The sequence below is a fragment of the Abramis brama genome (genome assembly GCF_963993115.1).
Source record: "Abramis brama genome assembly, chromosome: 2".
In the NCBI taxonomy this organism is placed as follows: domain Eukaryota; kingdom Metazoa; phylum Chordata; class Actinopteri; order Cypriniformes; family Leuciscidae; genus Abramis; species Abramis brama.
The window spans coordinates 40,158,673-40,230,761 of NC_139964.1; the positions used below are offsets into that span (position 1 = coordinate 40,158,673).

The following is a 72,089-nucleotide window of genomic DNA, read 5'->3' on the forward strand; positions in this document are numbered from 1 at the left end:
CAAAGCTTATAGATCTAAAGCAACACCTTCCACAAACATCCTGTGCAGAGCTGCCAGTATGCTTTAAAACCTATACTGTTGTCTTTAGGTTCATCAGATGACAACAACAGTGTGATAAACTGTTGTGTGTCTGACAGCAGACTAGTCACACAGGAAACCAGTGGGCAGACAGGCTTGTACACTGCTCCAGCTTTGGTTAACACTTCCTGTCACTGGATGAAGCACTTCCTGTTTTAGTTCCAGCTGATGAAAGCACCTCTCAGTCTTGCATCTTACCCTACTTCTGGTTTATCTCTTGGTTATATGTTTTGAATAATCCTTATACACTGTTTTCAAATAATAATAATAATAATAATTATTATTATTATATTACAATCATCTATATTGCAATTATATTCTATATGATATTCATACCTCATCTGTGAGTTAACCCTCTGGTGCTTTTCGTTTTTTTACATAAAATATTCTTTTTTTTCTTGTAATGGTACGAAACTTGGTAAAGGTTTTGGCACTTGCTATACGACCACACACACCAAAAATTACCACATTGAAAATGAATGGGAAACAATTTTCGTCTAGTGGAAACGTTTGGTACTGCGACTTTTTTTTCTGAGACATCAAGCTCAAATTCGGAACACCGCTAGATTTATGACTTTGATTTTCTTGCAGTTTTAGAGAAAACGTGTTTTGGAAAACATACATTTCACATAAATATTGAAAGTAGTATTTTATATTTTTCATAACAATAAATGTTAAATTCTACAACTTTTTTAAAGTTCACTTTTTAAAACAAAAAACAAAAATTCACTTTTTCACTTTAGCAATAATCTGCCTGGCATTGTCTTTAAAAAGAGACCAAACTTAAACTTATTTTTTTTGCCGCTAGGGGTCGCTAATCTCTTACAATAACTAAGGCGTAGGTTGATGACGCATAAGCGGAATTATGGAACTTGCCGTCATGCCGATGGATCTAATAATGTTTATGGATGAGTGAATACATTGATGTTTTTAACATGACTGTGGTATGAAGCAGGTCGCGACTGCTAATAAGAGACAGATATCAGCTCCACACACGAGTCCCGCGGATATAAAGGAATGAGGACATTTCATTCTACCGAACTACACGCAAGTGCTGAATTACTACTCACACAGGTCAGTTTATTAGACGAATTAAACTTGTGAGGTAACGCAGCGCTGTTTCACTTGGTCTATCTTTACACTATCACACTAAACTGCATTTGAGTGTGTTGAAAGTTATAATGTTATTCTATGTGTTAGTTCGTTGGCTATATGAGACTAGCAGTGAGCTAGATCAACATTAGAATAACATACTGATCATATTCTAACATTTCATCATGTTGAGCTATATAACATTGATTAGTTTTATGTACATTTGCTCACCTCTACATTTGCGGGTCTCTGTCAAGTCGAACTTTGTCACGGACGTGGAGCTCTCGGCATCTCGAAAACGCCACGCCGATACTGATCCTCGTTTTAGGCTCTCCTTTTGTCCCAAAGTCTGCTTGCCATGGTCCATAATGTTTGAACAAAACAACAACAGCGTGAGCGTGCCGCTAGACGTAACGCAGTTATCCACGTCTGTCGCCATGTTACTAGTACAAGCGGAAACCAGGGATAACGCGGATATTACGTCATTGACAGACGACAAGTGACCAGGGACGAGCCATTATTTAAAATTGTAATTTCTCTGAAATTAAAAATCTTTGGGAACTTTTGGGATATTGTAAGTACACAACTGCAGGAAACATATCAGACTGTGCAAGTGATTTTTGTATACTTTATTACAAAATTCTTAAATACCTTTAAGTCTGTGCTCCAAAGCATTCAAAGCAAAAAGATTTATGACAGTTTAAGTTGGAAATGTCATTTTCAGGTCCATGCTCAAAAAGTGAATAAATGGTTTATAACTACTGCATAAATAATAATTAAGTAGGCTACCATAAATCCGCTAAAAATACAAAATGTTTTTTTTTTTTTTTTTTTTTTTTTAATTAAAATATATAATTTCTTTGAAATAAAAATATTCAGCCATTTTTGACCATCACACTTTGAGCACCAGAGGGATTAAAGCACTTGTCAGTGCAGACCAGTGGTGTAGTCTAGTTTTTTGTAGTGAGTATACTGTAATATACCCCCCCCCCCCCCCCCCCCCCCCCCCCCCCCTCATACTCACCCATCCCAGAGCGTCACCCCATAAGCACCACCACACTCACTAATGCATACAGTATGCATCGACATGAAATTGTCATTTACAGCTGGGGAGACTGGACTGATTTTCTACTGTTTAGTGTTAATCACCATCTAATTTAGCCAGTTAAGAGCTACATTTAGCCTTAGATGTTATATGAATATGGTCCCTGAAGCACAGGTTTTATCAGCTGACAATTTTCCCAAAAAAATAAAATAAAAATAATAATGAAACATTATAGGCACAAATACAAATTTACTTTTAGAAATGGTGTTTAAAAAGAAAAAAGAAAAAAAAAGGTGTTATTGTTTTGGCAAGTTTACTGTTTAAATTATAACATGTATGAAAACTTGTGTGATATTCCCTTAAAATAACGTTTTAATAGATTTTATTATTATTATTATTATTATTATTATTTTAAAATTAATTTTACTGTGCAATTTCTTTCTAATTTCTTTGAGTTAGACCAAACTTTTATTTTGGTGGGTTAGACATTTGAGTTTCTGTGTGTTTTAATAAACTATTATTATTATTATTATTATTATTATTAGGCCTACTTGAAGTATACTCTACTGTGCAATAGTAATATATTTCTGTTATCATTTCTTCAAGTTTTACCGAACTTTTATTTTGACAGGCTGTTTTGAAGACATTACAGTTTCTATGTGTAGGCTATATGAAACGAATGAATGACGATAGTTTTGTCAAATTAAATGGTGAAATTCTCGTGCAGTGACTCTCATAGCAGCTCTGCGATGAAAGTGCACATGTGTATCCTATCCTACATCATGTCTCAATACAGTGAAACGCTGAAAACACCACGAGCGTGCGTGAGTCACGCGTGCTTCAGTGTGTGTGTGTGTGTGCGTAGTGGAGCACACACTGAGCGCTCATTCCCAGAGACGCGTAGAACAATTGCAGTCTCTTTTAACTTTAATATTCACAGACACTGGTCCATATCATATCCCTACTTTTGATTTATTCATTCAAAAATAGCCAAATTCCGTGATGACGTTCTGCTTAGCAAGCTCCATTTGTGACTGGATTCCGCGATTCGGTGTCGCTTCGCAAACACTGACGGGGTGAATTTATGAATGAAAGTGTGAAAGTTCTGACACAAAACGAAGTTGTTACGTATCCTCACGATTTTTTAAGTGGGTATACGGAAATCCTTGGCCTTTTCTAGTGGGTATACGGCGTATACTTGCGTATCACGTAGACTACACCACTGCAGACCACAGTCCATATCCAGACCTAACATTTATAAGTTAAAGTCACCAGGAAATCAAAATGGACACGTTTTAAATGGAATTTTGCAGTATTTATTATAAATGATTTATCCGTGCACATAATTTATTTATTTATTTTAAATCACTTGCCCTTTCTTGATTATCTTTATTTAAAATAACTTCTCCTTCCTCTGATGATGACGTCTTCACTGGCGCGAGGGCGGGACAAACTGTCACTCACATGACATAATAGGCTTGTTTGAGATGTGCCTCTGCTTTTTAGGATGAACTATCCCTTTAAAGCAACTTTAGCCTCATCTAGACTCACCTGAAATGTAGGCGAGAGTAGGCGGCTGCAGTGAGGGGAGGAGTGAAAAAAGTGCAGGCAAGACGGAGAGTAGGCTACATACTTCTTGTACAGAATTAGACACCTACGAGATCAAAGGTGGGGGATTCACGCTCATGCGCCATGTTGATGATAAACTGGATGTAATTTAAGTTCTGTTGCTAATATGAAAATAAATATAATGAACAAGACACCCAAACTAGGCTACTGTTATTTATTTCTATTCGAAATACGTGTTTATCAATCATTTTTTTACTTTAATTACAATCATGTTTTTTATATATAGGCTATATATATTTTTTTTAGAAATATGACAACAGCAATCAAATAACCCATATAGAGATAGCACTGTCAGAGAGTTTGGGAATATTCACACATAATTTATTCACATAAAAAGTGGAGAGCCGCACAGTCGGTGGAGCAACTGCGGCCGACTGCAGAATCCGTTAAGTCCGCCTTACCATCGCGAGAGTTTTTTGACATACGTCAGCATGACATCAGAGCAAGGCGGACCACACTCGGACACTTCTAACCGGCATGCATCTTCGCGGTGATCACCGGTGATCGGTTCTGCGCAGATTTAGCTAATCTCAAACAAGCCTAGCCTACTGTGGCATAGCAAATGATTCAATCAATTCCCCTTGGAAAAAATCAAGTCCTGCCCTACATTTTATTTTGTTTGAGAAGCCGTTCGTTTACTTGGATATACATCACAATAAAGGAGAAAAGATACTTCAGTTTCATGGTGACTTTAATGCCTTTTCTGGCCATAGATTAGCCAGACTAACGTTCCCCAAACATAAATCAGCTCCAGTGTTCGTATCCAAATGGAATCTAAAATGGTAAAAAGCTATGATTTCCATAGTAAAGTTTATCAAAACATATATAGCTGATTCATTCATGTTTGCTCATCAGTCAATTTTATAAAAAAAAAAAAAAAAAAATGGTTGAGCCTTAAAATAATTTAATTGAATACCCTTGACTGTGTTAGCATAAAACACACAGTATTAAGCGCTATTTTTTAATATAAAAATGTTATAATTCAAGTGCTAAGTATAGTAAAAATGGCCCTTATAGCGTTGTTGAAGTAATTCTTTGTCGCCATCTGCTGGTCGTTGTTGACATAGCTCGCGAACCCATGTCATCACTTCTTATTATCAAGAGGCAGAAGGGGGCGTGGCATATATTTAAACAACTCATCATAATCATTTGGTTCTGCAAACACGCAGCTGTCCTGTGCACTTATCGCCCCTGTATTCACTGAACGGCGACATATCTGTTCCTGCTCGCAACAAGCAAGCTCGGTGGTACTGAGAGCTGCTGGGGGTTCAAGGTGTCAATTTGTAGCGGAATGTTTGCAACAGATTAAAAGAGTTGTGTTGGAGGCACGCGCGCGGGTAGCGGGAAAAAACACCTTGCGCTTTCGAGTCGACATCTGGGAAGTGAAATTTAAGAGTAATTTCAGGAAATCAGAAAACATAATTAAAACAGGGGCTTGCAGGTAAGTTAAGTTTGGGACGGGGATTTTTGCAGGGTGCCACAGGTGCACAGTGCTATTATGAGTCATAGCATATTTTGGGGTTGTTATATATAGTATTTGGGGAGTTTATTTTAACCCGTTCAGAGTCACACCAGTGGACGTGACTTTTCTCTGGTGTATTTGTCCTTTGGTAAACCCAAATAGCAAATGATTATTAGATTAGACGCTGGTAATTGTTTTTTACACTAAATGTTATTTAAAAACTACATCAATAATAGTTAGACTGTTGAAATTAAATTGTAGAGGTAACATTAAAAAGACAAGTCATAATATCGTGTTTTTATTGCTTTTTTGAAGATCTACTATATTGCAAAACAAACTGCTAATGTGATTTCAGTTATAATTGTCCTGCACAATTTGTACCAAAATTGATTGTGTGTGATATGTTATTTACATGTTTACAGTTAATATTAAGCTATAGCTTTATATGCTTCCAACTGAAACTCAAAAGCAGTGTTGAATGTCAGCTATTTTTCTTTTGATATATTATATATTTATTTATTTATTTATTTATACCAATATTTACATTTATATTATTTAAACTTTTTATATATATATATATATATATATATAAAATGTGTATAGATTAATATTTTTGTGTTCTTGCATATAATCTGGGTGTGAATGTGAAATGCACACAGGTGTGATTTGGAGCGGGGATGGAGTGGCGTCAGCAGTCTGCAGTCAGCTGTGAGCTCGCGTTCCAGGAAGCACAAAGATGGCTCGAGGTAATGACATCATCATCTAATGTGCAGGTCTTTTCACCCTCATGTTCTGTTGAGAAGATTGACCATGTTCTATGGGCACCCAGAAACGCCAGTGCTATTCATGTGTAAACTATTAGTCAAGTTTACCTGACAGATTTACCCCTTCGTGTATATTACGCAAACATTTTTTCAGAATGCAAAGAACGTGTGTGTGCTTTATGTTCCTGAACGTTATTTAGGAGGTCCAATTAAATGGAAACTAGACTAGATTACATTCATCGTGATGTTTTCAAAGCAGCTTTAGATGGCCTCTACCATTTGTGGTTGTCTTACTTTATCAGTTCTGAACCATTTGCAAAGTAGCCAAGTGCCATCAGCTCCATAAAATCCTAGATACCATGCGTCTTCTTTTATTAAACGATTAATTGTTTTGAATAATGATGTAATGCTTTGTTTGTTTTTCATCATGGTGGTTTTATTAGTTCACAGCAAGACATTACTTTGAGCAATAAAATGTGTACCGTGGTGCCCTTATAATAAAGTACCATCACAGTTAGCACAGTGATTGTATCAGATGCTTGATGTTATAGTATTTATTTAGTTAGTTCTATAATATATATTTAAGTACTATGGTATTTATATGAAACTTCAAAGAAATATATATTTTTTTTCAGTTGTACACTATCGTTCAAAAGTTTGGGGTGGGAAAGATTTTTTTTTTTTTATATATATTTTTGATTGAAATCTCATTTATTTGATAAATACATTAAAACAGTAATATTGTGAAATATTACAATTTAAAATAACTGTGTATGTGTGTATAAAAATAATAATAATATAAAATATTCCTGTGATTGCACAGCTGAATTTTCAATTACATCACAGTCTTCAGGATCACATGATCCTTTAGAAATCTGATTTGATGCTCAAGAAACATTTCTTATTGTTTCAAATAATAAAGTTTTGCTGCTTAATTTTTATGGAAGCGGTGATACTTTTTTCAGGATAGATTTATGAATAGAACGTTCAAATTATTATTAATAATTATTAGTATTTTACTTTATTTTTTTTGTAGCAATGTAAAAAGTCTTTACCGTAACTAGTAATCAACTGAATGCATCCTTGCTAAATGAAAGTTGTAATTACTGACCAGTGACAAACTTTTGAATGGTAGCGTATGTCCAGAAAACATGGTAGTACATTGGTACTTTTTTGTTAGTGTTTAGCTTTGCATGGTGAATGTGTTCTTGTTTTCAACAGCCTGCATTGAAGTCTTACCTCTCAGTTCTAACCACCATTTCCTGAAGACCTGTCGCTCTGCCATCGAGAATGCTGGTGCTTTTTTTTTATCCTACGCATTTTGTTGCATGCGTTTCAAACGTAACACTATAAAACTAATGCTTATCTTCTCTATTAAATATAAATGTATAAACTGAGATAGAATAATGGAATTGTGCGTAGTTGTTAGATCTCGCAGGTTCTGCTTTGGGTCTCTTTTGATGTAGACCTCACACAAGCAGCTATTGATGGAGTACATTCCATGCGCCCAAACAAGCTGATGATCAGGATGCAGAATTGGGCAGGCACCAGGGCAAGCATGGATGCTTCAGTGCATCTCAATCTGATTCTGAACACAAAGGACCCCTGAGCTGTTTGCAACATTCTGCGTGCCAAATGGCCACTCCACCACATTACTTTTGTAGAGTCAGGAGCTTGCTTGCTAGGGCACCTCAGTCTCCAAACATGATGCACTGTGTGGGAGGGTCTGAGGCCCTGTTTGAGTGCACTATTGCTGTATGTGTGGATGGTAAGACCTATTTGAATGGAACAGATACAACATGAAATGAGACAAGTTAGCTGCCTAACTTTAAGGCAGTGATGGCATGGATTGATTTGTGACTGATGTCGGAGGTTAGCAGTGGAGATATTGGTGTTTCTTTTCTTCTTCTTGTAAGTCATAGGACTCTTGTTGAATTTGCTCACAGTTTGTTTTGCTTGCTTAATGGCAGTAAAAGCAATTATTTGGTGTGCTATTGTATTGCATGTGATGAGTGAAGATCATACTCTGGTTAGAATATATTTGGTTGGAGTGGAAATAGCATGATGTGTTTTTGAGGGGGCCTGTGGTTTCCTGTCTCAGGACATTCACTCATTCATATATATATAGATAGATAGATAGATAGAGAGATAGAGAGATAGAGAGATAGATATATATATATATATATATAGAGATCATCGTTTCCTGTCTCAGGACATTCACTCATTCATATATATATAGATAGATAGAGAGATAGAGAGATAGAGAGATATATATATATATATATATATATATATATATATAGAGATATATATATATAGAGAGATATATATATATATAGAGATATATATATATATAGAGAGATATATATATATATATATATATATATATATATATATATATATAGAGATATATATATATATAGAGATATATATATATATATATATATATATATATATATAGATATAGATGGATAGATATAGATATAGATGGATAGATATAGATAGATAGATAGATAGATAGATAGATTCCTTTCTAATCGCGATTAATTCGATTATTAGAATTTTAAATCGACCGAAACAAATTATTCATGATTCTAAAATCCATGTTTCAAGATCGATGCATATACATCATCAGGATTTGTAATCCATGCATCAATAAAACACACCTTGTGTGTATGTATATATGTGTGTTGTATTGTTCTTGTTCTTGTTTATTTATATAGCACTGTTAAAACACAACCAAGGTTGAACCAAAGTGCTTTACATAAAAATTCTTAAAAAAAATAAGGACACACATAGACCAATAAATAGACAACATATAAAACACCACATCTAACCATTATACGCTACCAACATTAGGTGCGCTTTCAACAAATTCTTAAACATTGACAGCGATTTGGCAGACCTGATGGGTAGCGGCAGCTCATTCCACTGTCTCGGCCCTATTACTGCAAAGGCCCGGTCGCCTTTATATAGGCGATTTATTCTAGGCACTATTAAGTAATTTTTGATTCTCTGATGTATGTCCTGATTTGTGCCTGTGATCTGTTTGGGTTCTTTCCTTAACAGGAAGTGACCAACAAGCGTTTTGGAAGCAAAACCTTTCGAGTGGCCTTGGAGGATGGAGTCCTTCTGTGCGAGTAAATGCTTTTTCTATGATTTTTTACTTCTTTGAACATAGCAATGGGTCATTTTGCAAAATATATATATATATATATATATATATATATATATATATATATATATATATATTCATATTCCTTCTATTTTCAGGCTGATCAACAAACTGAAGCCAGGCATCATCAAACGACTTAACAGGCTGTCCACCCCTATTGCAGGCTTGGTGAGCATAATTTAAATGACATCAAAAATAATTTATTTAGTTATAGAATTAAGATTTAGTCTTCAATGAAACAATAGTTTTTTCATCAAACAGTTCAGATATACTTGTCAAACATTGTGCATATGCCAAGACGTTTTTCCCATGAGTCCTGAGGATTCCATTTATAAATGCTGTGCGTGTGTGTGTTGGACAGCACCTGACAACTGTCTCCTTCAGTTCCCACCCCTTTTCTGTTCAACTTGTCAATCTCTTGTACTAGTCAATTCTCAGTCGAGCTTCATCATCCAAGCTTCCCTATCTTGTAGCATCTGAACTTTTTTTTTTTTTTTTTTTCACTGGTTGCTTAATATTTGAGGATGACGTTTAACTTTTCGTTTACCCTTACTGCAATAGTCAATGCTGGTTTCTCTTCAGGATAACGTGAATGTGTTTCTCAAGGCTTGTGAGAAACTAGGGCTCAATGAAGCACAGCTCTTCCATCCTGGAGACCTGCAAGATGTGTCCACGCGCGTGACTGTCAGGTGAGCAGAGAGAAGTGAAAGTGCAAATTTCTGGTTTCTTTGTTGCGTTTCATTGCAATGTAAGACCTGTAACTGTTATGAACAGAGATGGCTGGATTTGCTGCCTGTGACATTTAATGTCTCTCTTGCATTATATTTGCGTAATTCAATTATCCATAAATATCTGATGCAAACCTATCTGTATTTAAACGTTATTACTGCCTTTGCGGTTTGTGTGAGTATAAAGAAATAAGTAAGTCTTCCATGTGAATGCAGGAAGAGGGTTAATTTGAATAGTGTTTGCAGTCTGATTACATTTCCATACCAAATGAAAGGCTGGATGAGTCCTGTCACACATTATCTGTCCTACATCAAACAATGATATCTGACCAACCAAGACCCATGTTTTAGTCAAGCTGCTTTATGAAAATGTATTTTGAATGATGACATTTAAATGGGGGAACAGTCAGACGTGACGTTTTGACTGATGATCTGTCACTAATAAATGGCTCACCCAAAAATGGAATTCTGTCATTGATTCAATTACTGTCGTTCCAAAGACTTTAGTCACTTTAATCGCAAATTAAGATATTTTTAATGAAACCTGAGAGGTTTCTGTTCTTCCACTGAAACTTAAAAGATCAGAAAAGGTCAGAAAAGTATTGTGAAGAGATGGATATGATTGTAAAGATTTAATTTAGTCTTATTTACATCTAAACAATGAGTGGCACACCGAACACATCACATTTGGTAAACATGGTAGCTTAAAAATGTATGTGTGAGTTTACCAAATGTGATGCACTTTATGTATGTGTGGTTTTATGTGAATACAAAATTTAGAAGATTAAATAAAGTCTTATGGATTTGGAATGACACAAGGCTGAGTAAATGACATATTTTCATTTTTGGGTGATCCATCCCTTTAAGATCAGGGATTGATAAAGTATACATGGAGCATGAACTTTACAGCCAACATGAGATGTTCATAGCTTATTTCACTTTTGATTAAATTGCGATTGAGCTTATTGAAATGTGAAAATGGTCTTTGTATGACAGGTGGTTGAAGAGAAGGGGTTCAAAACTATTCCTTCTCTTTCTTGTCCTCTCTCTGCCATAGTGCTTCTCATCCATTTTGACTTGAATGCCTTCTATATGGGAGAAATATGGTTGTAGTTCACATCTTGATGGTATTTTTTCATCATTGGAATTTGGATTTAGATTAAATTATTATAATTTATTAACAATTTATTGATTTAAATACTGTTAAATCATGAGGCCCTGGCACCAAACTGCTCTACTATCCCTATCAATACAAAAAGGTATTTTCAAGGTATTTCCAATAACTAATTTAATTTCCCAACTCTTGAGCTGTGCATTTCATCACACAGCCTAATTCTAGCCCTGAACAATAAATCTTGTCGTCCACCCTGCTGAGAGCTTCACGTCCCCACTGTTGGTCTTGTGGAGGGGCGAGGGGCAAGAGAGGGTGGAGATGAGGCACGGTGACCTCTAAATTTAGCCCCGAATGACTGTCCCTTCAAACCAAATGCTATGGTGAAGCTATAGTGGATCTGACTGCTATTTTTAACTTGCATGCTTTCTTGCGGTCATGTTGTTTTAGGGCTTAAGTGAAAGTGTTTCTGTTATTTCATCAATAACCTCAGATCAAGTGCTGTTTCTTCTAGCTCGTCGGACTTATTTTTAAGATAACGCAACACTGTGTAATGAGCGTCGGGTGTTTAGGTGCACTCCTCTGCAAATGCATGTTTGCTAGTCCATAGTGACAAACAGATGGCTCACATGTCCAGTGTCAGCACGCTGCGGGAACAAGTATGTTCCACTGTCAGATAGGTTACCGGTTCTTTTGAGCACTTGCTGATTGTCTTCATTGTACATAATGGTTATTGTAAATAAAAATCAAGTGTACATGATTAGTGACTTACAGTAAAGCTTATGCGGTATGTAGTTGAGGTCCATTTATAGCAGTGACTATATACCCGAGTTTTATTGGAGGGTATGGGGTGGATTTAGTTGCTGGTACTGTTAGTGTAAGCTGGAACTGATCTGTGTGTCTGACCATGAATGCTCATTGCATTTAACCTCCTTCTCTCCTGCTTAGACGTGAAGAGACGAGCAGGAGACTGAAAAACGTAAGTGTTTTTTTCTTTTTCTCTTGCTATTAAAAGCTTGGTATTAACCGCGAACTAAACGGTGAATCAAGTGGCTATGGCTTGTTTGATGTGGACTGAACGTGTCCTTTGACTCTCTTTAGTTTGCATACCAAACAAGTTGATTTGTAATTTTATCTCATTACAGTCTTCTGTGGTATTCTCAATGCGGTATCATTTAAAAGTGGACATTTAAAGCCACATATACTGCTTTGCATGCACTATTTGGATTAGGGATTGCTGACTAACATTTGAAATATGAAGTGTCTTCATTTGTTTAAGTTGATACTGATGACAATAATGCATGTAAGATATTGGAACTGGGGGTACCAATCTGCTCTGCATCTTTATTTTATTGGTAATATATTATGCGCAGACAGACATATTTCAAATATTGAAAATTATCTTGTATTTGTATTTGATTCCTTATTAGGATAGTTCTAATGATCTTAGAGATCCAACAGGCACTACAGAGCCCACTGTTGTCTTCATTGTCTTGTACATGTGCCACATTCCTACCCTGTTGCCACCCTGTGTTTGTGTGTGTGCGCGCAAACGGTCATGGTTTTCTAGATGGGAACAGAAATGAAACTGGGACACACAAGCCATTCATGCCACACGCAAGCATGCACAACACTAAATTCCCAGAGGCTTTGCTTTGGGCTCGTATCATGTTAACTTAAGTTGTGAAAACTGTAAGCTATAAACTAATCTTTACATGTTAAAAAAAGTTAATCTTCATCTTCATCTTTGTTTTAAAATATTATTTTGTCCTCATTTGTGTCCTCTCACTCTCACTCTCTCTCTCACCCTTTCATACTCTTTCTACATACAGGTTTTGATCACTATATACTGGTTGGGGAGGAAGGCCCAGTCTGATCCGTTTTACACTGGACCACAGTTGAACCTAAAAGCCTTTGAAGGTTTGCTGGGCATAGCATTATCCAAGGTATTTCCGTTTACTTTTTTGCATATTTAATTTTTAATTTTTTAATTTTCTTTTAAAGGAAGTGCAATGTAAGTTTGAGAGTTGTTGCATGATATAAATAAAAAATGTGCAGAGTGCCAAAAGGGGCATGGTGGTGGAAAAAAAATATGAGATGGGAGGGGATTTTTTTTTTTTTTTTTTTTTTGGGGTTCCCTGACAAACTTTGTGTTCGCGCACAAAGAATTCAAATGTTTTTTTGCGTGGGAACAAAGGATTTGCGAGTGAACGCAAAAGCATTGACTTATTATTTTTCCACCACCATGTCCTTTGAGGGGCTCCGTAGACATTGTCAATTTTATGTTTTTGCATTTTATTTATTTTTGTTTTGTTTTCGTTTTTTATTTTTAATTAATAAAATAATATAAAATATTTATAAACTATTTTAATTTTATATTATTATTATTATTATTATTATTATTATTATTATTATTATTATTATTATTATTATTATTGCTGTGAACCGATTACATTTTTTTTTACATCTAATTACATAATGTGCCGATTAATTAATCACATTACCCCTAAAAAATCATTTAAAGTCATTATTGTGTAAAGGGCATCAAATAGACATCACAAAAAGTAGTTTTAGAAATAAGTATTTTATTTGATCCAACATAGAATTTATTAGACATAAACTTTTAGGCTACAAGGGCCATGTTTTTTTTTCATTTTTTTTTCAGAAGTTATATCTGGATTTATTTATATTTCTTCTTTTATGTTCCGTAAAAGAAAAAAACAAACTCTAGAGTAAATGTAAATAGACATAACTATTCCCAAAACATGATTTTTTTTTTTTTTTAAATGAAGTGATACTCTTAAGTAAGACATTAAAATTGCCAGTAGTTGGCAGAAAATGTCTAAAGTAAATTTGAGTCATTCGTTCGATTTGTTCAAATGGCTGATTCATTCAGGAATGCAGTAAATAGGTGTGTTCGGCTTGAAGCAGCGTTGGGTGGATCGATCGGTGTATGACATCAGAGTAGAGAGCGATTCGAAAGCATACAGAGTCGTCTGCTCTCGCTGTACACCAATCAGTCTGTTCAGCGCTGCTTTAAGTAATACACATCTAATGGCTCTCTTTATGAATGGGCCATTGAATCATTGGTTCACCCAATTGATTTGCTCAAAACGCTGATTCATTCAGGAAAAAAATACCACTGTGTCTTGCTCGGAGACACAACAGTTCTGCTCTGGCTTTATAGGTAATTTCACGCTAAATTGACAGCCCTAATTATTATACAACATATTTATAAAATAAACATGTACTGCAAGTCTGAGAGCTGTTGTGCAAACGATAAATTGTCAATTTGATTTGTATAGAGCTTAAAATGCCTCGTTTAATTAAAACATTTCACATAGTTTTTACAATTTCGACTCTATCAAGTGTTTGCATTGAATCAAATCAAATCCTATCAAGTGTTTATGCATTGTAACAAGTCCATAAGTCAAATAAGCCCCTCTGTAGTCAGATTCATTACATTACTCATATAGTGAAACGTTACGTTTGAGTCTCATGCGTTTTGTGTTCTCACTAAGGACGTCACGCAGGTCCAGAACTCCCCATGCATTTTGGCCGCTGATAAAATGATTCACTCAGGCGTAAGTCTGTGTTGTCGGTCCTCGCGTAATAATTATCAGAGCACTGACTGACATATTGCTCAGTGTGTAGGTAATTTCTTCAGTCAGCGAAATGGAAAAACTTCTGTAAAAAACTTATTTGCCTTTCCACCCCTCTCTGAAGTTTTCTTCTCTTTGTTCACCTTCTACCAGGCTCTGGAGGAGTCTGTGCAGTCCAAGTCAAGTGTGAGGGACAGTGGGTACGTGGAGGGCTGGTTTTCTGACAGGGAGGATCTGTTAAATCTGAAGCAGTCGGGCTACAGGAGGGAGGACTCAGTCGAGAGCCTGGACTCAGTGGAGTTTCGCACACTCAGTGTGGCTTCAGACTACACCATCAGAGCCGGCAGTGAAGGTAAGACTGGGCGGTATGTGTCTGTCTGTTAAATGAATCATTCTTTTTGAAACCAATTACAATTGTTTTTTTGAGGGAAACTTTGTGGATATGTAATTAATGAAATCTTTACGGATATTTAATTATTACATTTGTGACCCAGGACCACAAAACCAGTCACATGGTTATTTTTTTTTTTTTAAATTGAGGTAGGGTAGGATAAATTTGTTAGGATAGGACAATATTTGGCCGAGATACAACTATTCTGGAATCTGGAATCTGAGGGTGCAAAAAAATCTAAACATTTGAGAAAATCGCCTTTAAAGTTGTCCATTTATGTTCGCGATTGTGCTGCATTCACTCACTAAAATAAATGTTTTGTATATTTACGGTAGGAAATTTACAAAATGTATTCATGGAATATGATCTTTACTTAATATCCTCATGATTTTTGGCATAAAAGTAAAATCGATAATTTTGACCCATACAATGTATTGTTGGCTATTGCCACAAATATACCCGTGCGACATGTGACTGGTTTTGTGATCCAGGGTCACATTTGTGTAATGTCCTTTTTATTGTACTAGTGTGCTCTTTTTAAGCTGGTCATCACAGTGAGAACTTTGCAGAACTTGTATGTTTAACGTCATTACTGATTAACGTCATTCCGAATGAATCCAATCACGTTTCAGGTTCTGAAAGTAAAGTTTATGCACTAGATTTAAAAACTAAATAAAAAAAACATCTAGATTTATTTTATTCAGCAAGGATGAATTCAATTGTACAGCCATTACAGTAAATACTTTTACATTGTAAAAAAAAACCCTTTAAAAAAAAGTTTTTTCTTTTTTTTTAAAGCTTTCTATTCAAAGAATCCTGAAATAAAACTGAACAGTTTCCACAAAAAATATTAAGTAGCACAACTGCTTTCAACATCGATGCTCATTTTGATCATATAAATGCATACTTGGTAAACATAAAAGACCGATCGCATCAACCCACAACTTTTGAACGGTAGTTAAAAACTTTGCGCACCCTAAACTTAATCTAATTTAAAAAGGTTGTTTGTGGCTATTACATCCATTTCAAATAAAATTTCTGTGCATATGTAGTCCATCAGTCAAAAACAGCTAACGTGTGATAATTTCACCGGAACTAACTGCGATATCTAAAATAAAATCAGACATGCCTTTTAGCAATTTTTTGCACAAATGTAGTCTCTTCCACCTGACCATTTCATAAGATGTAGGTAAATAAATAAACGTGAACATTCACATGACATTAATGTACACCATGACACTGAATTTGAGAGAGTAGTTGGAGTCAGAGGTTTACATGGCTAATATTTTCATATTTAACAAATTATTTAAGATCTACACAACCAGTTTTAATCTGATGGGAATTCCATTCAGATCGGGCTCAGTTGGATTGATTGAGGTGTTTACATGAAGGCTTTTCAGTCCGAATGTAGCCATGGTTTCTTAATCTCAAGTGAGCAAAAACATCAAAAATTTACTTCAGGGCATGATGGTACATACAGTTGCTTAAATATTTCCAAATTTTATCACCAAAATCACAATGTCTTGTTTACTTTGTGACTTCAATATTGCATCTCTCAAATACTTGGTAATGAAAGTTCAGTGCCTAGACCTTGTCCCTTCGCCTCATCCATTCACGTAAGTGTGACATTCCCAAACGTTCCACACCCATTTGGTAACGCACAGAGCTGCTGCCAAATGAAGGCAGGCTTGTGCCTGAGAGACTGCATTACTGCATGGAAGGCTGTTTGGTGCTCTAGCGCTGTCATGATGATAATGTCAGTGGATCGCAATAGCCGTGAAATTTCACAATGCATAATATCACAATGCATAATTTCACAGTTGATACTAATATCGGTACCACAGCAAAACTAATATGCTATTTAACACACTTTTATTTGAAAATGGATGTTTAATATTAACACATTCAATTAAGATAGTGGCATCATAGCCTGCAAGTATTTCTCAAATAAGTACTGTTAACAAATAAAATAAAGAACAAAACAAGCAATAAACAAGCATAATTAAACATTTGGAAAGTTAAATACTTCAAAGTTAAAAATTTAAAGTTCTCTGAGGTCCACTTACAGTGAGGAAAATAAGTATTTGAACACCCTGCTATTTTGCAAGTTCTCCCACTTGGAAATCATGGAGGGGTCTGAAATTGTCATCGTAGGTGCATGTCCACTGTGAGAGACATAATCTAAAAAAAAAAAATCCCGAAATCACAATATATGATTTTTTTAACTATTTATTTGTATGATACAGCTGCAAATAAGTATTTGAACACCTGTCTATCAGCTAGAATTCTGACCCTCAAAGACCTGTTAGTCTGCCTTTAAAATGTCCACCTCCACTCCATTTATTATCCTAAATTAGATGCACCTGTTTGAGGTCGTTAGCTGCATAAAGACACCTGTCCACCCCATACAATCAGTAAGAATCCAACTGCTTACATGGCCAAGACCAAAGAGCTGTCCAAAGACACTAGAGACAACATTGTACACCTCCACAAGGCTGGAAAGGGCTACGGGGAAATTGCCAAGCAGCTTGGTGAAAAAAGGTCCACTGTTGGAGCAATCATTAGAAAATGGAAGAAGCTAAACATGACTGTCAATCTCCCTCGGACTGGGGCTCCATGCAAGATCTCACCTCGTGGGGTCTCAATGATCCTAAGAAAGGTGAGAAATCAGCCCAGAACTACACGGGAGGAGCTGGTCAATGGCCTGAAAAGAGCTGGGACCACCGTTTCCAAGGTTACTGTTGGTAATACACTAAGACGTCATGGTTTGAAATCATGCATGGCACGAAAGGTTCCCCTGCTTAAACCAGCACATGTCAAGGCCCGTCTTAAGTTTGCCAATGACCATTTGGATGATCCAGAGGAGTCATGGGAGAAAGTCATGTGGTCAGATGAGACGAAAATAGAACTTTTTGGTCATAATTCCACTAAACGTGTTTGGAGGAAGAAGAATGATGAGTACCATCCCAAGAACACCATCCCTACTGTGAAGCATGGGGGTGGTAGCATCATGCTTTGGGGGTGTTTTTCTGCACATGGGACAGGGCGACTGCACTGTATTAAGGAGAGGATGACCGGGGCCATGTATTGTGAGATTTTGGGGAACAACCTCCTTCCCTCAGTTAGAGCATTGAAGATGGGTCGAGGCTGGGTCTTCCAACATGACAATGACCCGAAGCACACAGCCAGGATAACCAAGGAGTGGCTCTGTAAGAAGCATATCAAGGTTCTGGCGTGGCCTAGCCAGTCTCCAGACCTAAACCCAATAGAGAATCTTTGGAGGGAGCTCAAACTCCGTGTTTCTCAGCGACAGCCCAGAAACCTGACTGATCTAGAGAAGATCTGTGTGGAGGAGTGGGCCAAAATCCCTCCTGCAGTGTGTGCAAACCTGGTGAAAAACTACAGGAAACGTTTGACCTCTGTAATTGCAAACAAAGGCTACTGTACCAAATATTAACATTGATTTTCTCAGGTGTTCAAATACTTATTTGCAGCTGTATCATACAAATAAATAGTTAAAAAATCATACATTGTGATTTCTGGATTTTTTTTATTTTAGATTATGTCTCTCACAGTGGACATGCACCTACGATGACAATTTCAGACCCCTCCATGATTTCTAAGTGGGAGAACTTGCAAAATAGCAGGGTGTTCAAATACTTATTTTCCTCACTGTATAATGTAAGATTTTTATATTAAAAGCAGTCATAAATGGCCATTTATTTCTAAAATTTCTACCCTGATTTTGACCCCCTGGTTTGAACAAGTCGCATTTCCATTACCCTTAAAATTGCGCAAATGTAAATTGTGAATTGAAAATACGCAAATACTTTCTTGCTCTGGTCTTCAACAAGCGGCAACCTCCCTGTCTCTCTCTTGAAACCAACACGGAAGTGAATTAAACGGCAATTCATCAACTGGCCGCTTGAGGCTGGCTGCAGAAGTGAGTCAAATCTGTATCTCCCCCATGCTAAAATACCCAACTTTACAGCAGAAAAAAACATGTTTACAGCAAAAAGTGGCTTTGGTCTATACAGCTAATTTTGCCCTTCATGACAACTGTGAGGGGGGTGATTTTTTTTTTTTTTTAATTACTTTTTTTTTTTTTATAACTCATCCGTTTAAATTATATTAAGCCTTAAATTTCTGCATAATTAAGGGTGTCCACTTTTGAGTGACAGGTGGATTCCCGCTGTCATTAGTCATCATTAGCCGTTTGTCTGCTGTTTGTTAGCCGTCACGTTACCTCAGCTAATTGTCTGACTGTAAAAATAAATAAATTCAGGAGTGACGCGCTGCCAAGATGGCGACGGTCGGCCACGCCCACTTTAGGCTTCAAAAACGGTCTTCAGAAACCTACGGGTGACGTCACAGACACTACGTCCATATTTTTTTTACAGTCTATGGTCTTCACCCAGGTTGCTTTAGTGACGCAGAAGCGGAACATTGCTTCAGGATGGCGGAAGGCAGTAAAAGTGATGCCCCCATCAGAGGAAGGGTGCATGTCCCATCTGCCCTGAGGAAGAAAAGGCCGGAATACCAGCAGGGAGACAGGAGTTATGCAGGCCACCTCACCAGGTATGATACTCTATTCTGGCTCACTTTCGCTTCAGAAACTGACTCCGCATAAAAATGTTGGATGACACATTTTTGCTAAGCTTATAACAGATATTCAACAGGGTGTCAGTGGGTTCTTAAGTTTAAAAATGTTCTAAATTCACTTATCTAAATTTCCAAAAAGGCTGTAAAGAATCTTAAATATCTTGCATAATTTAACCATTTTTGTTGTTGTTGCTAATATGTAAAAACTGAAATGCATTCCTATTAATTTGAATTTAATCATCAGAACATTGAATATCATTTAAAATACTTTAATATTTTTGCTTTTTTTTTAAACTTCAATTGACTTGACTTTAATTTTCAACAATGCTTACTGCACCTTTTAAAATGGCCTGAATTTAAAAATTTTCCATTAAAAATGTATATACTTTTGCTATACTAATTAAATTGTGCATATAAGATTCTTTTCCTTAGTTAATTGTAAAAGGTTTTGACTAGCACACCTTTTCTCCGTGTAATTCGAGGTGGTTTTCTTAGTCTCTCCACCTCATGTTTTGGCTGTAGCGAAAGTGGGCGGGGCTTAGGCCACAACCTCCCACCTGCTTCTGCCTTCCTCCAATGGGCAAGCAGTTACCAGAGTGACAGTGACTCTGACACGGACCACCCTGAACCAGACCTTGTGCAGGACGACCTAGCGAGTCGCAGATTTCGCTCTGTAACCTCTATGGCCCCCGTGAACTTTGCAATCCCTTCAAAGCCCTCGGGCCCCAGGGTGGCCACTATGGTGACCCCAAGTGCTAGGAAGTCATGGCTCACCTTTTCAGATGCTTCACGGCTAGCTGCAGTGCCACCACACAAATCAAACCAGAGGTCAGAGTTTAGAGAGTGTTTCGTATATAGTGTGTCTGCAGTGGTGCCCTAATATTTGTGCTTATGTACATCCAACTGGTCCTAACCACTTTGTTTTGCTCATGAAAAGCAATTATGTCTTGATTGCGAATAAATAGGCTTATTAATTTAGAAGATGTGCTTCGTTTTTCCTAAACTTGTGTTCAACTCTGATGGAGCTTGTTTGGAAGCATTATTGCTTTACCTGATCCTTCGATTTCAAGAATCATGTTGGCATTGTGTGGGTCTTCACTAATTATCTGATCATTCATCTCATTACAAGAACTAATTGTGGTTTGATGTTGCTGTGCATTCCACTAACTAGCACTAAAAACAAAGGTGCGGTTAACAGTTCTGAGGCCTGTTGCATGAAGCTGGTTTCAGTTCCTACAAAGGTAAGTTTGAGATTAGTTTGTGTAAACTCTGGTTTTTCGGGATCAAGAAGGTGGATTGGTTTTTAGAGGTGTTCATCGACATTATAACTTGCGTTACGTGGCTAACCTGTTCCAGAGGGCTTCGAGATCACAAACCAAACCTGGACCAATCAGCTGCAGCAAAGCAACATATAGTATCTGATGCATTAAAGCCACTCCCACTGTATCTCTAGCTCCAAATTAAAGCAGTTCATAGTGAAAATAAAAATGGAGACAAAATTACCCATTTTGTGCTTCAAATATTTTGTTATATATTATTATACATTTTATGTCATATGAATTATAATTCACACAGTCAAGTAATTATTGATGATAATTAATAAAATGTGCATTTATTTATATATGTATATATGTATATATGTATATATAGGGGTGGTCAGAATTAATCATACCCCTGGTAAATAAGATCAAAAATGGCTGTAAAAAATAAATCTGCATTGTTTATCCTTTTGATCTTTCATTCAAAAAATTCGCAAAAATCTAACCTTTCATTGAAGTAAAATAATTGAAAGTGGGGAGGAAATCACATTATGAAATAAATGTTTTTCTCCAAAACACGCTGGCCATAATTATTGGCACCCTGTTATTAAATACTTTTTGCAACCTCCTTTTGCCAAGATAACAGATCTGAGTTTTCTTCTATAATGCCTGATGAGTTTGGAGAACACCTGACAAGAGATCAGAGACCATTCCTCCATCCAGAATCTCTCCAGATCCTTCAGATTCACAAGTTCATGTTGGTGCTTCTTCTCTTCAGTTCAGCCACTCATTTTCTATTGGGTTCAGTTTAGGGAACTGGGACGGTCATGGCAGAAGCTTCATTTTGTGCTCAGTTACCCATTTTTGTGATGATTCTGATGTTTGTTTTGGACCGTTGTTCTGATGGAAGATCCAACCACGGCCCATTATAAGATTTCTAGCAGAGGCAGTCAGGTTTTGATTTTTTATCTGTTTGTATTAGCTAGAATCAATAATACCATGTATCTGAACAAGATGTCCAGGACCTCCAGCAAATAAATAGGCCCACAACATATAAGATCCAGCAGTATATTTAACCGTAGGCATGGGGTACTTTTTATCCTTGTTTGCGCCAAACACATCTGGTGGGTTTTCTGCCAAAAAGCCCTTTTTTTGTTTCATCTGACCACAGAATCCGGTCCCTTTTGAAGATCCAGTCGTGTCTGACAACTGAATATGCTGGAGTTTGTTCTTGGAGGAGCGAGGAGGATTTTTCTTGAAACCCTCCCAAGCAACATGTGGTGATGTAGGGGCTGTTTGATAAATTTTTTTTCGGCTTTCTGACCCCCAAGACTCAACTAATCTCTGCAATTCTCCATCTGTGATCCTTGGAGAGTCTTTGGCCACTCAAACTTTCATCCTCACCGTCCATTAAGACAATATAGACACACGTCCTCTTCCTGGCAGATTCGTAACATCTTTAGTTGATTGGAACTTCTTAATTATTGCCCTGATGGTCAAAATGGGGATTTTCAATTCTTTAGATATTTTCTTACAGCCGCTTTCTATTTTGTGATGCTCAACAATCTTTTGCTGCACATCAGAACTATACTCTTTGGTTTTACTCATTGTGATGGATGATTAAGGGAATTTGGCCTTTGTGTTTCCTCATATTTAAACTCCTGTGAAACAAGAAGTCATAGCTGGACAATTTCATGTTCTTAGTCACCCTGGTGTGGGAATATACTTCAGAGATATTTTACCCTAAAAAATTATAGGGGTGCCAATAATTGTGGCCGACGTGTTTTGGAGAAAAACATTTATTTTATAATGTGATTTTCCTCCCCACTTTCAATTCTTTTACTTCAATGAAAGGTTAGACTTTTGCGAATTTTTTTTAATGAAGGATCAAAAGGATAAACAATGCAGATTTATTTTTTTACAGCCATTTTTGATCATATTTACCAGGGGTGCCATTAATTCTGACCACCAATGTGTATATATATATATACAAATGTAAAATGTAACAACGCGTCAATTCTACGCGGACGCAAGCGCTGTGATTGGTGTGCCAGAACCCCTCCCTCGGGGTTTCACATGCTCCCTAGGTGCGCGTCAATAGGCTCCGGCGTAGGTCCGACGCAGAAGTATAATGAGGCAACACTGCAGGCTGATTTAGCCTATATTCAGCAATTATTGACGATGATAATTAGAAGGAAATAAATACATATTTGGATGGTGTAATATTATAATAAAATGTAATTAATCACATATTAAGAAAACCCATGTTATTTAAATTTCTAAAATACCCTAAATAGACAATAATGTGCAATAATAATTCAATGCACTGCATAAGATCTATGATGCAATGACAAATTCAAGCGCAGTTTCACCTAATTAATTTGCCTTCATTAATTTTAGTTATATCATTTATAATTTGAATGAGAACAACACCAATAAACTTGGGGTAATCATAAAAATTGTTTTATTCATTACATCATAGATCAGATTTTTTTTTTCAGGAAACTGGCAGACTTGAATAAATGGCAACATAGTAACGAATACACAATAGAAATTGCAAAAAGTAAATAAATAATTTGAGCATTTATGAGTAGGCTAAAACATCTTTGTTTGAACGTGCTTTGTGTGACTGTTTACAGTTATACTGTTACATGTTGCTCAAACAGAGCACAAAAATAAAGGCATTATGTAAATTTGACCTGCTGGCGGTTTTAGGTATAAATGCCCCGTTTTTAATCTGGTGTAAATAACACAATTTTGGTAAAAGTCAATGACTGGTAGACTTGGATATTTTATTTCAAATCTGTTATGAACATTTGAAAAACAGCCATGGGTAAATTGTACCCTATTGCGGTTCTAGTGTTAAAATCAGTTGATTCACTTGCATTGATAGTCAGATATTTTCTTTCAGCGGTCTTCTCATATTTTTACTCTTGTGTTTATTCTTGCCTTGAAAATGCATTTCAGTTCATTATATATATATATATATTTTTTTATAGCAATCTCTTAATCTTCAGCAGAGAAGTGAATTGCGTGACACTCTCGCGAGAAGTGAATCAATCTGATGCTCTCCATGTTCCATGTGATTGGCTGTTCGCTACACGTGTCACACTTTCAGGTGCACACGCTCCAGAGTTAATCACAAATTCTAGATCAAACCTGAGTTGACAGAGAACGTTTGTGCTGTGAGGCAACTGAACCTGATCTAAACCAGGTTTGATGTGCATGGGTTTGTCAAATCCAATCCTTCAGAAACTCAGGTTGTTCAGCTAGCTTCATGCAACAGGCCACTGCATGCGTGTCCATGCATGTGCTTCTTGGAGACATTTTTGCTCTCATCTCATATGGATGGCTCTTTCTTGGGAAGCAGTGTGTCCTCCATTCCTTCTGAAAATGGATCCCCAGAATGTGAATCTTCTACTTTGGAGGAAGAGTTTCTTCAGCGATCCCTGAACAATGGAATGAGTGACTCCGATGAGGACAGAGGTTATGCCGATCCAGTGCTGGACGATCTTTACACACGTCGGGTGCTCATCTCCGAGCATCAGACCTCCATCAATGCTGATTCAGACAGGTTCCTGCCCAAATATTGGACCCCTGAGGAAGCTCTACATGTGAAAAAGATCAGGCTAGGGTCCCAGCGCAGGCCATGGTATAAGAAGATGCAGGGCTTCAGGTTTGTCTTATAATAGAGAGAAAGAGGGTATTTTTTTTTATAGAGCTTTATAGAACCAGTTGTAAATCTGGAAAACTGATCAAAATTAAACATGTTTTAGATGTACTCTAGGTAGTGCCTGAAATGAAATCTATAAAATATCATAATTGCTGTTCAATACAAAATTTGTTCATATATGCTTGTTTTTCAAATTATTTCTTCTTCACAATTTCCATGTCTAAACCCTTATAGAGCCACTGTATCAAGTTAGCAACCCTTGTTTTTCAGTAAATATTGGTTAAAAAGTACATAACAGCAGGTTACTTTTATGAAAAGTATTGCTGACTTTTATGGATTAGATTTATCTATTTTTAGAGAATTGACCTTACATTTTTGTCTTAATTTGCAACACTTGTTATAGAAAAAAAAAAAAAACTAATGTTATTGATTAGTTTTTCCTCAAAATTCACCCCATAACGACATACCCCCCCCACCACCACCACACACACACACACACACACACACAAACACAAACACACACACGCACACACACACGCACGATACCCTTTTATATATGTGATGATCCTATGGTCTTTCTTCTTGTGGTTTAAAATGTCCCTGTCTTTTCTTTTTCCTCTGCTTTTGCTTTCTCCTTTTTTTTTCTTTCTCACTCTGTCTCTCCTTTCTGTAGCCGAAAGATGTCTGGTTCCTCTGAGGACGAAACTGATTTTGACATCACTCCGTGGCTAGCTGCACCTGCTCCAAACTTTTTTCATGATCCCAAATCCCCCCACACCTTTTGAGCAATTCTTGCGCTTTTATTTTCTTGTGCAGTAGTGCATTGGATAATTAACTCAAGCATATATATTTGGAGAAGGATATTGTAATAATAATTAAATGCAGATAATGTTTGTATTAAAATGTACTTCGTAAATAGTTAGTGCAATATTGAAAGCTTTGCTTAATTTTGTTAAAACATTGGTTTGCAATATTGATGTAGCAAAGTTTTAGCAAGTACAAGCAGTTTATACAGCAGATACTATGTATGTTTGTATCAAAACTTTGCTTCCTTTTTAATGAAGCTTGATTTTAAGGCTAATGTAGCAGTTGTGGCCATCTTGAGACTGTAGCAAGTTGTAGCTAATTTGGTAACATCCATTAAATATTGGATTGTAATTTCAGTGTTAGACTCATTTATTTATAGGTGTGAGATGACTTAGCCCAAGCATGGATAAAGAATAGTCCATCTAGCACATTTAGATAAATAATTGCCAAAGAATGCAAGCACATGTCCTGTGTGAACAGTCCCTCAGACTGCATTTGTGCAGTAGCCTCCTATAAGACCCAATTGAAATGAAACCTAGAACACTGTGAAACCGATTGTCTTGCTGTGGTTCACATTTTAAAGGTAGGGTAGGCAATTTTCAGAGCTGCTAGTAATGGCAAGTGTTAGTAGTTAGTAGTAATTGGTGTTAAACTACTTCATTTCTCAAAGCACATAACTATACAATAATAATGAACATAAAAAAACAGAGCACTGATTTGTACCACTTGACTGCTGCAGATTAATTTCGGCATTGATAGTCGTTCATTGATAGTTAAATTCGAGTAATTAACCGCTCTGAGTATAACGTCACAGGTTTCCATCTCTTCCAAATTACAGTAGTTATGGTGTGAACGCAGCATAAGCTCATTGTTTTGGTTCAGGAGGAACTGTAAAAGGTGGCTGCAGTTTCAGTTGCGGTGCTCGGTGCCTAACTCTGTCTAACTCTGCATAGCATGAAACGTGCTGATGACATGTGATGTCTAAACAAGCAGGGTGTGCAGGGGTATGGAAATACATACTTTGACAGGCAGGTATGCCTTCCACAGACGATATATATATACATATAAATATATTTAGACCGCTTAACTTAGTGATTGCTATCAGGATGTGAAGAGACGATCAACCAACCTAACAAAAAAGGTTTATGGAACAAATCGCCTACCCTGCCTTTAAAGGACAACTACAGTGAAAAATGAACCTAGGGGTAATTAACACATGGTTACCGAGTCGATCGTTCCCTGGGATGCGTTTTCATGATAATCGAATGTAAAGAGTTTTATCTCTAAAAACAGAGTAGCTTATAACGCTAGTATATGGGGCACAGAGTAAGTAAAAGTAAATCGCTAGTTAATACCACTAACAAGGCTCAAAATAGCCTCACACTAACACGGTAGCATAATGAGGGTCCTTACATGCAAACCGAAGCATTGAGAACTTTGTAAGTGTACAGACAGTTTAATAAGAAGATAGTTTATAAAGACAGTACATTACGTGTTTACAGACAGGCGTCATCTTGGAAAAGTCTCGACTAATCGAGTCACGAACGCCGTGCTACGTTAGATTTCACAAACGTAATTCCTATCAACAAGCTCACTTAGCACGGCGTTCATGACTCGATTAGTTGAGACTGTTTTCCAAGATGACGCCTGTCTGTAAACGCGTAATGTACTGTCTTTATAAAGTATCTTCTTATTAAACTGTCTGTACACTTACAAAGTTCTCAATGCTTCGGTTTGCATGTAGGGACCCTCATTATGCTACCGTGTTAGTGTGAGGCTATTTTGAGCCTTGTTAGTGGTATTAACTAGCAATTTACTTTTACTTACTCTTATATACTAGCGTTATAAGCCAAACTGTTTTTAGAGATAAAACTCTTTACATTCGATTTTCATGAAAACGCATCCCAGGGAACGATCGACTCAGTAACCATGTGTTAATTACCCCTAGGTTCATTTTTCACCGGAGTTGTCCTTTAAATCAAGGGCTTTATATGAAAAATCTCTAATTATACGTCTGTGGCTGTTCCTTGCACGTTACTTGCTGAATTAGTCTTACAGAAGATAGTTAAAAAAAAAAAGAAAATTAATTGATTTTTTTTGTTTTTGTTTTTTTGGGGACTTTCTGATATGCTAGAGTCTGAAGTCAAGCAACTTGCACAAAAAAATGTCAAATCAACTTGTTAAATTTTGTAGGCCAATAAAAAAAATAAAAAAAACCCAGCTCAGTAACGTGTCATTTGTGTGAATTTTTGCAACTTATCTTTGAGACTATTATTTGCATTCACTTTTGTATAGTATGTACTCAACATTTAATGGAATAGTTCACTCTAAAATGAACATTTGAAAGCCTTTTTCATTGTAATTGCATGGAAAACAGGAACTAGTACCATTGTCTCAATTTTTTCTTTGGTCTTATACAAAATAACAAAGTTTCATTTAGTGGGTGGGTAAATAAATTAATTTGTGGGTGAACTATTATTTTTAAGTGATCTTCTGTGGGGAGAAAAAAACGTCTATATCCATCTGTACTATTTAGAGGAATTTACAATCAAATATTTCCATGGTTTCCCAGATTTCCCGTCAGACACTCTCGGTACACTGGGTGAGTTCAGCATTTTTAATGTTGCTTCAGTAGTGGTGTCGTCTTGTTCTAGCAAACGCCGGATATCTTTTGCATTTGTGTTTTCATTTTGCAACCTGCTTTTTTCTGTTTAAATGTGTGCTTTTTTTTTCTTAAATGACATAATTACAAAACATTTTAGAAAGTGATGCATGCTATAGCAGTGCCATGCATTTGTCTCTGCAATACTGTACATAAGCTTATCTTTGTTTTATGGTGTAAGCTTTAATGCATTCGCTTGTTATATATTGTATCATAGTGTTATACTGATTATTTTTCCTTCATTGTTGGGCCTTTGTGAGCTTTAAGCAAATGGGGACTATACTGTATATACAGTGTATATATAGTTTCTCATGTATGTACAGTATCTTAGTTGTATGTGTGAGTTTCTGCTCATCTCTTTATTTTATGCTGCTAATGGCATTATGGCAGTCTTTGATGCAGCTTGAATGGAGACACAGAACTGTATCAGGTCTTATTTAACCTCTAGATGTCAGTATAAACCAATTTTATTTCTGCAAAATCCAACATTGCAACCTTTTGGTATTTTGAATGGAGATTAGCATTTAAATGACCATGTCCATCTCCACTCAACAGAAGCAAATCCATGGGTGACATGCCATTGGAGCCCATACCCCAGGAATCTGACAACTGCTCCAGCTTTGACCCGCTGGGGTCACGCCACGTTCACCAGAGGTCTGTTGGAGAGCTGACCCTTGAACCCTCAGCCATACAGAGAGTTCAGCAAGAGCAGTTACAGAACATGAGGGCCAGAATGAAGGAAAGTGAGGCCAAGTGGCACGAAGTGAGTGATCCTTAGTTATTTGAGTAACACATTCTATGTCACAGTTGTGGAACTACTGAACACACCGATTATAATAGCCAAAAATGTTTAAAGTCCTCCTGTGGTGAAAATCAAGCTTTTAATGTTGTTTATGTCTGTGGTGTTTTTAATATGCTTCAAGACAAACCATGTGCAAATTCATAGTCAACACCATTGCTGAGTATTTTCTCTTTAAAACTGCAGTGAACCAAAGATGCGGTTTGATATCACAAACTACCTTGTGACCAATCACGTTAATGTGTGATCGTCAACGAGTGGATCTCTGAGCTGGGTGGAGGCGGAGCTAATTTGCATATTCATAGTACCGCGTTTACATTTTAATCATTTAGTAGACTCTTTTATCCAAAGTGACTTAAAAATGAGGAGAACAATAGATGCAATCAAAGTAACAATAGGGTAGCAATATGCAAGTGCTGTGACCAGTCCCAGTTAGTCTAGCATAGTACAGGTAGCAGGCCTTTTTTATTTTTTATTAATAAATAGATATAGAATGGTAAATGTTAGTATTAATGGGTCAAGTGTTGCCTTCAGCAGTTTCTTCAAAATGGCTAAAGACTCAGCAGCTCGGGTTGAGTAAGGCTTTGAGATGGCACCACGAGGCGCAATTCACCTGCAGAACGCAAGCTTCTGGATGGCACGTAGGCCTGGAATAATGAGTCTAAGTATAGGGGTGCAGAGCCAGTGGTTGTTCTGTTGGCAAACATCAGTGCCTTAAATTTGATGTGAGTGGAGTGCAAGTTTTTGAGGAGAGGTGTGACGTGTGCTCTCTTCAGTTTGTTAAAGATCACTCTTGCTGCAGCATTCTGGACCAGTTGCAGAGGTTTGACAGTGCAAGCTGGAAGGCCTGCCAAGTGAGCATTACAATAGTCCAGTCTGGATAGAACAAGAGATTGGACAAGGAGTTGTGTAGCATGCTCCGATAGGAAGGGCCTGATCTTCCTAATGTTATATAAGGCAAATCTGCAGGGCCGGGCAGTTCTAGCAATGTGGTCTGTGAAGTTTACCTGATCATCAATCACAACTCTAAGGTTCCTGGCTGTCCTAGATGGAGTTATGGTTGACAAACCTAGCTGAATGGAGAAGTTGTGATGAAATGTTGGATTGGCTGAGACCACAAGCAGATCTATCTTGGCAAGGTTGAGTTGAAGGTGGTGGTCCTTCACAAAGCAAGAAATGTCTGTCAGGCAGGCAGAGATGCGAGCAGCTACCATATACTAAATGATGCAAGGGTGTAGAGTAACATTCAAGCTATTTTAAGGCATGAATAATTTTTCTTTCAAGGAAAAAATGTTTAAATATGTCATTTTGGTGATCAAAGATGAGTTTTAAGGGATACAATTATTGACTACAGCGACACTTTAAAGGAATAGTTTGCCTAAAAATTACACTATTGTTCTAAACTTCTATGACTGACTGACTTCTGCTGAACACAAAGGATAATTTGAAGAATCTTGTTAACCAAACAATTTTGGTTTCTATTGACTTTCAAGACATTTTCTCAAAATATATTTTATTTCCACAGAAGAATGAGTCAGGTTTGAAACAACATGATTGTGAGTAATTGACAGAATTTTCTTTAAACTGTAATGCTTAAAGGAATAGAGGCATTAGCAGCAACCTCATATAATTGCAAAAATAATGACCGTTTCAAACAACCGTCTGCTATTTTTCGAAACAAATAGTCCCTCTACAAACTTATGTTAGCCATTAACTTAATTTCTGGTGACATTTTCTGTGTGTTAAAATATTATATAACAATATCCATAAAATATTGCTTAAAGGTACAATATGTACGATTTTTGTAATAAAATATCCTAAAATCACTTTCACAGTGTGATATATTTCCTGCAGTTGTGTACTTGCAATATCCTAAAAGTTCCCAAAGATTTTTTATTTAAGAGAAATTCCAACTTTTAATAATGGTTTGTCCCTGGTCATTGTCGCCTGTCAATGACGTAATATCCGCGTTATCCCTGGTTTCCGCTTGTACTGCCATAGTAACCATGGCGACAGACGTGGACAACTGCGTTAAGTTTCATGCTGTTATTGTTTCATTCAAACATTATGGATGGCAAGCAGACTTTGGGACAAAAGGAGAACTAAAACGAGGATCAATATCTGCGTGGCATTTTCGAGATGCCGAGAGCTCCACGTCTGCGACTAACTCCGACTTGACAGAGGCGCCGCTCTTGCATGTTCTTTATTAGACAGGTGAGCAAATGTACATAAAAAAAAAATCAATGTGATATAGCTCAACAACATGATGAAATGTTAGAATATGATCAGTATGTTATTCTAATGTTGATCTAGCTCACTGCTAGTCTCAGACAGCAAACAAACTAACACATAACATTATAACTTTCAACACACTCAAATGCAGTTTAGTGTGATAGTGTAAAGTCAGACCAAGTGAAACAGCGCTGCGTTACCTCACAAGTTTAATTCGTCTAATAAACTGACCTGTGTGAGTAGTAATTCAGCACTTGCGTGTAGTTCGGTAGAATGAAATGTCCTCATTCCTTTATATCCGCGGGACTCGTGTGTGGCGCTGATATCTGTCTCTTATTAGCAATCGCGACCTGCTTCATACCACAGTCATGTGAAAGGGATATTTCACCGCTGGAAAGATGAATGTGTATTTAAATTGGGCCATTTATGTAGTAGAAATGTGAAATTATTTTAGAAGTTGGTGCCTTCTAGACTGAGAAAAGCCAGAAAATGTATTTTTGGCTCATGTGGATGAAAGACAACAACTCCCAGAATGCACTTGCTTCGCTGCTTCGCTTCACTCCCAGAGAGGGCAGTATCAGAAGAAATGATACAACTAGGCTACTTGTTGACTCGAAACTGAAAAGACGCCGTTTTATCGTGATGGGCGGGTTGAAAACGTGCGTAACTAGCGCCTACTACTGGCTGTGGTCTCTAGCCTCTGGCCAAAAAAGCCTAAATTATGATTTTTGCGTCATTGGAGGTTTTTTTCCAGACACACAATACAGAAATCTCTCGTCTCAGGGGGACATGAGGGAGGGAAGCACGGTCATTCGAAAATACTACTGGGTTTCTACTGATACAAACTTAATGCTAATCGGTGAAGTATCCCTTTAAAAACATCAATGTTTTCACTCATCCATAATCATTATTAGATCCATCGGCATGACGACAATTTCCATAATTCCGCTTATGCGTCATCGACCTACACCTTTGTTATTGTTAGAGGTTTTCACCTAGCGGCGAAAAAACTTACATATTGTAGCTTTAAGCATCTTTTAAGTTTTCTCCATGATGTTGCTACTTCTGGATTGGCACTGTGGGGGGCCTCAGCGAGCCAAATAATAGCAGAAGTGTTTTCGACTGGCCTTGGAGAAAACTGTTACCCATCTTCGATCATTTACACATCACGCTGATGTTATTGTCTGACAGGTGTGTTTTTTGTTTTTGTTTTTTTTCACCATATTTTCTCATTTATCACTCAATTTTCACCTTTGTCATTGCAGGATCTGAGCAAGTGGAAGAGTCGGCGGCGGAGCACAAACTCTGACCTCCACAGAAAGCGTGAGGAGAGGGAGCAGATTGAACTTAGTGGGGAAGGGACCAGTGCCATCAGGACTGCACAGCTCACCGAGGGGCCGGAGGAGAGGTGTTTTATACTATAATGTATTTTACTCGCACAGTAATGCATTTTGAATCGGTTTAAGTACAGATTTTTTAAAGGAATAGTTCTACTTAAACCACAAATTATTTTTTTTTAACCCTAATGTTTTCTTTTTCTTTTCAAACCTGAATTACTGACTTTTTTTGTGTAACACAAAATAAGGAATTAAGCAGAATGTTTGAGCTGCTGTCTTCTATAGGGTACAACGGGGCAAAAGGCTCCATGAGGTAAAAGGCTCCCTTTGATTTGATTTTCCTCTAAATCACTTGATGGCACAAAAGCTTGCTGAAGCACTTTCCAAAACATCCGCTTTTCAAGATGCACGTGGACATTTGTCTGATTGTGGGCAGCAGCGCAAAGTTGATTCTGCACTTAATTGATCTAATATTTTATGTTTTTTTAAAATGTTGGAGATTTAAGTAGCAATTGAGAATCGCTAAAATTTAATATGATTTTCAGTTTTGTTCAAGCTAATTAAAGCAACCCTTTTTCAATAATAGAACAATATGTAAAAGTATGGTATTTGGGGTAAAATGCACCCCTGCTGTCGGGGCAAAAGGCATAATAATTGACATGATAAATATCTGGCTGACTTTTCCATTTGTTGACATGACATGGTTAGATTCAGATGGTAAATATGATATATTAAGTTGGGTGTCCACCTTAGAGATAATCACTATATTTATAATGAAACCATATTAAAAAATATGATCTTAATCATATATAATAAAATATAATGTTACTACTGTAAATCTATATTAAATTATAGAATCTCATTTGATGCTTTCAGAATCTTTACTTTTTAAAAATAATTTTGTTTAATGTATTTTTTTTTATATATATTTTTATAATAACGACAGTGCATATATTGAACACAAATGTATTCATCAAAATAAACAGAAAATAGTGCAAACTTATGGAGGACCAAATTACTCAGTGTAATTAAATACTTAATGAATTCAATAAACCTTTAAATGCACCAGTTAATTAAAAATGTACAATGTAAATTTAAATTTAATAAAAATGTACAACATAAATGTACAATTTATTTTATAAAATGCATCGATTTATTTAATAAAATATCTATTTTTTCATAATAAAATGTGCTTTTTTCAAAAAGCCGTTTTTCTTCATATGCTCAATTTAGGATTGACGGCTATTTGATGAATCATGTATTTCCAAAGCATGATTTCCCCCCAAAATTTTATTTGCCAAGGTTGACCATGCCAATCATCATGCAATAAGACTGCTTGGTGCTAATTTGCTTATTCTTTCAGATACTTGAGTCTGATGAGTGGCATGGTGAATTGAAAGATTTATGCTCATAATTTGCTAATACGCTAATTCAGTGCTATATCAAATATGTACAATAAATAAATAGCATTACGATGTCCAGAAATCAATTACAATAGTACATTGAGTGTAATGTATTGACTTGCCACCTCATACATTTATAAGATTTTTCACAATACTCAGTGTCTTACAAAAAGTTCAAGTGAAAATCTTGTTTGATAGCCGTGGTCACATTTACTGTCATCATATATATGAAAAAAAAACCCAGATTTGTCATTTTGCTTAACTCTTTTTCTGTTCATGGTAGAAAGAATGTCATGTGGGTTTTGAAAGTCATGATGATGATAGATGATAACAGAATTATTATTTTTGTGAATTTATGTGCCAGATTTACATAGGAGGCATGTTTTTGTGCATAAAGGGATACAAGTAGAATTTGCACTGACATACCACATGCAAAAAAGTTCAACTGTTTAGTGAATTTCCTTAGTGTAACACTTCACAATAAGGTGTTAGTTATTATTATGCATGTATATAGTTGTATTAGTTACTACCAGGGTTTCTACGGGTCTTAAATTCTTAATTTCCCTTGCAAAAACCCTGTAGTCCATTTACAGCATTTATTAATCTGAATGATAATTTCTACATATGCATTTCAAGTTCCAATTAATATAAACAATAGTGCATTAATAAATTAACAGATTAAAGGGCAATTCAGTAGTTCTTTAGCTAGCATTAGCATCACTGTTCATGTATTTTTAAGTATCGTTCCCACAATGCTGTTTAATGCTGGGGCCAGTTGCGTAAACCGCTAAGACTAGTTTTACAAGATAGTTAAGGATTTTTTTTCTTTTAAGACTGTTCATAACTTTTTGGAGTCAGTTACATAAAATGAAGATTGGTTTAATTTGATCCCAAAAAGTAACTGCTAGTGGGCACTGGCTTAACATAATGGCTCCTTTATCTGTCTAACAGAGAGAAGCTACCTTGGCGTTATTACTCAGAATGTTCTGTCATCAGCTTGTTTTTTTTTGTCTGTCTTTGTCTTCTGCCTTCAGATCTGCACCACATATAATTTTTTTTATAGAGAACTATTATAGAACAGCCTTCATCTTATTTTGAGTGTACGCCATTCAGATGGCTCTTCATAAAATCAATTCATTTAACATGTTTCAATTAGCATCAAACTACTGAACGCACCTTTAACAACGAAGAATAATATATTTGTATATTAGCATCCATCTAGATTAAAAAAATGCTATAAAAATTGTTCATTATTTAATTATTCCTAATGCATTGAGTGATGTTATCTAAAGTGCTACCACTTGTTCACGTGTGGCTAATAGAGACATTTGATAGTTACACCTGTCCTCCAAGCCCTCTCCACCCCCACTCCCTTCCATTACCAGCCATGTGCTTTCTAGTAGAGTCCTGTCACAACCTTAAACTCCTACCCTGGGATCAGATCAGACATTCATTCCTGTTGGTTCACTCTCTTCCAGCTCCAGCATGCCTGGACCCATGAGTGATGCAGGGTCCAGTGTCAGCAGTGCTAGGGTAACTGGATGGTCAGCCACCTCGGCTTCACCCCTCACGAACGGGACATCATCTTCTCTGGCTAGAGGAACTGACAAAGAGATGCCTGACTCAGCCCAAATGTGCACCGGTGAATTCTTTACCCCTCCAGCAGCTGTTGTGTCCAAACCCTACGAGCAGCAGAGTCTAGACTTCAGCCGCCGCGATAGCCGCCTAGAGAGCTTCTATGCAGGGGGAGCACGCATATCTGCCACTCTACCGAGGGGTTTCAGAAGGTCAGAAGGTTGCTCGCGCCTCTCCACAGGCATCACACCACGTCTATTTGGAGCCAAACCCTCCAAAACGTCCTCACTACCCAAAATGTATTCCGTAAGTGGCCATTCTCAGCCTTACATGTTGCTCTATAGATCATGTGTGCTTTATTCATAAAAAAAGTCAGATTTGAATGTCAAGTCTTGATTATTCTGGATTCTCAAGGTGGAGGCTTTTGATTCTGATTAATGTTTTTTTTTTTTTTTTTCATTTCACTTGGTATTTGGTATCCCTCTGTCTGATTTATTATGCAACAACTACTACACTTTCTATCACTTTTTTCCTTTTATATAGTGCAGTTTTATAGCCTTGATGCCAGCCGAACTTAGCCCCGCCCACAACATTTGAGGTCGGGAAGTTCTGGAATTGATCCGTTGTGGAGCAACTATGCTCGAACCAGAGCTGTTCGGACCAATCAAATTGTCAGGGCGGGCTTTATACGATGATGGACAGATGATCAACAGTAAAGTAATCATCCACGTCACCAAAGAGCGTTTGGGTTGAATTCGTTTACAACAAAGACGGCTGCCGCTGGACAATTGAGATGTGTAGATTCCGCCATTGCGTCTGTTATAGAAGATATCGGCAGCGCATTCATTTTAAAAGAGGAACAGAGTACCGCGATCAAGGCATTTGTCGATCAGAAAGATATATGAAGAACATGCGTCACTTACTCCGTTGCTCTGATTGGTTGTAGGTCTATCCAATTGAGTGCAGAGGCATTTTCTTTCCTGGTTCGGTTGAAACACGCCCCTTAATCACAGCCCAATGGAGCAGTTTCAGACTCATATTCTGACTAGAATCTGAGTATGACAACGTCAGGCTAGCAGTTTTATTTTTCTGTTCCCTGAATTTTCCACTCCGCCAGAACCATGATCTCATACAAAAAAAAGCTTATTTCATGCTTAAAAGGTTTGACCTTTTGAACATGTATAGAGGTTTTCTGTAAATAGGGATGTGCACGAGTACCCGATTAATCAAAAGTGACAGCAATGATCTTAACATATGTAGATTGGTTTTGGTGGCATATGGTCAGTACCTTGAGGTCTGATTAGTTTTGGGACCGCATGCCATCCAGTGGCCAGTTGCATAAATGTGTTAAGACACTATGTTAAGACTGTGCCTAGTCTGACCAATTAGCAGTTAGCCAAGTGGTAATCAGTCTTACTTTTCAGATTCAAATTGGATCAATTTACGGTTTTATTTAAAGGGCACCTATTATGACTCTTTTCACAAGGTGTAAAATAAGTCTCTGATGTCCCCAGAGTATGTATGTGAAGTTTTAGCTCAAAATACCCAACAGATCATTTTTTTACAGCATGTTTAAATTGTCATTTTTTGGGGCTCTGAAAAAAGCGCTGTTTTAGTGTGTATCCCTTTAAATGCAAATTAACTGCTGCTGCTGGCCCAGGGGGCGGAGCCTCACAAGCTCGCGTTCAGAAGAACCAGAAGGACAATCTCAACAGAAACTCTCAGTTGCGGTGTTCATTTCGACTCGGAGTCGGACAATAATGCCCACAGAGCCAGAGAATATATGCTGTATAGAGATAGAACAGGTATAGTTTAGTTTAATTATGGTTATAGTTTAATTATGGTTATAATTTATTTGTCATCTGCTTTTATCCACTATTAATACAAGCCTGCTGTAGCAAACCCCGTCCGAATGATGACCAAAATATACTGACGAGTTCAGTGAAGTTTATTGTACATCACACAAAAGATGAGCGTTAGTTTTACTCCAGAGAATCACTGTAAGAGCTGAATAAACACAGTATAAGAAGTGCGCATTAAAGTCTTATCCATAATCTCTCTCTCTCTCTCTCTCTCTCTCTCTCTCTCTCTCTCTCTCTCTCTCTCTCTCTCTCTCTCTCTCTCTCTCTCTCTCCCTCCCTCTCTCTCTCTCTCTCTCTCTCTCTCTCTCTCTCTCTCTCTCCCTCCCTCCCTCCCTTTCATTATCAACATACACAGCGAAGTACACAAAACACTCATTACAACTAACAGTAAACAAATATATACACACCTTTTCAGTGGGTGCTTAATAAACTGGTAAACCTTATATCCGTAAAACGACTCGATGAGCTGTCATAAAGTGCGCGCTCACTTTCATTTCTGCCGTGGTCAGTAACGTTAGGCCTGTTGCTCCGGAGACTGTAAGCTGGATCACGAACAGTTGGTGAGATCCATCCTCGAGTAACAACGGGAGTAAATGAAGACTGATATGTTCATTCTTACATCCAACAACAACACACCTCAATCGCTTAGGAGACATTCTTTTCTACAGCTGCTCAAGCGTCGAACAATGGTGGACTCTGTGTCCAGCTCACTCAGGGCGGGTCTATGCTCAAACTGAAGTGTCAATCAACCGTCGTGGGAGGGGCCTGTGCAATTCTACGTCACATTGCATAGAAGCTTAGAACAGCTCATTCTGAGACAGTTCTTATGATTTATTGAGATTGTAAAAAAACCACTGGGTGGATTATCATTCTAGGGTGGTTTTGCTCACACACTGCCAACACACATTTATGTTCAAACACCATGTAAAAGTGAACTTTGCATAATAGGTGCCCTTTAAATGACTTTAAAAAGTTATGGCTAGTAAAAAAAATAGATGACTAACTTGTAAGACTAGTCTAAGCAGTTTATGCAACCGGCCACAGATCGGAAAACTAAAGTGAAACTCTTCCAAAAGTGCACGGTGATGAGCATGGAGTGGTCATTGTTGAGCTGGGTGATACAGCTTAAAAACTAGTGTAATGTCATGGTCTTTAGGAAACAAAACCGCCAATTAAAAAGATCCACTTAAATTTTATATTCATATCTTTTTTTTTTTTTTTTTGAAGTAACTTCATGTATAATGAGAATATTAAATCTATATTGGCCAGCATTATTCTTCAATGAAAATTTGTTCCACCTGACCTTGACCTACAGTAATTGTTAGTTTCTAAATAGTACCTAGTCTCTCTCTTTCTCTCTGTGATAAAGGAGTGGGGGATGAGGAAGAGTGGTAGTTTGTGCAGTGTTCCGTGTGTGAAGTTTAGTGTTTCTCTTCATCACTTGATCATCTAGCGGCTGGCTTATGAATAATGAATCAAGCCACTACTACTGCTTTGCACTCTGGGTGCTTCGTGAAACCCAAGCTAAGACTTCGGTGTGCCTTGTGTGTGCTTTTCCATGACGGGCTTCTCAACCATGTGTGGACACACGCACTGTTTGGCCACTGTGTCTCAAACAAAAGCAATTATGTTGCCTCTGTATATTGTACTGTGTGTGTTTTAATAATAATGTGGCTTTATACATTTGAATTTAAGATTAAAGTCAACAAGAATTGGCGCATGAAAGTTTTTTCAGAGATGGACCAAGTTTTCCAAGTTTTTTTTTTTTTTTTTTTTTCATTCATGGGCTTGTTAAAACCAATTTTGAGGCATATTCAGATTTTTAGTGCTCTAATACACAGTCCTAAATTGAACAGAATTCATGGTTGTAGAAGTGGTTGTTAAAGAAATTGGCCACTTTATTTGGTTTTATCTTGTGTTTCTACAGATTGATGACTCTCATAAAAGCCTGATCAGTGGACACAGAGACTACTCAATCATCCCCTCTTTCGTCAGTGGTCAAGGAAAGGTCACAGCCTCTGCCGAGACAGGTCACTCTCGTTCAAGCACTCATCCAATCAACCCTAAGAAAGAGGATGAAGACTGGAGAGATGGAAGGTCATCAGCGCCTCCCATGAGCTCTTTCGTCACTAAAGTGACCATGGCCGCTTCCATGATACAAACATCTCCTCCTGTTTTCTCAAAAATACGAGAAATTAAGGTAGGCTCCTTGATGATCTGAACCAATCCATGACATCCCTGACCTACCTGGAACACTTTTCACTGGAATATTATATTATATTATATTATATTATATTATATTATATTATATTATATTATATTATATTATATTATATTATATTATATTATATTATATTATATTAATTATAAATGCACTATAAAAATGTGTATAAAATTACTTAAACTGTAATGTTATATATATGCCTTGAAGTCCATTTAAGACAAATGATTTATTTATTATTTATCTTTCATTTATGCAGGTATGTGTGATAGTGGACACAGTTTGTGTTGTACTGACTGAAGCAGATTTCTTGAGGAAGAAGGTGTCATGGGATCCTCAGGTGTCACATTCTCTCTCTGTATCTCTCCCTCTCTCTCTCTCAGGTGGGTCAAAGTGAAATGCGAGTCTGTTTGAATCAGAAGCCTAACAGCGGGAGAGACTTTGGATTCAAGGCTCACTGGGACTCAACTGGTGCTTGTGTGAAATCAGTTCAAGCAGGTAAGGCTTATAATTCAAAACGGTTCAAAACGGCAAACTGTTTAACTAGAATAACTGCTCCTTTTAAATGCATCTGGGCTTTGCAATTTCACTTTATAAGAGTGAGATGTGAACCAGTCAGGTTAGATGCCTATTTCTACCATGCAGAATCTGTTTAGAGATATAGGGTGAAACTTTGGTGGTGTGTTTTTATGGATGAATGGGGGTAATGGAGATGATAACTGTGAGTACAAATTACATTTCAGAAAAAGAAAGAAATCCTAAATACAGAGTTTGAGTTTGTGGATCTTTATTGTGTATCACACCGTGTGCTTGACAGTTATTTTTGTAGTTTCTTTTTATCTTTGAGAATGCAAGGAGTGTTTGTATTGCCATGTACGTTTACGTTCAGTCATAGTGTGTAATTCACAGGATTGTGGAGTGAGACTGAGATGAATGATTTATAGAGAACAGTGAAGGTGTGTTTTACTGTGCATTAGTCTGATTGGTTAAACTGAAGAAGTCTTGGAACCCGTCCTGAAGGGAGTCTGGTCCTGAGCTTAGGATATATCATCATGAATGAGAGGAGAGGCAGCATTCATCTGTGACCTGTGCATTTACAAAAGCAGGTTAGGGTGGCCATCCATGTAGTAAATATAGTCTAAAGCACATATCCAGTATATCAGCTCTCATCTGTATTGTTGTATAGAAGATACGGAGAGAGGTTGGTTCTGACTCCTGACATCCTTTAATCGGATGTATTGTGTTAACGGAGTTAACAGACAGGTTGAGGTAGAAGGCTTGAGTTGATCTTCTTCCCGAAATTCCATTAAACACACTAACCTACATTTACAGCCTCATCAATGATGTATGAACCTGTTGTGTTATTTTCTATTTAGGGCTGTCAGTTAATATATCACAATTAATTAAATATGTGGTAATGATTAATCTTTTTTTGTTGTTGTTGTTTTTTGTTAATGTGTGTGTGTGTGTGTGTGTGTGTGTGTGTGTGTGTGTGTGTGTGTGTGTGTGTGTGTGTGTGTGTGTGTGTGTGTGTGTGTGTGTGTGTGTGTGTGTGTGTGTGTGTGTGTGTGTGTGTGTGTGTGTGTGTGTGTGGAAAAATGCTCAAATGTTGTTTTCAGTACTGAAATTCAGGGTAAATTATACGTGCATTATAAATGAATAAATTAGACACCAGGCAAAGTCTGCAACAGTATCTTGTCTCACTTGCACAAAAATCACAGATTATATATCTGAAATAGTTTAATAACTTTTCATTCCCTTTGTGGACTTGCATGTGTAAATGTTTTTTGGCCACTGACAAGCTGTGATATTACATTACAATAAATGTATTTATTTATTTATTCATTGGTGTAAAGTAAATTAAGTAAAAAAAAAAAAAAAAAAAAAAAAAAGCAGAATGAGAATATTATTCTATGACATACATAGAAGGCTATGTACAATGAAATATACTATGAAATTATACAATGTTAAATGTACAAAAAAGTAAATGGAATAACTACCAGGAACAGAATCAATATACAGAGAAATATACAGCATTATGCTCTATATACAGAAATTCAAGAATAAGATTAATTAATAAAGAATAATTCAAGTTGAATAAGATTGAAGAGCTGACGTCCTGTTTGCACTTCATCAGATTAAGATCTCCATAAATGAAAACCTACTAGAACTTTTTGTTTTCAATAAATATCCTATTGGTTTATATCAAGAAGTAAAGTTGATTCTGTACTCTCAGACTTTCTCAGTTTAGCTTAAAGGCACAGCCTTGACCTGCTTCATCTCTGTACCTGCATCACACAGGCAGCCCAGCGGAGTTGTGTGGTCTGCTGATGGGGGATGAGATCGTGACGTTGGGTGGATGCAGGGTTGCCGAAATGAATTATGAGCAGTTTAAGGGCAGCATGGACTCGGCACAGCAAAAAGGCACTTTACTGATGGACATCCGGCGACATGGCCAAAATGGTGAGGGTGTGGAAACTGTAAGAATCAGCCCTCTCTGTGTAAACTGAGCATCATTTCACCAACATAATTTTGTTCTACCAACAAGGGAATGTGTGAAAATAAATCAAATAGAAATATATTTTAATTTCTTAAATCACACTTTGGGTTTTTTGCCTCTTTAATGACACTGTTCATATTCAGAGTACAATATTGCATACATACACTGTGGAATTGGCATAGAAATTATTTCTAGAAACGGCTGTTGCAATTTGATGTTGGGTTTTTCGTCTTTACATTTTCTGGCACGGTTCCTTCTGCTTTTGAGCTGAGAAAATGAAGGCGCCGTTCCAGAATCAGATGCTTTATCTTTTGCTTTCTGTCACTGTGGGAAGGTGGTCTATCTGTCTGTCTGTCAGTCATTCTCACTGTCCGGTCTGATAAAGACTCTATTGCATCAGTAATCTTTGCTTCAATATTATCAAAGGGAATAATTATTAGCACCCTTTAATTTCATTTAATGCTCACTTTTATATTAAACCGTATAATTATACCCACTTAAAATTCCCCTTTCACAAATTACATCTAATTCTGATTTAAATAATTGGTCTAAATCACTAACAAGTTCGCAAACATGTGATCTGGCATTTCTGAATTGGACAGACTGGGGCAGTGGCCACCCTTCCCTACCGTACAAGAGCCATAAGACCATCAATTTGACCAGTGCCAATTCAACACTTATAGGGCGGCCCGAGCACTATGTCTCGATCAGCACAACCTCAAACTCTCCAGTGGAGACTGTGGTGAAGACACAGGTCAACGGACAGCCTGCTAATGTGAGTCAGGACAGGAATATAATGAATGTGGTGGACTGTGGGAAATCAGTGAGTTTAACTGTTGTTGTTGTTTAAATGTGTTCATTTTTAGTGCTTGACCTCAAGTTGGTAATTAATGTGCTTGTTTGTACAGTGATTGTTTAAGGGTACACCATTGGTCAAAAGTTTTTTTTTTTTTAAAGAAACTAATACTTTTATATTCAGCAAGGATGCATTAAAATGATCAAAAGTGACACTGAAGACTTTTACATTGTTACAATTTCGGTTTCAACTAAGGGTACGTTTACACGACAATGATATGCTTAAAACGGAAAGTTTTTCCTTTGAGTTTTCCGCGTACAAACACGATTGTCAAAACGATCCCCATTCACACGGATCCATGAAAACGACTGAAAACGATGTATTCTGCTGCCAGGCCGTTAGATGTCAAATGAAACACTATATAGACTGAACACGTAATACGTGTGTGCATGAGCTCAATTCGTTTTCAAAAGTTTGCGTTTTCAGACACCCAAAACGCCATTGTCGTGTAAATAGACTGCCAAAACGCATACAAAGTTTTACGTTTTTAGTTGAAAACGGTGTCTTGTAAACAGCCCCTAAATTTCTGTCATGAATTCTGAAGAATCATGTGACACTGAATATTCAGCTTTGAAATCACTAAATTATGTAAATTACATAAAGAAATGACATTTTAAATCATGTTAAAATAGAAAAGTTATTTTAAATGATTATAGTATTTAACATTACTGTTTTTATTATTATTATTATTATTAATAAATGCAACTTTGGTGTGCATAAGAGACCTGAAAAACATGTTAAAAATCTTACCGACCTCAAACTGTTTAATGGTAGTGTACTTTCTAATTTAAACATAATTCTTTTTATGCATTTATTTACTTATTTTTACTTCACATTTTTCAGAAAGTACTATCTAAAACGGTGAATGGACGAATCCAGGACAATCCAGTTGCTCTAAGAAACAAAGGTGGGTGCTTTAATACCAGTTTAGCAATCAAATCTTTGTCCTTGTTCAGAGTTGAACCTAACAATTTCCACGTTATTTTAAAAAAAAAAGAGACCAAGAGATGTGGATAATCAAATTTCTTTGCACTGTTCTCTCCCCACCTGTGTTGTAGACTATGAGAACGTAGCTTTGAAAATTCATAGAAGAAAGTTAGAATTTTTCATGCAAAAAGGTAACCGCATTCGCTCAGGCTGTAGCAGTTTAATGCTTTATGGCTAATTGATCACTGCAGCTTATTCATTTAATTATGCTGTGACTGATTGTGATCAAGCACACTCTTAATGGAGTGTATTGGTGAGGTCTGTTCTGTTGAATATTAATATCTGAATTCACTTAAAAACAGATGGGTTTGCTTATTCTGCATTCTAAGGACCTGACTAACTAAAGCATTTAGTACATACGGTTACATCTGTCACCCAGTTATGTTAATATTATTTTTTTACACGTTCTTTTCTAACTACTGTGTGTACCAAAAGCTTTTATTAGTTAAGCTCTAGGTCTGAGCATAAAGATCTGAAATCGCTCCATGGGTTTCTTATGCTTTCCATTTTTCTAAAAGCTAATGCTCTGTCCATCAGGTGCCACTGTCAGCTCCTGGGTCTATCTCTGTGGTAAATAAAGATGGTGTGCTTTCAATGTGCATGTGATACACTGTAATAACTGAAATATGAAGACTTGTTTCTTTTTTTTCCTGTTTCTGTCTGTCTGTAATTGGTTGTGTGTGATTCCTGTCTTATTGCAGAACAGTTTACAAAGAAAACCTTGTGTTAGTTAGTCTCTAATAATTTAGTTTTCCAGCCAATCAGATTCCTCTGCAGTTCACTGTTATTGAACAGAGACAATTCTAAAGGCATTGCTTTGAGATGTTTTTTGCACATTCATGGTTTACTTCTGTCTTGCGTGTTGTTTAAAGCCTGCGTACCAGCATGTGAGTGTGAATATGTTGTGCGCTCGCGTGATCGTGGTGGCTTTGGTTACAGTTTTGTCATATGAGCAGGGTTGGTGTGTGTGTGTGTGTGTGTGTGTGTGTGTGTCAGAATCACTGAGCAGTATGAATCAACAGGTTACAGGCTTGGGAAACTCATGGCTATGTGTGGGCTCTGTTATGCTATTTAAACGGATAATCTTTGTTTCCACCTCTTTTACTAGGTGGCTCGGAGTCTGCCATCTCTGATGTGAGTCACTACTGTCATTCACATTTAGTCTTTATCAATATAAAAGCCTGATTCTGATTTATTATAAACCTTATTCTAAATTTGACTTTTTGGTTAATTTATTCATATTGTTACTCTCTGGCATCAGCTCCAGGTTCCCTCCATCAGTTCCACCTCCTCTCGCTGGTCCTGGGATCATGAGGAGGAGAGGCGGCGGCAGGAGAAATGGCAGATGGAACAAGAGCGCCTCCTGCAGGTACCACCAAATCTCACATTCTTTCTTAACCATAACCAGATCTTGCGTGTGTATATATGTACTTCATGCACTTCATCAGGCATCCCCTACATTTACTACATTGTAGTAAATGTAGTATATATATATATATATATATATATATATATATATATATATATATATATATATATATATATATATATATATATATATATATATATATATATATATATATATATATATATATATATATATATAAAAAAAACATTGAATTACCAATTCCAATCTGGTGTAAAATCTTTGATAGTGTAATTCAGTCCATTGTGCTGTATGGAAGTGAGGTTTGGGGTCCACTCAGTGATCTGCGCTACACTAGATGGGACAGAAGCCCTACACACAGAATTCTGCAAACTCATTCTAAAACTACAAAGGAAAACACCCAATAATGCATGTAGGGCAGAATTAGGCCGATTCCCATTGATTGATGATCTGCAAAAAAGATCCCTCAAATTTTGGATGCATCTAAAATCAAGTCCCACATTATCGCTACATTTTAAGCATTACAAACCCAAGAACTGAACCCTGAAAAAAGTCCCCTCAGTCAGCTGGTTCTGAGACTTAATAACCTGACTAACTCTACTAACACTAACCAGTCTCAGACCAGCACTGCTTCTCACACAAACATCAAAATAAACCAAATTATCAAAGAGTCTAAAAATACATATCTGGAACATCGGACACACTGGAACACAACACAAACTAAATCGCTAAGTAAAATACAATTCTATCAAATGATGAATTGGAAGAATATCTCCTGAGTGTGAGAGACACAAAGCAGAGACGGATCCTGAGCAAGTACAGGCTCAGTGAACACAGTCTAGAGCCATCGAGACCGGCAGACACAGAAAGAGCTGGTTACCCAGAGAGCAAAGGGTGTGTTAACTGTAGGACAGGAAACATCGAGACAGAGACGCACTTCCTCCTTCACTGTCATAAATACAGTTCAATCAGAGACCTCTACTTAAACAAATTCACTAACTTAATAAAGAACTTCACAGCCATGACTGAAATAGAACAGATAAAGACCTCAGTGTGTTTCCCTACTGTCCACCACAGTGACCCTCAGTAGTGTGTGTGTGTATACATATTAAAACACTGTGGTATCAAATGTTCACATGTTCTAATTTGTTACACTGTTTATTTAAAGGCACACTATGCAAGATTTGCACCTTAATATTACAGCTTCGAAATCATTTCAATGGTAAACAAACTCGTAGTAGGGCGAATCATCCGATAGCAAACCAGCATTGCAAGTTTAAGAGGTGGCGCCCCGACAAATCTCGCGAGAATCAAGACTTGCTTTACGGCACAACGTCACATACATCAACAACATATGAAGCAGCCTCTATGGAAGACACTAGCACACATTTCAGACGTGAATCATGGCAGAGTCGACGAAGAAAGCGCGGTCGGAAGAGTGCAGGGACGGCTCTGCGTGAGTGGTATTTACGACAGTAACGTTGAATACAAATACTCCATAGCGACTCTAGGGGTCGCTGTTTGAGAAAAACAGAAACTGTATAGTGTGCCTTTAAATTTAAGTTATAATATTTTCTTCTATTATTTAGATTTATTATTATTATTATTATTATTATTATTATTATTATTATATGTATTCCAAGCTTTGGCAATATTTACAGTCATGCCAATAACGCAATTTTGAATATATACACATACACTGATGGAGGGAATTTGTTTTGCTGATACAATTATTTGTAATAAACCGTTACATTTAAACATTTTTTGTCTGTGCTGGTTTCAGGAAAAGTATCGACGTGATCAGGAGAAGTTAGAGGAGGAGTGGAGAAGAGCTCAGGAGGAATTTTATGGCGAGGGGCACGGTGGTCCTGAGGTCAGAGGATTGTAGTAACGTTGTATAAAGTGTATGCATTATGTTGCTCTGCAATACTCTGCAGTCATTATAAAATGGTGAATAGTGAACACTGTTATTATTTACTTTCTGCCTGTATTAGGAGCAAAAATGCCTTGCTGTGCTGTCCAATGGAAACACTACCTCTCATATTCCACTGACCATTGCTACCACATCAGTGGCATCCAGTCAGATTGCAGAGAAGGAGGGAGCAGAACAGAACAGACAGGCCGCTGTGCAAATAGCAGCTGGACACCAGTCAATTAAGACAGAAGTGGAGTGCGATTCAACCACAAAGAGTCAGTGGTAAGAAATATGCCAAGCACAAGGTGAAAAATAAGTTGTAGTAGTTTTATGTTGTTCATGCCGATAACATATTAGGATTTTGCATTTCCCTAAATATTAGGCAAGTCTGGCAAAGCATTAATGCATATAATTTCAAAAGACAAGCCCACAAATTGAAGATGATTCAGTAATTTAATTAAAGACATTCAATACAAATGTTATAAAGACATAACATCATTGTAGCAGAGAAGTCTTAATATATAGTATTCAACAGAACTCATGTTCAATGATATGGAAATAAAACAAACAATATCACTGGCGCCGGTACAGTCCACAGGAATCCATTTGAGTTTGCCAGCCAGTCTGAGGAAGTAGGCCGTTTACACAGGACATATTTTTAGGACGTTTTTTAGCTGATGTTGAGTCCAGCTGTGTTTTTCAGCTATGAGCACGGTTTTAACCAGGCAAAATTAATAGCATTAGTTATTTTTATTATTATTATTATTTTAGCATTATTTTTTTTTTTTTTTATATATAAATCACACTAAATTACCATGTTAAATTGACAGCCCTAATTAATATGTATTGTTAATTTCTGAAGTAGTAGTGAAATATTCTTGTATTGAGTGCAGTGTGGAGTTGCATGTACATGTTGCTGTTGCTTTGGTCATTTCTTGCATGTCTATCTATGTGCTGCTTCTGCTCTGTCCTGCTTCAGCTCAGAGGAGTCCTATGGGTTTGCCAAGCTTACAGTTTCCGACAGGTCAGTTTGCTTTTGTGGCTATATTTGCTTCTTTTAATGGCTTGTGTGGCATAAGGAAAGATGTTATGTAGTAAATCTGGCAGCACTTATTTCTGTACTGAAAGATTTTCCACTGTCTTAAAGAGAATGTGTGTATTTTTTCTATTATTAAAATACTTTCTCACTTTCAGAAAGGTAAGCAAGAGAATGTTAACAATTCTGTTAACAAACGTTAATTCTGATTACAATTCCATTTAGTAATGTTTCACATTGCCCTATCTTTCTCATCACATTCAGTTCTGTCCTCATTGCCAGATATTTTGCAGGCATTTATTGTTGGTGATGCAAAAATAGCACACTTCACATTTAAAGTTAGGCTTGCAGTGGTCATGTGTTTTTTTCACTCTTTTTCTTTCATGTGCTTATTTTGCCTAGGACAAAGTCTAAATCTACCCCTGCACTTGAAAGCCTTCACAAACAAGATGCTAAAGGTCTGATTACTTTTCATTTTGATTAATCTTATGCGAGTTGTGAGTTCTACAATATTATACAATGCCCCTCTTCTCTGGCTTGTCCCTTCATTAGCTGCAGGGAGCGGTAAAAAAAAGGGACAGCTGTCACAGGCAGAAAAGGAACGTCTGCAGATCCTGGAGGAGATGAGGAAGAAAACGCAGCTCCTCACAGACGGCAGTTGGATCCGTCAGCGAAATGCCAGCATCAACAAAGAGTCCATCACTGTGGGAACGTCAATCAAGAGGTCGCAATGAATAAACTGAATAAACATTTTCCCTTATACTGTTTAGCACAGATTCTCTTTGTCAGCTTGTACTACTGTTTAAATGTTTGGGATTAGTAAGTGTGACGCACTGAAAATTGAGCTTTGCCATCGCAGGAGCTTTTTTAAATATGTTAATAGGTAAAATATATTAAAATCGAAAACGGTTCTTTTAAATTATAATTATATTTCACAATATTACTGTTTTTACTAGTGGTCGACTGATATTGTTTTTTTGATTGCATATATATCATTTTTTTTAAATTAGTATTTAATACATTTGAAATAAATGTTTTAAAATCTTCTAAATATGTTTATACTTTAGATGGCAACTTCTTGATTCTTCAATCCTATTACAGTATTTTTCACAAAGAAAGTAATTGTTTAAAAATATATGAATAAAAAGGAAACAGTAAACTGTAATGGGTAATCTGGTAAGTTTGTGCACACTGGGAATCATATTTTGTCAAATAAAGACAAGGTAACACTAATTTTACATATAGCACACAGTCAAATTGTATTAAATTGTATTGTAATAAATTGGATATAGCGCTGCATATTTTTAAATCAAGGGTTTAAAGTTTAATCGTGCGTCTCCAGTGAAGCTGAAGCTGGCTACAAATGCGCACCTCAGAAAAGTTTGCAAGGTTTGTGAAATTAAATGTTTATTGGATATTCCGAGATTTGTTTAAATTATATAAATGCATAATTGCTGAATGCTGACAGTAAATGAGAATGTATAATACTGTTTGCCTTTGTTACTAATAATATAAAAGTAAACGCTATACTTTTTTGCATACCATTTACTTTTTTTTTTTTTTTTTTAATAGTTCTATCTAATAACGTATTAAATATGACTGTTAAACAAAGACCGTAAACGCTTCTAACACATCGGCCAATTAGAAAAACCAATAACTATATTGGTCGACCACTAGTTTTTACTGTATTTTGATTCTTGTTGAGCAACTGAGCATAAGAAACTTCTTGCCAAAACATACAAAAAAAAAAAAATCTTACTGACCCCAAACTTTTGAATAATAGTGTACTTTTTGTCAACCAGGAATGCATCATTTCCAGTCTGTCTTTAACATCTCAATCTCTTCGCAGATATGAATCGCTGGAGAACCTCCACTCGACCAGCTCCTGGTCCAGGCAGTCCTACACTTCAGGCATCACAAACAGACCCCATTCTGTTCTGGGAAGCACTGGCTCTTACAGTAGAGGACGCAGCAGCTTGGGCCCTGGCTCAGCGATCTTCTCTACCGGTCTTAAACAGAGCTCCTTGTCAGCCTCCAACTTTCACACTCCACCAATCACAACTACGCCTGAGCCCTCGGTCCCTGAGTACCATTCAAACTCTCAGCAGAGTGGCAGGTATGAACTAGTCAAAGCAACCAAAGCACTGCTTGATGTAAAATGCATATTCAGTTTAAACTCCTTTAAACCAATTTTAAGTGCAGCTCTTTTTTCTTAAGGATCTCACTCTACTTGACCTTTAACCCCAGGTATTTTAGCAATCAGTGACTATGGTCGGAATGGTATACTCGTGTACTGCATATTGCAGCATATAACGTGGTGTACACTATCGTTCAAAAATTTGGGATCAGTACAATTGTAAAAAAATAATAATTAATTAATACTTGTATTCAGCAAGGATGGATAAATTGATCAAAAATGAGAGAAATACATTTCAAATAAATTATCTTCTTTTTGTATCTTAAGTATCTTATCTTAGTGTCTTAAAATATTAAGCAGCTCAACTGTTCAACATTATAATGAGAAATGTTTCTTCAGTACAAAATCAGCATATTAGAATAATTGATCTGAAGGATCATGTGACACTGAAAACTGGAGCAATGATGCTGAAAATTCAGCTTTGTCATCACAGGAATACATGTATAACTTTTAAAATGTATTAACATAGAAAACAGTCATTTTAAACTGCAAAAAATATTTCAAAATATTACTGTTTCTACTGTATTTTATCAGTCTTGGTGAGCATAAGAGACTTCTTTCAAAAACGAATCTTACCGACCCCAAACATTTAAACGGTACTGTACAAAATATGCTGCATTGTCTAATGTATTGCATACAATGTTTGAAAAACAGTATGCGAAAGAGTATGCAATGTTCAACAATATTTCTTGTAAATAGTTGTATGCTACAAAACCTCACAACGTTCCAGGCTAAATCAACCATTTGTAGTCTAGTTCATCTTGGGAAATACTGTTAATTTGTAATCTAATTTTGTGCAAAACTTTTTGCTGTTTTATAAATATGCAGTCAAAGAATGTAAAATGTGAAAATTATTATTGTTTCCAGTCCATTTGTAACACTGAAAGCTCAAGTGGAGAGTATTGCATTGTTGGAAGCATTGTCCCACACAGCGTGCATTTTGACAATTTGGGTATTCCATGGAACACCATGCATGCTGTGTTAATGTGTACTGTATACATGCAGCGTAGTATGCTATTCCGAACCTTTCAGTACTCTGCCGCCAACCTCTTCTGTTAAATGCAGTCAAATCAGGGAAAGGGCAGAGCAAATGCTGTCTTGTTTCTGACATTGACACTGACTCTGACACTGGCATGTGGTGCCTGTAGGCTGCTCAGTGGCAGGCGGATGTGCTCGAGGTGCGAGCAGCCTCTAGGGAAGGGAGCCGCCATGGTCATCGATTCCCTGGAGCTCTGCTTTCACATTGGTTGCTTCAAGGTGAGACTAGAGGTCACCTGAAACTAAGAGCGAGCGGGCCCTTCCGTGGATCTGTTGCACCTAGCCTGGGTTTTTAACCTTCAGCATTTGGGGCAACAGTAGATCATTAGCCACCTAACATCAATAAATTCTTTTATTTTGCTGTAGGCAATCAGATTACAAGCATGCAAAACAAATTAGAAATGGTGTAGATTTCTATCCTAATTCATACTTTGATTCAAACCTGGGATTTATGTAAGAAAATGCATCACTAAATCATTCCAGAAGTCTTATCTGAACGTGTTTTAATTCCAAGTTAAATATTTTTTAGACATCGTAAGTCCAGCCTGTTTTCTGATTGCCTTATTGCCAATTAACTTGACAAAATAAACACTCCTTCTGGCTAGCCTCTGCACAACCTGACCAGAACCCTGCCAGTCACTGAACACACAGGCTTTTCTAAACACAAAACTATACCACATTTTCCGGAATTTATTTTTTTTGTAATCTAAAACACGCTGAGATTTGTATTCCAAAATGACGCATGTAATGATTTGTTGTTAAGTGAGGGGAACCAAAATATGTATTTATAATGTTAATAATGGTTTTAAAAGCTTTGTTTTATTTATTTGTACATTACATTATTTCTGAATGTAATAATAAAATGTGAATAAAATTCAACAAATTATAGTGCGACTTTTATAGTCGGTGCGATTTATTTTCCGGAAAATAAGGTATTTGCTTTGATCTTTGGTCTCTTGCATTCCTTCTAATGATGTTTGTCCCTTTTAGATTCCTGTATGTGGTTGCAGGGGTTATTTTGTTTACTGTAACTGCTTGTTTCTTCACTGCAGCACAGGACCGTTACATCTCTGCTTCGACAGCTTTGACTAAAAAAAAAAAATCACCTTTTCAAATGTAGCTATGGTGGAGGATCTGCTCACACTGACCCAATAACTAGCATTTTTGATTTGGGATGCTTTGACTTTCTGCTTGGAGTCATGGGAAGAAAAGGGTTCTATCCTCTCATCTTGATGTGTATCCGGACTCACTGTTTCTTGTTGATCTTGCAGTGTGTCAGCTGCAGGACTGACCTTGGGAGAGGGGTTGAGTCCGGAGCTCAGGTCAGAGTCAGACACAGACAGCTCTTCTGTAACAACTGCTACAGCAGAATCAGAGGTAAGCAGCAACCAGCATGCCATTATATAAACGTAGCCTATACAATTCAGCGGTTGCTTTGAGTATCCATACTAGGAGGATCGGTGTCAAGAATGCTATTCCTTGATTAAATGACACTGCTAACACTGCAAATAGTTACAAACTACTGCTTTATTCTATCCAAATGATTCTAGATCACTTGCCCTCACATATATTATATTATATTATATTATATTCAACACTTTACAATAAGGCTTCATTAGTTAACATTCGTTAACTACTTTAGTTAACAGACTAAGAATGAACAATACTTCTACATCATTTATTAATCTAAGTTAATGTTAATTTCAACATTTACTAATACATTAAACTCAAAATTTGAGCATCTTGGGGCTACAATTAAAGGGAATGAAGCTGAATTTGACAATTTATGGTCCCCTTTTTTAGTAGTCTCCCTCAAAATGTATCGCAGGTTTGTGAACGAGGTCGACTACATCTGAATTGGAAATATTAATGCGCCTCTATAAGCTGCCGTAAGGTATAATCTGTATATGTTATGTCTCTCTCAGTTATATGAGGGATTGAGTTCCCCCCATTGAGTTTTTGTTTGAAAATTCCTTTATCGTTTTGATCCTTAGCTCAGTTACATTCATAAATGGAGGGCTCTCAGTGCTTTAGTTTTTAAGAGCAACTCAATGCTAACTAAAAGACTCTATGCATTTTTCTCTTAGTCTGTCCCTCCTTCTCCAAGTGACCAGATTGCCTTGCAACAGATCGAAGAGGAGTGTACCACAGAAACGGCCTCAGGAATCACAACTATTAGTAAAATCTAAACACTTTATCCACAGTCTTTATCCACCGCTTACTTTCACAGCTTTGACAATCAATACATTGAGACTGATATTTCTGTGATTGTTCTCATAGCGTGACTGCTACGTAGTGAAGAGTTAGAACATGTTATTGTGATCACTGCTGAAACCCCTGGGGTTGTTTCTGTACTGGCTGACATCCATGGTGAGATGTAGTAAGATATCATGCTGAACAGTTATGCATTCCATGTGGCAAGTAATAACATGTCTAATCTGTCTCATGACTTCCTAAGAACTGTTTTATATATTTTTTTTTGTTTGTTTTTTGATGCAAGTCCTTGTTGAGAACTAATATGCTTAGCATATGTTATTCTCATGTCTTTAATATAAGCTTTCCTCTCATAATTATTTAATAAATGTTGTAGCACACTTTATTTGGTAATGAATCACTTTTTCCCCCCTCTCATTGGTAGAAATCACATAGTGGTGATGGTGGAGGGAACGGGATGTAAAGGTTAAGTCACTGTTCTGTATCAATTAATTAAGAGGAATCTTATGCTAAAGTTTTTAACAAGCTGCTTAATAATAGGTGGTAATAATGTAAAATTAATTTTATTTTGAAATGTTCTCCAGTAGGTGGCACTCTGGGTGTAACTGGCATAAATCTGTTATTTCCATTTAATAGATGCTAGGTTCTGCCAATCAGATGGCTTGCTAATAGGGGTTCTATTGCATATAATTGTAAGATCAAATTACCTGGGATGGTTCTTTCCGTGCCCCTATGCTGGACGCTTTTATTGGAAATTGACGTTGGTTTTCAGTCTCTCTCCCTGTATGTCATAGCCTAGTTAAAACTGGCTAAACTAATAAGTGTTGCCATGGAAATAAAGCTTAATTTTAAATACAAAATTATGGACTGAAACTGTTTTCACTGAAACACTAAACCCCCTTATTTCTTTTAAAAACATCTTACTGCAGCCCATTTTGTCTGTATCATTATCTCTTCATATCCTGAAACAGATACATACTTCAGTCCTAATTTGGGTAATTTAAGAGTGGCTGTAGAGCATCACCAGACTTTTCTGCTTCCTGTCATTAACTTGCTCCCACAGTTATATCCATTCCCACCACTGTAAACTCATTCTCTATGGCTCTACAGTGCAGTTCTTAATTGCCCTCTGGAGTGTTGGCATAACAACTAGCCTGACGTCGTCATACTCAGATTCTAGTCAGAATGTGAGTCTGATACTGGTCCATTGAGCTTTGATTATGGGGTGTGTTTCAACCGAACCAGGAAAGAAAATGCCTCTGCACTCAATTGGATAGACCTACAACCAATCAGAGCAGCGGAGTAAGTTTTCATTCATGTTTCCGATCGACAAACGCCTTGATCACGGTTCTCTTTAAAGCCCGCCCCTGACAATTTGATTGGTCCGAACAATTTTTGTTCGGGCATAATAGCTCCTCAACGGATTGAGTCCAGACCGAACTTCCCGACCTAAAAATTGTGTGGGCGGGGCGAAGTTCGGCTGGCATCCAGGCTACATAACAACAGCTTCCTGCGTTGCTTTTTGCGGAATTTACTGTTTTTTAATTATTATTATTTTTATTAAAAACTCGCACGACTAAGCGATCCAATTGGTTTTGGTGGAAAAACAACCCAACGAGGAACACCGTTGGGATGGTATCACCGTTGGGATGGTACCACCGTTGGATGGTATCCTGACATATCCAGTTGATTAGCATACCAGTGTAAATGGTGCACATCTGCCACCTACTGGCCTGGAGAGGGAAGCACTGGATTTTTGGGTGAACGGTTCCATTAAAAAGGGGTTTATGGCTTTAATTGACCCAGAAATCAAAATTGTATCTTTTATTCAGTCAACCTCATGTCTTTACAAACTAGTAGGACTTTCTTTGAACCGTGCCACACAAAAGATGAAGGTTTGATGAATATCCTGGGATCTTTTTTTTTTTTGTATAATACACTATTTGTATAATTACATGAGGACTGGTGCACTGTGGGGGAAAAAAAAAACCTAAATCTGGTCAGGATGCCACAGACATGCACACCAATCTTCGGCATGCTTTCATTTAGTTTCCATATGGATGGTATCCGACGAAAACATAACATAAAATCAATAAATAGAGCCAAAGACTGCCCATTTTCATGTCAGTGTCAGGTAAGAGAAAGATACTTGTCTAGATTTCTCTGCTTATGTATGTTTGTTATAAAGACAAATTTATAACCCCCCCCCCCCGTAAAACTAGTCCTGTCCGAATAGGGCAAATGGCTGCATCCGAAATCGTATACGGAGTAGATACTTAGTAATTACTCCACGGCCGCTAAAAAAAGTATGTTCTATATAGTATGAATGCGTGTAGTATAAATGTATGTAAATCATATTGGTTTAACGACAATGGGAATATTTTATATTTGCACAACTGTGATAAGAAAATGCTGTTTTGATGAACATATGGTGCTCTTCCTTCCCTCTCAGTACAAACCGCTATATCTTCCCTCAGTAGCCTGTTCTTCCCAGAATTGTTGTGGAAGTTATGACCTCAGTGCACTAGCCGCAAGGGTTCACATCACCCATAAAGCACAGCATTCCGCTCATGCGTGCAACCAAGTCTCAGATGTGTCCTCTTGCTTCGTTAGCCAGTGACGCTCGGTTCGTGCAATCTGAGCTTTATATCTGCTAGCTGAGGTCAACAGATTCCCTCTTGAGAGACCAAGAGACCAAGAGACAATTGGTATCATTCTTCAACTGATTTAAATATATCCAAATAACCCTGGAATTGAATTTTGTATATGGGGGATATAAAAGCCAGCCTGGATCAGATGATGCTAAACAAAAGAAGGCCACTCAAATCGAATAAAATCAATTGTACCATCTTACAATGGTGCCTGCCACGGATTGTTTTTATTTGTCATCTGTCTGCAAAAGTCTCCCTATTTAATTAGCATAAGCTAATTTAGCCCTTTTTATTCATTCATGTTGACATTTAATCTCTCTATCTGTTGTGCTCAAGACCTGTATATTTTTTACCATTCCCTTTAGCCATTTCATAAACACATGGCCTTTTTTAAGGGCACGGTAGCACTTCTGTGACTTTATATGGGAGTGCAGCGAGTTTTAATTTATTTATCTTATTCTTTGCCTGCATGGCAGATCTAGGGCTTTCCCACTAAACCCCTAAAGCAGCATAAGGGTTCTCAGCCAAATGTAGGATGTTTTGCTTTACCTTGCAAAGCATATCCGCAAACAAGAAGCCACCCGAGATAGCTTGGGAACAGCGTTTGAGAAAATATAGGATGGTTTGGAAAATACCTCCCACCAGTCTGTGCATATTGTGGTCTTTCTGCGTATCACTCCGATATGGTCTCTCAGACTATCTATTACAGGAAAGTCTGAATCCACATGAAATTGTAGATTACTGTACCACAGAGCAGTGAAATGTTGAATTGAAGGAATAAATTGGTCTCGGCAATCACTTTCCTGTTACTGTTTTGGTGCCTTTTGTGAAGTGTAGGCAATTCCTGGAAATCCATGTAAACTGCATTGTCTATGTGGAAAATGCACATTACTGAATTTCCCATCGGAATGAATGGAAATTCAGGACGCTATCCTTAAACTAAACATGTGCAGTTACAGATGATTAATGACTTGTAATGCCCTGTGGGTTAAACTCTTTTGGTTGGATCTTAGAAAAGCAGTCCTGGACTGGGTCTCGGCCTTGGCTGCTGGACAGACCACAGTCTTACAATCCTGCATCATTTCCAGATCTTTGCTCAAGTTAATATTAATAAAAGTCCTTTTTCAAAGGAATAGTTTAACCAGTCTTTCAACAAACTGCATGGATGCGTCTGAAATCACATATTCTCTGAGTAGGTACTTGTTTTAAATAAGTACCTACTTTGAGATCATTAGAAAAGCATTTTCGATATGATTGTTATCTGGATTTATTACATCTGTCATGTGACCTACCAGCATCAGTTTCATCTCTTCACTTACCGTTCACAACTCCTGTTCCGTGCCGTGGCCTCATGGGATAGTAAAGCACTTCAGAATCGCACTGGAAGTAGTAGTCCATCCAGGTACTTTTTGCATGCTTTTATATATGCTACTTTTTTCACAGTCTGTTTTTCACTTGTATTTCTCTATAGTAGGGAATGTAGCCTTTTTGAATGTAGCCTATGACTTTTTTTCTTTCTTTTTTTCTACCATGAAACACAAAATGTGTAGTTTATAGCAGAATGTCATATAAGCTGCGTTTTTCCATACAATGACAGCTCAGTCAACTCCGTCTTCCTGTTGTGAAGCAATATATCATGTACACTAATTTGGCCACTGGTGAGGACAGTAAGTATACCCTGGATCACTACACGTTGGGACACTGATGACTCAATTTCTGGTGACATGACAATGTCCTCATTGTACAACATATTTGTTCATAAACTGGTATTTATGAACCGATATCTTTACACAACATAAATTATATAATAAAGTACATTATGATAAATACTTTGCTTTTTAAACATATGTGCAACATTTCAGCTGTAAATAAATAAATGTTAGCTAGATTGTTTTACCTGTCTAGTAATGTATGTTTATGCTGACATTAAATAATGGTTTGTATTTAAAAAAGAAAAAAATCTTTTGCATTGGCTCACATGAATTGTTTTGTGCTTCAGAAATTCTATTAAGAGAACATAGTGAGCATTGATGCTCCCTGGTTTTCATGTTGCATTGTGGGACTTGTTAGCAAGCAAATGTTTCACTGCACCAATTTTGCAATTGAGACTGCCCTTAAAATCTAATAAGATTTAATTTGATTGATTGGCTGACTTCTGCAAATAAGGGCACACAGATGTTGTTTATCAGTCCATCTGAAAACATGTCATACCTGAATGCTTAGGAGGATGAAATAAGTTGCCAGGTTAGTAACATATATTCTGTTTTGTTTTCTGAGTTATGTACGTATGTGTGAAATAGTTTGTAATTTTCTGCCTGATGTTGTATTATAATAATAGCTCAGAATTATCCTCTCGCATAAATGGCAAGTATGAGCAAAACTAACAGATTAATGGGTTCACATGTTATTTGAACATCTTTTCCTGTCTAAGTTGCACTGTTAAAAAAACCCTGAAATTTACGGTAAAAAACGTCAGCTTGGTTGCCAGTATTTTACCGTAAAAAATATGGTAGCAACCTTACTTTGAAAAAAACAAACAAACAAAAAAAACCCTTCAGCAGGATTTAAAGGTGTGGTAAAAAAAAAACATCAGCTGTGGTTCCCAGTACTTTACCATAAAAAATACAGTAGGAACCTTTTAGTTTTCACGGGACAACCGTTATATTACATAAACAAATAAATGTTATCATTAAATTTCACTAAAGTATTAAAGTCTGCTTTATATCTTTGTAATATACTGATAACCATCATAATAACACAAGTGGTAAAAAAGAAAAGCACACGATGATTTAAGTATACCATTAGTTTTCCACAAACTGAGGCACATGTTAATATTTAGAAGGTGCACAGTGTCATACACACAAACACAAAACACCATCATGGTGACACACACATGACTCCAAATAATGCCATAAACATCCGTTAAACAATATATGATGTAATATAAACCCCAAATGTATAAAACTGATAACAAAAACCAAGAAGAAACATAATTATTTAAATCAAATAGCATCAAATGTGAAGTGTCACACAGGGAATTCTGGGAATGTCCATTTAGAGAAACAACAGGAACAGAAAAAAGAGACGAGCAGAAACACAAGAACTACAACTGACTTCAGCCACAGCCTTAGATGAAATCAACTGAAGATAAAAAACATTAAATCTGTGAAGATCTCAGCAGAGGAGGATTAAACAACTCCACAAACACCATTACCAGCTTCACTTATTACTAACCAGACTGACTTTATTTCTGTCAGACGTCTACAGTTCTGTTTGAGAATTAACAGAGGTTTAGATGTTGATGATTCATTGTTTCATTTGAAGTCACCATGATGGAGATCAGTGACTGCTTTAATTGGGCTCTTGACCCTTGAATTTCTGACATTTGTTTTTCTCTGCCTGCTGTAACTCTGTGTTTATAAGACATGTTGATTATGGCTAAGAAATCAGAGAGAAAATTAATCGTGATGTTGGTTGTGTATCAGTGATGGCAATCACCATGTTTGATTCACTGAGCTCTTATAGAGTCTTATCTTTGATTGTGTTATTAATTTTACATTATTGATTGTAGTAGCCCTATGATTCTACAGCATGTGATCCATCATTGCTGTGATAATCAGAAGAATTTTTAAAACATTGTGTACAATAAAGGTTTGAACTGCTGTATCTTTCAGACACACACAGACATCAAGAGTCAGCGTATGAATCTCAACAATGGTGATGATAAAAGTGCAGTGCACTTGATGGAGCCTCCAATCAAAACTCATCAGTATCTCCCAGCATGCATTGCAGCAGGAATACATTATGCTGAATTGCCTTAGTATTTTCTTTTATTATTATATCTGCTTTTATTTTTGATGTTGTTTTTGTTGCAGCTTTTTAGTAGCTTGTTTTGTGATGTTCAGAGTTTTATCTGATTATTGTGTTGATTGTCACCGTTGTTGACATACGCTGAATCTTGATGTCTGTGTTGGTTTAAATCGAGCAGTGGTTCAAAACCTTTTTTCTACACCAAGTATTTTTAAAGTTCTTCAGATTATCTGTTGCACGCTGCTGGCTTACAGAGATATTATACTCAATAATATGAAATATTTATTTTTAATATTATAATTAATATTATCACTTTGCTCATAAAGTGAGAGATAAGACTCTTTATGAGATCAGTGAATCAGGCCACAATATGACGATTATGTCATCATTAACCTGCCATCATCACCTGGTCACATTTTCTCTCTGATTTTCATGCCATAACGTTTGTGTTATTGTTTGTGTGACTGTTACCACACAGTTAAGGCAGTCAGAATAAATCTAAAGTTAAAAAGTCAAGGGTCAATAGCCCAACTAAAGCAAACACTCATCTCCATAATGGTAACTTCAAACTTTATTATTTTCAATAAAACATCAACATCTGAACCTCTGGTAATTCTCAATAATTAGATTACAGGAAACCACAGCTGGCAGGTTTTTATTTTTTATATAAAAGTTCAGTTCAATGTTCAATGCCATAAAACTTAAAATATTACTACCGTATTTTTTACGGTAAAGCACTTGCAAGCTGCTAGTTTTTTACCGTAAACTTTAGTTCAGTGCCGTAAAAGCAAAAAAAATTATACAGTATTTTTTACGGTAAAGTACTGGCAACCACAGCTGCCAGTTTTTTTCCGTAATATTTAGATCACTGCCGTAAAACCTAAAATATTACTACCATATTTTTTACGGTAAATCGCCTGCAACCAGCTGCCAGTTTTTTACCGTAAACTTTAGTTCAATGCCGTAAAACATAAATATTTATACCGTATTTTTTACGGTAAAGTACTGGCAACCAGCTGCCAGTTTTTCACCATAATTTTTAGTTCGATGATGTAAAACTTTGTAAAATTAGTAAACATTTGCTACCGTATTTTTTACGGTAAGGTACGGTAAATGCAACGGTAAGTTTTTTTTTGAAAGTGTACTTCCAAAATCCGTACATTTAACAGTATATTAATGTAAAATTAAATGAAATGTCCCGTGAGAGCTATTACAGTTTTTCACTGTATATAGTAAGGGTACATACTGTTAAGGAATTAACAATTTTTTTCCGTTGCTTTTTTACAGTTTTTTACAGTTAAAATTACGAACATTTTTTACAGCGTGCAGTATATGTCTTTGTTGTCTGTAGTCAAAGTTTGGGTTACACAGGACTATATTATAAATGTCTTTTGTCCTAATAAATGCTCTCTATTGAGCGGTTTCAAGGGTTATTTCTGTCTTCTCATTTTTGGGATATATTCCCATTATATATATATCTTTTTTTTAGGTTTTGCAGAAAGTAATGCTCTGCTAAAATGTTTTAGCTGTTTGAAATTGAATCAGTTTATCAGTTGAAGAGGGCTTTTGGGACAAGCTCTCATTTTAGAGTTAAATCTCTAGGTGAAAGAAGGAACGCAGAAACAAAATTAGAAAAAAATAAGATGGGAGAATGAGAGAAACAAAATACATTAAATGTAGGACGGTGAAAAAAAAAAAAAAATGGTGGAAAATTGAAAGGTTGCAGACTCTGTACCGAAAGTAAAATGTAGAATTGACCTATAGGGAGATTCATAAAAAGAGTTTGTGAGCTTGTTTCGGAGAACTGTTTGCATTCTCATGTGTGTGGTCTGAAGTCATTCCCATTAGCATCTTGTAACCTTTTCCTTTCATTCATTTTCCCCCTCAATGTTTTTGCAGAAATTCTCTAGTGTATTTGTGATCATGTTTGACCCTCTTTGTTTGCGCACTTGGCTAATATCCATTCAAGAACATGAACTGGTTCATGTTTTGATTCTATGCTTCAGTATCCTCCCATCTCAGAGGCTGATAAAGGTCCATGTCTAAATTGCGGGTACTTGACAGTAACCAACCTGTATGGTATTGTATAACACCTGCTCTGTACGAGTGTAGGAGGGCCATTCTGCCTCAAAATATGCTTTATTATAAAATGACTCCATAATAATAGACCGGCTGTTCATTTCATGACACAGACAGGTGTGTGGTAGAGAATACAGAACTTTTCAGTGGTTGTCATATCCTGCACTAAAATAGAGTCAGAGGGCACAATGGATTGACTGTTCACCTTACTGCTTACACTGACCATATCCAGTTATACAAATCTGCTATAAACACTGCACGCTCTAGTTACTACTCTACTATTATTAATAATGCATCCTCTCGACCTAAAACACTGTTTTCTGTAGTTAATAAACTCACCAACCCTCCTGCACCTGTCATAAGTAACTCAGCAGACCTGTGTGAGTCATTCTTGCATTTCTTTCAAAATTAAATTGATAGCATTCATAATCATTTCTCATCCATGATCTCCACATTCAACTTCCCCACTGTGCTTTTGCACCTGGTGCTCTCACTGATTTTGTGAGCTTCCCGCTCCAACCCCCCCCCCCACACACACACACTTATATTTCTGAGCTAATCAACAAAGCAAAGCAAACACATCTTCCTGTCATCTTGATCCTGCTCCTACTACTTTACTTAACAATGTGCACCTATTATTTTACTGCCGATTTCACTTCTCATCTCCCAGCTACTAAGTACTGGTGCTGTTCCTCTGGAATTAAAAACTGCTGTTGTCACTCCTGTCCTAAAGAAACCTGGCCTCGACCCCTCTGCATGGCCAACTACAGACCAATCTCAAATCTACCATTCCTTTCGAAACTGCTTGAGAAAGCGGTCACTGCTCAACTTCAAACACATTTGTCATCTAACAACCACTATGAATGTTTTCAATCCGGTTGTCGCACCCTCCACAGCACTTCTTGGGGTTGTCAATGATCTCCTTATGGCCACTGACTGAAAGGCTCCACCAGTATTCTAATCAGTGGTGTAGTCTAGTTTTTTGTAGTGAGTATACTGTAATATACCCCCCCCCCCCCCCCCCTCATACTCACCCATCCCAGAGCGTCACCCCATAAGCACCACCACACTCACTAATGCATACAGTATGCATCGACATGAAATTGAGAGCATTATGAAATATTAGGTGTTATCAACATGTCAATTTATTATAAGCAACACAAGACTTTAACAGCCAATGACATTTACAGCTGGGGAGACTGGACTGATTTTCTACTGTTTAGTGTTAATCACCATCTAATTTAGCCAGTTAAGAGCTACATTTAGCCTTAGATGTTATATGAATATGGTCCCTGAAGCACAGGTTTTATCAGCTGACAATTTTCCCAAAAAAATAAAATAAAAATAATAATGAAACATTATAGGCACAAATACAAATTTACTTTTAGAAATGGTGTTTAAAAAGAAAAAAGAAAAAAAAAGGTGTTATTGTTTTGGCAAGTTTACTGTTTAAATTATAACATGTATGAAAACTTGTGTGATATTCCCTTAAAATAACGTTTTAATAGATTTTATTATTATTATTATTATTATTATTATTTTAAAATTCATTTTACTGTGCAATTTCTTTCTAATTTCTTTGAGTTAGACCAAACTTTTATTTTGGTGGGTTAGACATTTGAGTTTCTGTGTGTTTTAATAAACTATTATTATTATTATTATTATTATTATTAGGCCTACTTGAAGTATACTCTACTGTGCAATAGTAATATATTTCTGTTATCATTTCTTCAAGTTTTACCGAACTTTTATTTTGACAGGTTGTTTTGAAGACATTACAGTTTCTATGTGTAGGCTATATGAAACGAATGAATGACGATAGTTTTGTCAAATTAAATGGTGAAATTCTCGTGCAGTGACTCTCATAGCAGCTCTGCGATGAAAGTGCACATGTGTATCCTATCCTACATCATGTCTCAATACAGTGAAACGCTGAAAACACCACGAGCGTGCGTGAGTCACGCGTGCTTCAGTGTGTGTGTGTGTGTGCGTAGTGGAGCACACACTGAGCGCTCATTCCCAGAGACGCGTAGAACAATTGCAGTCTCTTTTAACTTTAATATTCACAGACACTGGTCCATATCATATCCCTACTTTTGATTTATTCATTCAAAAATAGCCAAATTCCGTGATGACGTTCTGCTTAGCAAGCTCCATTTGTGACTGGATTCCGCGATTCGGTGTCGCTTCGCAAACACTGACGGGGTGAATTTATGAATGAAAGTGTGAAAGTTCTGACACAAAACGAAGTTGTTACGTATCCTCACGATTTTTTAAGTGGGTATACGGAAATCCTTGGCCTTTTCTAGTGGGTATACGGCGTATACCTGCGTATCACGTAGACTACACCACTGATTCTAATTCTTCTAGATATTTCCTCTGTATTCGACACAATCTCTCACAGTATTCTCATCTCACGACTCTCTGCTCTTGGTATTTCTGGAACTGCCCTATCCTGGTTCACCTCCTACCTGTCTGGTCGCCAGCATTACATCTCTATCCTCCAGGCTAAGTCCACTACTGCCTCTGTCCCACATGGTGTTCCCCAGGGTTCTGTCCTTGGGCCTCTTCTTTTCATCATCTACATGCTCCCATTAGGTAACATCATCCGTCATCATGGCTTTAAATTCCATTGCTACGCAGATGATGACACCCAACTATACATCCATTCTCAGCGCAATGCTCCTTTACCCACAAATTCCATATCAGCTTGTATTGATGATATAAATGCTTGGATGACCAGTAATTTTCTCAAACTCAACACTGATAAAACAGATCATCTACTTATTGGTTCACCTCAAATTACATCCCGTTTCTGTTGACAATGTTAATATTGCTGGAGTTTTGGTTCAACCTTCACTGTCAAAAACCTTGGTATAATCTTTGATTCCTCTCTTTCCTTCCTTCCACACATCTCGTCAGTCACTAAGTCTGCCTTCTTTCACCTTCGTAATATCGCGCACTTACATCCATTTCTGAATATCAGCGATGCTGAGACCCCAGTTCACGCTTTCGTCACTTCACGGCTTGACTACTGCAATTCTCTTTTCTATGGCTTACCCAGTTCATCAATAAATAAGATCCAATATATTCAGAACTTCGCAGCTAGGGTCCTCACATACACAAAGAAATCTTCCCACATTACTCCGATTTAATATAATACCTGGGCATCATAATTGATAACACCTTACATTTTAATTCACACATTAATTCCTTGAAACAAAAATTAAAGAAGCTAGGATTTTATTTTAGAAATAAGTCTTGCTTTTCATTTAATGCAAGGAAGAAGCTTGTATCTGCGACCTTCTTACCGAATCTTGACTATGGGGATGTAGTGTATCAGCATGCTCCTTATCATCTTGCCTCCCTGGATGCTGTGTATCATGGTGCCTTAAGATTTATTATGGATTGTAAATTTTCTACACATCATTGTGCATTTTATAATAGAGTTGCTTGGTCTTCTCTTGCTGTTCGAAGGAAAATGCATTGGTACGTAAGGAATAATTGACGACAGGCCGTTGAATTATTAGAAAAATAATGCACACCCGAGGTGGTAATGCGGTCACGACGCGAAGCGGAGTGGCCGTTACACCTCGGTGTGCATTATTTTTCTAATAATTCAACGGCCTGAAGTCAATTATTCCGCTTATACTACAGTTACCACACCTCGAAACATTGTTCAGATTATGTATTTCAAGACGTTTGTAAAGTTTTTGTCATTAAAACGCTCTTGTATGTAGGACTAATTTCTTACGCATCTAATCCAATGCCTCCGTTGCTAATTCCAAAACGTCATTTTAGAGTTAGTAACGGAGGTTTGAGCCACTGATAGCGGACTAATGCTGGGACACACGACTAGCTGACACATTCTCTGACTGTTTTCATCGCAGCATATTTTAAACACCGACTTTGAACACAGACTGAACGCGCTGAACACGCGTTTGGGCATGATCAGTCATAAGTATCAAATTACATTCATAACCGGCCTTAAAGTGTGTCCCCGGCTTTATGCAGTTATTAATGCAGTTATTAGAGAGAGATGTTGCAATAATGAGACAGAAAAGCATGTGCGTCGTCAATATTATTATTTATTTATTAATTTAGTTCGTTTTAATTAATTCGTTCATTCTTTTTTTTTTTCATTGACAGACAGTAGACTAGCCAAATAAATGAAACACAAAGCTATTAACAAGTGGGCCTATCAATACTTATTTATTTGTTATTATCTGCAATAAAAATCCGTACTGCAGGATTATCCATTTATTTAGCCTATATTCAGTTTAATTTTCTATTGATTATAATATAGATAGGACTATATACTTTATTTATTAAAATTAAACTGCATGTTTCTATTAATTGTGAAGCTAGACATTGAAAATTGCAGATCAAGCGCATGGGGCTAAATGCTTTTTCTTGTTATGAATTGTATCCTATTTTCCGTTATTACAGTTAACTACGCGAAGTGATATGGAACTGTAATGCGGTCAAGACCTGCCTGGAACTACTTTAGCCGTGCGTTTCCCTGAAAATAATGCACACCTTAGAACGTTCGTCAACCAATCAGATTCAAGCATTCAACGGCCCTGTAGTATAATTATTGATATACAACGCAATTTTGTTTTTTTTACCACCTTATCTCTTGTTGTATGATTCAACAAAAAGCAGTTGGTAACTATTCATTGCGTTCAGTCTTATTACAATCTCCATGTACCTCCAGCTAGAACTAATCTTGGTAAAACAGCTTTTAATTATGCTGCACCTTCAGAATGGAACTCTCTCCAAATGAAATTGAGGCTAAATCATTTGGTGTCTTTCAGCAATTTTAAAACGCTTATGCATGCTCTAGAAAAAGATTTAGTGATTTGCAAATGCTTCTAATATTGTACTTTTAATGATATCTTATTGTGTGTTGTATTGTTTTATTGTTATGTGTATTTGTATAACTGGGCCGCCTATCTTGGCCAGGATACTCCTGTAAAAGAGATTTGAATCTTTCTCTCCTGGTTAAATAGTATAAAATTATATAAAAGTATAAAGTAAAAAATAATAATAATCAAAACTTTGGTTTTAATTATTAGATATAACCTTCTTCTGTTTTAACTGGCAAAATATAAAAATGGCCCATACTTTTCTTAAGAGATAAACCGTGCACCCCAGTATGTTTTCTCAGTCCCAAGGCCTTCTATGTGCCATACATGTATAGGTGTCTAAATGTAAAAAAATAAATAAAAAAAGCCTGATAAAACATCTGATCTAACCTTTTTTATATTCATATCCAGTTTTTTGGTAAATATTGGTAACATTTCTTAGATATCACTGGCTCTCGGAGCTCAATATTCCCATCTTTGGTGACTATTTTGAGTGTTTAGGATTTTTTTCTTTTACAATGTACTGTGGCTGCCATGATGGAAATGTATAACTGATCCACAAAAAAAAGCACTGGTAAGAAAATATATTGACCGGACGGACCTCTTGAAACTTTACCCCTGACTTGGAGAATTCATAAAGTAAAAAAAAAAAAAAAAAAACATTTTAAAGGATCATTGGACCTGGTTTTGAGAGTTGACTCTTGAGATGGCTTTATAAAGAGATTTTTGAAAAAAAATCTACAATTTAATGTGATCATGAAAAATTCAAAAAGTAATAGGTTTGGACAGTGAATAGACATTTAGATGCCACTACAGCAAGCACCCACATCTATTATACATGTGCATTTTGTTAGTTTAGTTTAGTTTGGTTTGGTTTGGTTTGGTTTGGTTTGGTTAGGGTTAGGGTTAGGGTTAGGGTTAGTTTTTGTTTGAGTGGTGGGAGGGAAATAAAACACATTTATACACACACACACACACACACACACACACACACACACACACAAAAAAATGAGTAGGAAGAAATTGAATGCAAGTAAAATGTCATGAGATCTGTATTGAACTGGAAGCTGTTCGTAAACTATATTCGTGATCTCATAAGCTGCACTACAAGAATGGAGGAATGAACATCATGATGACATAAAACAGTGGTTCCCAAACTTTTAAGGGTAGTGTACCCTCTTAACATCTTTCTGTGTACCCCCTCTCTTCCACTTAGACAGTCACTTTGCCATTAAGGGACAATATTATTCCCTTTAAATTGATTTCCAGGTGCATTTTTACTTAATGTTGCAACAAGGCAAAGTTTTTCTAACCCTATTAAATGTATTTCATGTTTTATGTCAAATTCTTAAAATTCAGTTAATCAAATTATTAATGCAATAATTAAAGCAATAAATGAAACTAAATAAAAAATTTCAGTCAAATATTCATTGGAAAAATTAATTTTAAAATCGGTATCAAGTCATATTTGCAGTGCAGTGGCACAAGCTACAGATGTATTTGTATTGTATCCTGCTCAGAGGTGGCATTAATGCAATTACAATGGCATAAATAAGAAAAAAATAAAATAAAGTTCAATAGAGAAAAAAGAAATGATGATAAAAATGAAGTGATACTTTTAAATATTAAACTAAAACCGCTATTAGTATAGGTGGTGGTCGGTCAGTCAGAGAGGGAGGGAAGGAAGTTTATGAATGGGTCATTAAATCATTGACTCTCCCGATTCGTTCAGAGCCGTAGATTGGTTCACTAACGAAACACTGCTGTGTGTTGCTTGAAGATGCACAACAGCTCTAATGTGGCTTTTGTTTGAGCTATTATAGAGCCGAATTGCAAAATAGAGCTGACAATATTGTTTAAAATGTACATCACTTAATATTACAATTTAGTTTTTTGAACTGTTGCATAAAATCAGTGTCACATTTGCAATCTTGTGGATATTCAGCATTTTTGCTCATGTTCTGACTGCAAAAGAAGAGGTAATTTGATTGGATGTCATGTACATATTTGGCCTTTTACGGCACTACTATTTTCCTGTTTTTACACTAAAAGCAGCATTTTGCATGACAGAAATACATGCTCTCTTTTAATGTTATTTTAAGGTGGGATACAAGTGAATGGCAAAATTCTGCTTTTTGTTCGCGTACCCCCTCTCTCACCTCACGTACCCCAGTTTGGGAACCACTGCCTTAAAATCCCGGAATCAACTGAGAAAGGTTCAATTATGTAACAAATCTGGAAGGTATTAAAATACCAGAAGACTTGTGGTCTTTCCCTTTGGTCAGTGTTTATTGGTTTTGTAAAGTTAGTGGGAGTGATGCATGAATAAAACACACAAAAGCGATTTTCATTGTTGTGTAACATTCCAGTTTTGAAAACTGCAGCATGAGCTAGTTTTATCACACTACAAATAATCAATTGAAATATAGTGAACAAATAATCACAAGAAATGGAAGAATGGAGCGGCTCCATAACCATGTAGGCTATATTAACGTGAATGTGTTTTGTGTGCATTGAAATGGCTGTGTTAAGCAGGTCAAGTGCTCTGCCATTTCGTAAAGGTCACAAGTTAGCATTATGGATCAGTGTCTTCTGTTGACCTGATATTGTTTTTCTCACTAGGTCACTGATATTTATAATGAGAGTGCCACAGCTTCAGCCACGATTGGTTCTCATTTACTCTTGAGTGTCTGTGTGTGTGTGTGTGTGTGTGTGTGTGTGATCAGTGTGCATCAGCCCACACAGAGCTCATTTCACACGTTCTTGCAGTGTGGAGGGTTCACAGTGCAGTGCGGCAAGACATTCCAGCCCTCTCTGGTATCTTTAATTGCTCATTTATTTTCTCTCATTGCTCTAAAATATTCCCTGCTATATCTCTTGATTTTAAAAGGTGATTTTTAATAGGGCTGCACTGAGGACTCCATTAACATCCTGTGTTCTCCTCTTATCCGTTTTGAGAGAGAAAATAAGAGCAGGGCCATGCCAAGGGCTGGAGGAGGAGATAACACTTTTATACAGTGACCTCCATTAGAAGAATAATTACTTGGGGCCCAGAGTCAAGACACTGCAATGCTTGGTTAGATGGTTTATTGACAAAAAGTAAGAGAAGAAAATTATCCAAAGAGGAAAGCGATTCAGAAGCTCAAAATATGCAAAACATTACATGCCGAAACGTGATAGAATGCATTAGTGTGCACTTAATTGTGTTACTTGTGCTTAAGTTGCACTTACAGTGAGCATTAGGATTGCATGGCTTTTAGTGCTCTGCCCATAGCACAGCATTGGGAATGTATTGCGCAGTTAACTTTCTCAGTTCATTAAGCTGTATTGTTGCTTTCCATTCACTCCTAATGCTTTCCATGAATGAGCCCTGTATACCATTGCGGTAAGTTGTTAAACAAGGTCAGTTTTTTCACACTGGTTAATTAATCAATCATTAGTCTCAGCCTAAGATGTCACGTCCACAGACCGTTGGCTGAACGTCTGATGCATAAGGCACCCAAAATTGGAATGACACTCTTACGAAGTCATCTTGACTTGTGAATAAACTACAATGGAAACACATTTACCGAATAAATCCCTCGATGCGCATCAGAAACTCACGTGACTTTGCCTCAACAGTGGATTGGTGATTGGACGACAGGACTAACCAGTGGGCCAGTGTCATCGCACAGCATCTGAAATGTAGATTTGATTTGAATGCCTGAGCCAAAGTCTGTCATCAGAATGATTTGGTATAATGACCTTCCAGAAGTGTCTCGCATGATTGGATTCCCAAACACCAGGCATCCGAACGCAAGCTAACATGACAGCGTTTATTGCGTTTTGTCTGCGCGCTCTGAGATGGAAGTCATTTATGATGTTGGAAAAAAGAAAACCCACAGTGGCTTCCCCCGAATGCAGCAACTTCCATTTTTGTTACAGATATTTTGCGCCAATTTTCCAGGAAGTGACTTTCTTGTTCTCTCGGACACATGGGATGGAAACGCTAATGAGAAACGCCTCTCGAAATGACGCTGAACAAAATAAAAGTTTTCAATTTTATTTGTTTTAGTTGGCTAATTTTATGTGCTGTTAGCATTTAATTTTATTCCTCGTATTTTTATTAATTGTGTTAAAGGTGCAATGTGTGATATTTCTGAGGATCTATTGACAGAAATGCAATATAAGATCCATAACTATGTTTTCAGTATATAAAGACCTTACTTAATGAACCGTTATGTTTGTATTACCTTAGAATGAGTCATTTATATCTACATAACCGCGGGCACCCCTTTCTATGAAGGTCGACATATCGTGACGTCATGTTTCTACCGTAGCCGACAGTGAACAAACAGCGCTACAGAGCGCGTTTCGTCACTAACTTGAATGAGAAGCAGCAGAAAAAGACGCAGCAGAATACTCAGGTTGTCCCTGACTCTACAAACGTGGAGAAAAACATGCTGTCTGAACGACGCCTCGGACATCGTAACGTTAGCTATTTCCCCTTACCTAGCTGCTTTGATGCTCTTATCCACAGCTCTTATCTTATACTAACTAGCATGGAAACAGGCTATGGTAAAGTCAGTGAATAAAAGACTAACAATGATGAACAAGTAAAAATAATCGCAATAACGTAGTTTTACTGAATAATTAAGTAAATATAATTTAATATAGTATAAAGAAACCTCATTGCTTGACTTGCTACTCTCTGCTGACTCAGACGACGACATCTTCCGATCCTACGTCGGCCACCAATTCGCAAATCTCACCACTAGATGCCGCTAAAAATCACACACTGCACCTTTAATTTAGTACTTTAACTTCAGCTTATTTTATTTCAGAAAGTTGCCATGGCTAAATTTCAAATTTTCATTAAAGTTTTTAAGTTGATGTTTTTCCATCTAACATTTATTTTATTTTAGCTTTATTTCAGTTAACATAAACAATGTTTTAATAGATTTAGTTTTAGTCAACAATGACAAAATCTTAATCACTTCCACCCTGAACTAGGTACATTAAATTGCTAATTGTATGTGGATTCCCATTTCTAATGAACAGGT

General features: G+C 36.8%; 1 protein-coding gene across 13 annotated transcripts; it reads left to right on the plus strand.

The window, feature by feature from the left end:
• The first annotated feature begins 4,993 nt into the window (after positions 1–4,993).
• lmo7b (LIM domain 7b) lies at positions 4,994–54,499 on the plus strand. Of its 13 annotated transcripts, none has more exons than XM_084098854.1 (29): positions 4,994–5,285; positions 5,966–6,052; positions 9,140–9,210; positions 9,344–9,413; positions 9,828–9,934; positions 12,033–12,063; positions 12,917–13,030; positions 14,840–15,038; positions 19,496–19,655; positions 20,202–20,507; positions 24,309–24,614; positions 28,636–28,843; positions 32,377–32,519; positions 35,330–35,732; positions 39,216–39,488; positions 39,893–40,007; positions 41,811–41,972; positions 42,612–42,784; positions 43,709–43,772; positions 44,961–44,986; positions 45,114–45,221; positions 47,023–47,112; positions 47,234–47,436; positions 48,593–48,648; positions 48,743–48,914; positions 50,040–50,306; positions 51,536–51,644; positions 52,697–52,802; positions 53,513–54,499. In XM_084098854.1, the coding sequence occupies exons 2-29, from the start codon at positions 5,984–5,986 to the stop codon at positions 53,533–53,535; spliced, it is 4,134 nt and encodes a 1,377-aa protein (XP_083954980.1). In that variant the 5' UTR covers positions 4,994–5,285; positions 5,966–5,983; the 3' UTR covers positions 53,536–54,499. The 13 variants fall into 13 exon arrangements, with proteins under 13 accessions (XP_083954980.1, XP_083954977.1, XP_083954984.1 ...); XM_084098851.1 differs by lacking the exons at positions 20,202–20,507; positions 24,309–24,614 and adding exons at positions 27,991–28,020; positions 50,408–50,437 and having other exon boundaries at positions 42,612–42,832; XM_084098858.1 differs by lacking the exons at positions 20,202–20,507; positions 24,309–24,614 and adding exons at positions 27,991–28,020; positions 50,408–50,437.
• The last annotated feature ends 17,590 nt before the right edge of the window (positions 54,500–72,089 follow it).

What these genes read in the sequence shown, in the direction of transcription:
- lmo7b (XM_084098854.1), top strand. Translation starts at nt 5,984, where the DNA reads ATGGAGTGGCGTCAGCAGTCTGCAGTCAGCTGTGAGCTCGCGTTCCAG. An exon ending in AGGGGCACGGTGGTCCTGAG is followed by an intron (nt 47,113 to 47,233) that starts GTCAGAGGATTG and finishes TGCCTGTATTAG; the next exon opens with GAGCAAAAATGCCTTGCTGT. An exon ending in TCACAAACAAGATGCTAAAG is followed by an intron (nt 48,649 to 48,742) that starts GTCTGATTACTT and finishes TCCCTTCATTAG; the next exon opens with CTGCAGGGAGCGGTAAAAAA.